Source organism: Nansenia antarctica (genome assembly GCF_963989245.1).
Source record: "Nansenia antarctica genome assembly, chromosome: 10".
Classification (NCBI taxonomy): domain Eukaryota; kingdom Metazoa; phylum Chordata; class Actinopteri; order Argentiniformes; family Microstomatidae; genus Nansenia; species Nansenia antarctica.
The window spans coordinates 21,813,459-21,885,396 of record NC_137680.1 but is presented as its reverse complement, the minus strand read 5'-3'; the positions used below and the strand labels follow the sequence as shown (position 1 = coordinate 21,885,396).

Sequence of the window (71,938 nt, the reverse complement as noted above, 5' to 3'; positions counted from 1 at the left end):
AGTTAGCAACTGCTCTGAAGCATTTGTACTGAACATGACCCAAGAAAATAATGTTTAATGTTACCTGAAAGATTATTGTTTCCAATTGGATCAGCAAAGTGAACAGGATTGAACCCGTGGTGCTGGAGAAGTCTGTTCACAGAATTCCACTCCGTCTGCTCCTGCTGGAAAGTTCAAGCACAGAGGGAAAAAAAGTATTTTAGGTAAACTGCTTCAAATGCAAAGCAATTAGGCTATGTGTATTTGATTGTCCTTAACTAGAAAATAATGAACAATGCTTGAAAACGAAATGGGTTTAGGTTTTTGTCTTTTTGCACAATTGTCACATTTTTTAGTAAAGCTCTACCTGAAACTGGGTGTAGGTCCACAGATAGACATATGTCTTGTCTCTTGACTGAAACACAGAATTTGATTTCTTCCAGTCCATCGCTTCTCTTGCTAAAGTTGCCTCTCCTGACAGTACAGTGTAAAGCATATAGAAGTAACCTGCTGTAGAAACGTGCTCTCTAGTTCCTCTACACATTACAAGTGGGTAGTACTAATGTTCTCTGCCAGCCCCTTTCTGTCAGCATCACATCAACAGTCTACCTACTGGAGCTCAGGACAGGACATGCACAACACACACCCCTTTGTTGTAAATACCTGTTCCATCTTCTCTCCACCTACATGGATACAATATGGCATGTGTTATTTGGGATTATTATTACTATTATTATTATCCTCGGGTGGTTGTCCGTGGATTCGGTCATCAATCGTGCCAAACGTACGGTCATCTAATAGCGAGCTAAGGGAAGCTAGCGAGCTGACTTTTAACAAATGAATAGTAAAGTTAGATCGCTTCGTCAAAGTGTGTTTATTTTTTACTGTGAAAGGGAAATGTGACACGATTGATTCCTGATAGGACGGACAACCACCCTACCAGAATGTTTTGAAACAGCTAGCTCATATTATATATTATGACCAAAACACCTCGTCAACATGTCGTGAGGTTAGAATTAAAAGGTTCTATCTGCGTTTAGGGCAGTTTAGAGATATTGAGCGTCAAAGTTTTTACATTCCATTATGTTTTGTGAGATGGAACCTTTGTATTTTATGAATTACTAACTCAAACATGTCAACATTTAAAAAAATAACACCACACAGGCATTAATAAACACCTAATGGATCAGATTATGTAAAAAACAAAATTTTTAAAAACAAATTAATAGTAAAGTTAGATAAAGTTAGTTCATAAATGAGCTCTGATATGGAAGGCAACGAATCAAGGAACATACCGTCTCCGACGCCACCTGAGCGCTTGAACGTTTAAACTCGCCTTCTTCTTCTTCTGTTGGATTTAACGGCAGCGTCCATCCTCAGCGTTGCACTACTGCCACCTACTGGATCTATCCAATTCCTACATTGTCCATCTCGTCAAAAGTCTACCTATCAGCCCTACTGTTCTGGTTCTCACTTGTAGTAGTTCTGCCCAAAAAGACAATTCCCAATGTAATTCCGACGCAAGTGTGCAGTAACACACTTGTTAGTCCAGAGGATTCACAGCCATCAGCTGGATTCATAGTCGTTGCTTTACAACGCTCCTGTTTTTCGAAGTCATGTGGTTATTGGGGGGAGAGTGAGCGTCAATTACAGCGGCTTAAGACCCTCCTCCCTCAGTGAGGCAGATGTGATAGCTGCCTGCCCTAGTGCTTTTTCATCTCAGTTTTATGACAGGTCAGCGAGCCTAAATGTCTTTACACCAGTGGCGGCCTGGCGGGCTGTGAATTTTTTACACATATGCCTTCAGTGATATCCTCTCGCAATTACATTTGGCAGAATATGAGCCACTGAGTCAGCAGTTGTGGAGTAAAGTCCACTTGTGTTGTGTTTCCTTGTTTGCTGTAATGTGTCCTAGGTTCTGCAGTCTCTCCCACAAATTGATTCAAATGTGGTTGCGGTTAGGTTTAAGGTTCAGGGGAAGGGTTTGGTTGAAGGTGTATCACCTTATGTAGGTGTTACACCGAGATACAGCGTGTACAAATGTGAACGTGCCCGTCAGCCCAGTAATGTAACCTGTTACTCCAGAAACGTGTTGAGCATGGATGCAGAATAAATATCCCCCCCTCCCGTTTCTGCATAGAACTTCAAATATATCTTCAAATGATGTTGAATTTGTGAGGGGGCACATATTTCTCATCATTTTTTATTATATATATATTTTGTATTATTATCAATATATCCATACAACAAACTATTTCAAGGCAAGGCAAGTTTATTTATTTATTTGGAGATCTGTTATGTATTTTGGTCCAAGGCCACCCTGACCTAAAGGGCAGCCTCTTCTTCATAGTCCGGGAGCCATGGGGTTGAACCTTGTTTTGTCGGGTAAATAATAAAATAAAATAAAAAAATAAAAAAAATATATAATAATACATGTTATTCATGGGCCGCCTTTCAAGGCTATCAAAACATTAAAATCAACAAAGCAAAATGAGATAAAAACAGAAAAATCTGATAACAACAAACAAAATGCAGGAGATCAAACTAAGTAAGCCATTGTGAAAAGGTGTGTTTTAAGACTGGATTGTGAAAGTGGTGAGATTGTCAATATTACTACTACCGCGGTGCAGTGGAGAGCATCCTCACCTACGGCATCTGCAACTGGTTCTCCAGCTGCACTACCGCGGAGAGAAATGCGCTACAGAGAGTCGTGAGAACAGCACAGAAGATCACCGGCGCCCCCCTCCCCTCTCTGGAAGAGCTGTACGACACACGCTGTCTCAGGAAGGCCTCCAAGATCTCCAGGGACCCAACCCACCCTGGGTACGAACACTTTACCCGGCTGCCCTCGAAAAGGCGGTTCAGGACCTTGGCCGCAAGGACAAACAGACTGAAGAACAGCTTCTACCACAGGGCCGTCCAGGCCCTGAACACAGCAAAGACCTAGGTTCTGGGCCCTGGACAGTCTGGACGGATTGATGGCAGCTGCTGGACTGAAAAAATCAGGTGTAGTGCTGAGGCACAAATATGTACATTTCAAGCCTGCAAACTGCGACACTTTAAATAAATGTGCAATAACACTATTGTGCAATATGACAACCCTAGTCGTCTATCTGTACAGTATAGTACAGTGGATAGTGTACATAGCCTTTATTTATGTAAACCATCATCATTAAAAGTTTTTTTTTTCTTTCCTAACACCAGGGGAGCCACCCCTCCTAAATTTCGTTGTTTGGTACCTGTACTGTAGCAATGACAATAAAGACCATTCATTCATTCATTCATTACGTATGTTAGGTGGGGAGCAGCACGGCGGAAGGCTCTAGATCTCATAGTAGTCAGGCGGGCAGAAGGGATGACAAGTTGGTAGGCAGAGGAGATCTGAGACTATGGGAGGGAGTGTGAGTAAGAAGGAGTTCAGAGAGGTATGAGGGTGCTAGGTTACGGAGAGCCTTAAAGGTGAGAAGGAGAATCTTAAAATGAATACGGAATTTGATGGGGAGCCAATGAAGTTGTTGGAGAACTGGACTGATATGGTGAATGGAGGGATTTCTAGTAAAGTTTTTTTCTCTGCTAACCCTAACCCTAACCCTTGTTGCTTGGGGGTACCAGATATTAACCCCTTCATGCCCGAAATGCCAAAATCCCAGTTTTTAAAATTTATTTATGAGATTTCATGCAAAATACTCAAATCAAATGCATCAAATTTATGTTCACTCATGTTTACTCATAAAGGAGGTCATGTACAATGTATTTTTTGTGTTACTATTCATTACTTTTTTTAAAGTAAGTACACAGCAAAAATGGCAGTGTTAAAATTACAGTGTTAGCACTTTTCAGTGTAAAGTGTTATGATTTCAGTGTTCCTTCAAGCATGTTAACGGCACTTGTTGTTAATACCCTATTGAGCACAGAGTTGGATTATGGTGTTGATCATAATTAACACTGAACACCACATCCGGGACATTTACGTGCTGTGCGTGAGGTGAGCGCTAATTGTCTCGATCTCCGCCATCTTTCTCTCTCTTGACTTGATGCAGCGAGGTGAGGTACTCAACATCGCGTCGCTCGACATTACCTTTATCAAGGTAAATTTAATCGACATGTATGTTATCATTTTTGTTAATTCGTTATATTAGATATGCTTGTGTCGAAAACAGTGTATTTGTGTGGTATGAAACTTAGTTTGAGAAAGTTTAGCACGCGTGGGGGGGCACTAGGCTAGCTAACGTTATCAACCATAAATTCAAATGACAGTGGAAAAGAATGACTCCAAATATTGACACTTTTGTGCGCATATTTATAGGCTCAAATGTAATATTTGAAAATGTGCATATTCGTTTGTGTAAGTTAACGTTACGCTAGCCTGCTAATGATATGGTCCATGCACCTGCTGGCTTTGCTAGCTATCATTAACCATAGCTGGCTGTCGAACACAGCCACGTGAGTTCGACATCTATTTCCTTGAACGTTACAGCCCCTGTGTCAAATATGTATTATTTAATTTATTCGTTTATTGTAATTGTATTTATTTTGTATACATTTAAGTAGCACTAACTGTTATTTCTTTTCTAATGGTACATTCTGGTCGGCCATCAAGTAACCATCCACAAACCAGCAACGGTATGTTTGGCCATCTGCTAGCTTAACGTTACCTAAGAATGGTTGTATTGCTGCGCACTGAATTTCATCGACATGTATGTTATAATTTTTGTTAATTCGTTATATTATATATGCTTGTGTCGAAAACAGTGTATTTGTGTGGTATGAAACTTAGTTTGAGAAAGTTTAGCAAGCGTGGGGGGCTTTAGCTTGTTAGAGTTGACGCTGCCATGCCAAATTGTTTCACGGTGATGGAATCGGAATCCTCTTGCGCTGGGAAACTTTGGCTAACGTTAGCTAGTTTACTATCAAGGTAACGATAGCTGGGTAGCTTGCCGCCACTGCGATGAGGAACAGTGATATTCCGACATCGCCCGGACAGTATTTGACTTGGCAGTGTTATGACACGGGGGCGAGGGGGCTCAAGGACACGACAATGGAGGCAGAATACTGTGAAGCCCCGTAGGGTATTTGATGGTTGATTGGGAGTGGAGACAGGTGTGCCGGTTTGGCTGAAGATCTAATTAGGGGGACAAGCCTCATCTGCGGCGGAGACACGCTGTGCTCGAGCTGTGGGGGCGGGTGCTCGAGCTGTGAGGGCGGGGGAGGGCGTGTGTGAAGGCCCAGCCGTAACAGGCAGCACTATTTAGCTATAGCTGCTGAATGAGACAGATGTAGAATTAGATAGCTCAGAAAATGAAATAAGCAGCAATGTTTTGCACAGGTCCCTTGGAGAAAATGTTGGTTCACGTCGAGTGCAAGGGAGCCCTGAAATGGGTACGAGTACCAATGATGGATGACTGCTACGATTACTTCCAATTCATTCAAGAAGGTAGGGGCTGCCCACTCTTTTACACATCAAGCTAATGGGAAGACGGCTAAAAGAATGAGAACAGTAAAGAGAGTCAATGCTTTATGGAGCATTTGAATGTCACATGATGCATTGCATGTAGGCCTATATAATATATATATAGCTATCATAACATGAGTACGTGTTTTTGCTCTCAGTTTCAGTGAAATTCAGCCTTCCACATGGAACTGATGTGAACCTGAAGGACTCCTCAGGAGTTGATGTGGAAGCTGACATCTTCGACGAGCTAGTGAGGGGTGCTGCAGTATCTTTCAAGGTGTTCACTGAGGAGCACTCTGGTACTTTTGAACACTCTGGTAAGAAACAGGAACGCCCCTCTCCATTGTAAATTTTACATTCAGGGCCTTAAGCTGACAGTTTTATCCAAAGCGACTTTACATTTTGTGAGTAGGAAGAGAAACGACAATAACTGTGTTCACAGTATTTTAGTATTCAACGAATGTTAATACCCAGCCAACATGGGTAACATTTCGTGCAAACATGGTCCTTTTATCAGGAATTAAGGGAGCCTATTTCCTCGCCACCGAGATATATACTGTAGATACAGTGGTTTTGCTGATTTTGGCCAGGTATTAATGTAATGGATTTTGGCATGATAGAAGATGGATGTGACTCGAGAGGCTTTGACCTGCGCTGCTTTGCAGTAGCCTTCTGATCCCTCCAATTACCGTAATTTCCGGACTATAAGCAGCTACTTTTTTCCCATGCCTTGAACCCTGCGGCCTATACAATGGTGCGGCTAATCTATGGATTTTTACAGCTAACGGCCACAAGGGGGCGTTCTAAATCTATGGATTTTACCGGTCCACCACCTTACACCTCATTCTGACATACAGCGAGCGAGCGAACCGGCAACAAAATCATGTGCGAAACTGTCCTCATATGCAGCGTTGCGATTTTATCACGGGTATATTTCAAACCACTCAAATGAACTAGGGGTGTGAACAAACTTCTAGTATTGTTTAGCGGTTGGACGGCCCGTTTCACACCCCATCCTGACATACAGCGACGCAAGCGAGTGAAAGTGATTAGAATGCATTCATTTCAATCAGGCTGTCCTGACATGCCGCGAGCGACGTTTTGCTGGCAGCGATGACGCTGGCCCCTCAAAAAATCACCCGAACCCTTACATATGGTAATTAAACATTAAAACACCTGCGGCTTATAGTCCAGTGCGGCTTGTATAAGTAAGTAGATTATATAGCACCTTTCATACAAGAAATGCAGCTCAAAGTGCTTTACAACAGGAATAAGAACATAAAGTAAGGCAGTGGCTTGGTCGAGGACTTGCTGGAACGGTGCATCCACATTACCAATGGCTGATAGTTCGTACTCAGCTTTCAGGACTTTGATGACAGAGCCTTTTCCAAACCCTGATTGCATCCCGATATGGCATGGGCGGATGAAAGGTTTTGAATGCTTGGCCAGTGTCGACTTGATGTCCACTATTGCCCTTTCCTTGCGGGGGGATTCCATGATGAGTGGTACATCCAGTCCTGCCTGAAGGTGATGGTGAAGGAGGAGGACACGTCTGTGTCGTCAGAAACCACAGAGATCTGATGGGCTTCTCCGGCACACATGGAATGGAATGGACTTGATTTGTCATTGCTACAGTACAGGTACCAAACAACGACATTTAGGAGGGGTGGCTCCCCTGGTGTTAGGAAAGGGGAAAAAATAAATAAAAATAGAAAAAGCATAAAAGCATAAAATCACAAGAAGGTAAGGAGCTGGTTTACATCAATAAAGGCTATGTACACAATCCACTGTACTATACTGCACAGATAGTCAACTAGGGTTGTCATATTGCACAAAAGTATTTTTTCACGTTATTTTAAAGTGTCACAGTTTGCAGGCTTGAAAATGTACATGTTTGTGCCTCAGCACTAGCTGCCATACAATCCGTCCGGACTGTCCTGGGCCCAGAACTTAGGCCTTTTCTGTGTTCAGGGCCTTGACGGCCCTGTGGTAGAAGCAGTCCTTCAGTGTGTTTGTCTTAGCGGCCGGGGTCCTGTACCTCCTGTTCGAGGGCAGCCTGACAAAGTGTACGTGCCCAGGGTGGGTCGGGTCCCTGGAGATCTTGGAGGCCCTCCTGAGACAGCGTGTGTTGTACAGCTCCTCCAGAGAGGGGAGGGGGGCGCCGGTGATCTTCTGTGCTGTTTTCACGACTCTCTGTAGCGCGTTTCTCTCCGCTGTTGTGCAGCTGTGGAACCAGTTGCAGATGCCGTAGGTGAGGATGCTCTCCACTGCGCCGTGGTAGAAGGCCACCAGTATCTCCTGCTTGTTGTGTTCTTTCCTGAGGCATCTCAGGGTGTATAGCCGCTGTTGTGCCCTCTTGATGGTGCCTTTTGTGTTGTCCTTCCAGGCCAGGTCATCCCGCATGTTGTGTCCCAGGAATCGGAGGGTTGAGACTCTCTCCACGCTCTCTCCGTCGATGAGCAGGGGCTGGATCTCGGACTTTTTCCTCCTGAAGTCTACGATGAATTCCTGGGTCTTTGACTTGTTTAGCAGCAGGTTGTTAACCTTGCACAGCTTGCTCAGTTGCTCTACCTCATCCCTGTACGCCGCCTCGTCCCCCCCCGAGATACATCCCACCACGGTGGTGTCGTCTGCAAACTTTACGATGTAGTTGCTGGGGTGGACGGGGGTGAAGTCGTGGGTGTAGAGGTTGTAGAGGATGGGGCTTAGCACGCAGCCCTGGGGGGACCCAGTGCTGAGGCTGAGGGCTGTGGAGGTGTGGGGGCCCACCCGCACCCTCTGGGGGCGGTCGGTCAGGAAGTCCTTGATCCACGCACATATAGAGTGTGATAGACCCAGGTCTAGTAGTTTGGTCACTAGCCTGTCTGGAAGGATGGTGTTGAAGGCGGAGCTGAAGTCCACGAAGAGCAGTCTCGCGTAGCTGTTTCCCCTCTCCAGGTGGGATAGAGTGGCGTGGAGAGTCGTCGCTATGGCGTCCTCTGTGGACCTGTGGGCTCTGTAGGCAAACTGGTATGGATCCAGGTTGGGCGGGAGGCGTGTGAGTATGTGGGCCCGGACTAGTTTCTCGAAGCACTTCATGATGATTGGTGTGAGTGCCACCGGGCGGTAGTCGTTTAGGCAGCTCACCGTGCTTTTCTTCGGGACTGGGATGATAGTTGAGGTTTTCAGGCAGGGTGGGACGGTGGCCTGGGACAGGGACTGGTTAAAGATGCCAGCTGGTCGGCGCAGTCTCTCAGCACCTCAGGACTGGTTGGACAATGATGGTGTCAGCTTCTTCCTGCTGATCTTCTTGATCATAGTGGTTCCTTCTTTCTTCCATCTTGATCTCGATGGGGCATGGGTCCTCCCCTGTCACCACCAACTTGTGTTTGTTGGTGCTCCGTAGATGGAAAAGCCTGTCTTGGGTCAGTTTCTCATATAATAATAGGTTGAGCTGTTTCTTGTTGTAAATGGATGACAACCTTCTGGGCCGGTAGCTTTGTTGATAGGAGGAGATTATGTTTCTTGTTGACCCCTGTCTCTCTGACATCTCTGGTGACGGACTTGATACTGTAATCATAGTACCTGTCGAAGATGAGGTAGACGTCACTGTCTGACAGGTATGAAGTCAGTCTTGTCTTTTCTTAGGGAAAGATTTCTTAGGGAAAGATTTCAACCACTATGCCTTGTGGCTCTGTTCAGAGGCTCCAAAACGAGCTGTAGGGGTAGGAAAGGGAATCGGGATCGGGCCCAAGTCCGTCACCAGAGATGTCAGAGAGACAGGGGTCAACAAGACACATTATACAGGGTCATCCCTATGTTCCCACAACCCAATGGTCCCACAGCCCAATGGTCCCACATTTCTAATATTTCATAGGTGGGCTAGGGATAGGGTTAGGGTCAGTGTTAGGGTTAGGATTAGGGCTAGGGCTAGGGCTAGGGTTAGTTAGATTACTTAGAAATGTGGGAACATTGGCCGTGGGACCATTGGGCTGTGGGACCATCGGGCTGTGGGAACATAGACACACTCCCCATTATACAACGGATAGATCCGGTCCATTGTCTCTATTGGTCAGTTTGCGTTCTAGCCGTGCTGATATCCATGATATACGCACGGCTAAATGGAATGTTGACACATCTTTTCATATTACTCTGCGTTTGTGTATATTACCGTTATCGAAGTTACATTCTTACTGTTGCTTAGCAACCAATAAACAACTGTTCAGAGGATTAATACACTTACAATAAAACATAGTTCCATTCAAATACATTAATTAAAAGTTTGTCTTGTCTTTCTTTTGTGAAATATTGATAGATAAACGTGGTAACCGTTGTATAAAAGCGTTATGGAACTCGAAGCTTCTCGTTCCATAAAGCGTAATCATCTCCTCCTATCAACAAAGCTACCGGCCCAGAAGGTTGTCTCGTCGTCCATTTACAACAAGAAACAGCTGAACCTATTATTATTATATACACGGTCACCAGCATGAAGTCCTCAATCTGCGCCTTGGACCCCATTCCCTCCTCCCTAGTCAAGGCCTGTCTCCCCACACTCACCCAACTCATCACAAACATAATGAACTTCTCCCTGTCCACCAGCATTGTCCCCCCTGCCCTCAAGCTCGCTGCTATTACACCCATACTTAAAAAACCCGGTCTCGCCCCTGACACCCCCAACAACTACCGACCCATTTCCAATCTCACCTTCCTGTCCAAAATCCTTGAGAAAGTTGTTGCTGCCCAACTCAAATCCCACCTCGACTGCAATAACCTGTATGAACCATTCCAATCTGGCTTCCATTCCAAACACAGCACTGAAACAGCACTACTAAAAATCACCAATGACATACTCCTTTCTGCCACCTCACCATCCTCATCCTCCTCGACCTCAGCGCCACCTTTGACACCATCAACCATTCCATCCTCCTCGCCCGTCTCCAACACATTGGCATAACCGGCACCGCCCTCTCCTGGTTCAAGTCCTATCTCTCAGACAGACATCAATACATCTCAATAAATAACAGTAAATCCTCCATTGCTCCAGTCACCCACGGTGTCCCCCAGGGTTCAGTGCTAGGCCCCCTCCTCTTCATCCTGTACATCCTTCCCCTTGGACAGGTCCTCCGCCGCCATAGCCTCCGCTTCCACTGCTATGCTGATGACACCCAACTCTACCTCTCCTCCAAAACCATCTCCCCTAACACCCACTCCACTCTCACTACCTGCCTCAACGACATAAAATCATGGATACAATAACATTTTCTGAAACTCAACTGCAATAAATCGGAAATCCTCATCATCGGCCCAAAGTCCCTCACCCGTTCCACCCAGACATTCTCACTCAACATCGATGGCTTCACCGTAACCCCCCCCCCAACCACGTCCGCAACCTCGGCATCATCTTTGACCCCACCCTCTCGTTCCTTCCCCATGCCAACCAGGTCACTAAATCAGCTTTTTTCCCACATTGCCTGCATCCGACCCTCCCTGTCCTTTTCCGCTGCTGCAACTCTCATCCACGACCTTCATGACTTCCCGACTCGACTACTGCAACAGCATCCCCTACGGTTTAACAACAATAACATCCTAAACAAATTCCAATACGTCCAGAACTCTGCTGCCCGTCTGCTCACCTCCACTTGCTGCTGTGACCACATCACCCCTGTCCTCCAAAACCTACACTGGCTCCCGGTAAAATACAGGATCCAATTCAAAATCCTACTCACCACTTACAAAGCCATCAACAATCTGGCCCCTTCCTACCTTTTTATTATTACTACTCAATCTTTTCAGTTTGTAAAGCGTCTTTGAGTGTCTAGAAAAGCTCTATATAAGTCTAATGTACACTACCGTTCAAAAGTTTGGGGTCACTTAGAAATTTCCGTATTTTTGAAAGAAAAGCACAGTTTTTTTCAATGAAGATAACATTAAATTAATCAGAAATACACTCTATACATTGTTAATGTGGAAAATGACTATTCTAGCTGCAAACATCTGGTTTTTAATGGAATATCTACATAGGTGTGTAGAGGCCCATTTCCAGCAACCGTCACTCCAGCGTTCTAATGGTACATTGTGTTTGCTAATCGCGTTAAAAGCTAATGGATGATTAGAAAAACCTTGAAAACCCTTGTGCAATTACGTTAGCACAGCTGAAAACGGTTTTGCTGGTTAGAGAAGCTATACAAATGGCCTTCCTTTGAGCTAGTTGAGTATCTGGAGCATCACATTTGTGGGTTCGATTATACTCTCAAAATGGCCAGAAAAAGAGAACTTTCATATGAAACTCAACAGTCTATTCTTGTTCTTAGAAATGAAGGCTATTCCATGTGAGAAATTGCCAAGAAACTGAACATTTCCTACAACGGTGTGTACTAGTCCCTTCAGAGAACAGCACAAACAGGCTCTAACCAGAGTAGAAAGAGAAGTGGGAGGCCCCGGTGCACAACTGAGCAAGAAAACAAGTACATTAGAGTCTCTAGTTTGAGAAATAGACGCCTCACAGGTCCTGAACTGGCAGCTTCATTAAATGGTACCCGCAAAACGCCAGTGTCAACGTCTACAGTGAAGAGGCGACTCCGGGATGCTGGCCTTCTAGGCAGAGTGGCAAAGAAAAAGCCATATCTGAGACTGGCCAATAAAAGGAAAAATTTGGGCAAAAGAACACAGACATTGGACAGAGGAAGATTGGAAAAAGTGTTATGGACAGACAAATCGAAGTTTGAGGTGTTTTGATCACACAGAAGAACATTTGTGAGACGCAGAACAAGTGAAAAGATGCTGGAAGAGTGCCTGACGCCATCTGTCAAGCATAGTGGAGGTAATGTGATGGTCTGGGGCTGCTTTTGTACATGGTAAAAGGGATTTTGAATAAGGAAGGCTATCACATCATTTTGCAACGCCATGCCATACCCTGTGGACAGCACTTGATTGGAGCCAATTTCCTCCTACAACAGGACAATGACCCAAAGCACACCTCCAAATTATGCAAGAACTATTTAATGAAGAAGCAGGCAGCTGGTATTCTGTCTGTAATGGAGTGGCCAGCGGAGTCACCAGATCTCAACCCCATTGAGCTGTTGTGGGAGCTGCTTGACCGTATGGTACGCAAGAAGTGCCCATCAAGGGAGGTGCTTCAGGAAGCGTGGGGTGAAATTTCTTCAGATTACCTCAACAAATTAACCGCTAGAATGCCAAAGGTCTGCAATGCTGTAATTGCTGCAACGGAAGCATTCTTTGACGAAAGCAAAGTTTGAAGGACAAAATTATTATTTCAAATAAAAATCATTATTTCTATCCATGTCAATGTCTAGACTATATTTTCTATTCATTTTGCAACTCATTTGATAAATAAAAGTGCAAGTTTTCATGGAAAACACGAAATTGTCTGGGTGACCCCAAACTTTTGAACGGTAGTGTATTATTATTATTATTATTATTATTATTATTATTATTATTATTATATGAGGAACTGACCCAAGACAGGCTTTTCCATCTACGGAGCACCAACAAACACAAGTTGGTGGTGACAGGGGAGGACCCATGACCCATCGAGATCAAGATGGAAGAAAGAAGGAACCACTATGATCAAGAAGATCAGCAGGAAGAAGTTGACACCATCATTGTCCAACAAGTCCTGATGTGTGCTGGAGAAGCCCATCAAATCTCTGTGGTTTCTGACGACACAGACGTGTTTGTCCTCCTCCTTCACCATTACTGGATGTACCACTCATCATGGAATCCCCCCGCAAGGAAAGGGCAACAGTGGACCACTATTATAAGTCGACACTGGCCAAGCATTCACAAGAAATTGTCAAGACCCTTTCATCAGCCCATGTATGAATGTAATGCCATATCGGGATGCAACACCGTAGCGTCTTACTATGGGTTGGGAAAAGGCTCTGTCATCAAAGTCCTGAAAGCTGAGTACGAACTATCAGCCATTGGTAATGTGGATGCACCGTTCCAGCAAGTCCTCGACCAAGCCACTGCCTTACTTTATGTTCTTATTCCTGTTGTAAAGCACTTTGAGCTGCATTTCTTGTATGAAAGGTGCTATATAAATAAAGCTGAGTGAACATAAATGTGATGCATTTGATTTGAGTATTTTGCATGAAATCTCATAAATAAAAAATATCTGGGATTTTGGCATTTCGGGCATGAAGGGGTTAATATCTGAAATGCACAAGGGCTATCACAGGGCACCTTCCTGTATTTTGAAGAGGTACCCCCAAGCAACAATAAACAGCAGAGAAAAAAACTTTTTTTTACCTGACAAAACAAGGTTCATCAAAAAAAGAAGAAAAAAAAAAGCTTTGGCTCCCGGACTATCAGTGTTGTTTCACATCTTCACTCTCCTCTTTGGCTTTGAGTCTTGCCCTTTCATAGGTCTCTGCCATCTTGGTAAATGGTAAATGGATTCAGATTCAGATTCAGATAACGTTTATTGCCATTATGCTTTGACACATATAGGAATTTGCTTTGGCATTACAGAAGGTGCATTTATGCTTTTTTCACATATATATGAACAAAACAAGTACAATACAAATGCAAAAACAGGCAAAAACAGGACAACACAGGACAGACAGTGCATGGATAGTGCTGTAAATAAAGTGCAGTGCAGAGTTATTCAAGGTCTAGTGCATGTTCAGTCCTGGGCAGACTTGGAGGCGGGGGGGAGGGGGAAGCCAGAGTCATTTAGCAGCCTGGCGGCTGAGGGGAAGAAACTGAGCCTGTGGCGGGCCTTCAGTGCCTTAGGCAGCCGCAACCTTCTTCCAGAGGGAAGCAGGGTGAGGAGGCCGTGGAAGGGGTCGGCCATGATCTTTCTTGCCCTCCTCAGAGCCCTGGTGTCATGCAAGGAGTTGAGGGAGGGCAAGGGACAGCCGATCACCCTCTCTGCTGAACGTATCACCCGCTGCAACTTGGCCTTGTCCTTGGTCGTTGCAGCAGGGAACCAGGTGATGATGGAGTGGGTGAGGATGGACTCTATGATGGCCGTGTAAAACTGGACCATCATGGACCTCGGCAGCCTGAATTTCCTCAGCTGCCGGAGGAAGAACATCCTCTTCTGGGCCTTCTTCGTGAGGGCCTCGGTGTTCCGCTCCCACTTAAGGTCCCGGGAGATGGTCATGCCTAGAAAGCGGCATGACTCCACGGAGGCCACCGGGGTACCTCCCAGCGTGATGGGAGGGGGCAGGGCTGCTTTCCTACGGAAGTCCACCACCATCTCCACTGTTTTTAGAGTGTTTAGCTCCAGATTGTTAAAACTGCACCAGCTCTGCAGCCCCTCGATCTCACCCCTGTAGGCAGATTCGTCCCCCCTGGAGATGAGGCCCACCAGGGTGGTGTCGTCTGCAAACTTCAGGAGCTTGACCGAGGGGTGGCGGGAGACACAGCTGTTGGTATATAGGGAGAACAGTGCTGGAGACAGGACGCAGCCCTGCGGGGAGCCCGTGCTGGTGGACCTGGAGCTGGAAATGCTCTTCCCCAGCTTCACCCGCTGAGACCTGTCAGTCAGGAAGTCCGTGATCCACCTGCAGGTGGAGTCCGGCACCTGCAGCAGGGATAGCTGGTGCTCCAGGATGTGTGGGAGGATCGCGTTGAAGGCCGAGCTGAAGTCCACGAACAGGATCCTGGCGTAGTTGCCTGCAGTGTCTAGGTGTTCTAGTGCCTAGTGCAGAGCCATGTTCACGGCATCCTCCGTGGATCTATTGGCTCTGTACGCGAACTGCAGGGGGTCCAGCACAGGATCCGTGATGAGCTTCAGGTAGGCCAGGACAAGGCGCTCCAGGACCTTCATGACGACAGAGGTCAGAGTGACGGGTCTGTAGTCGTTGAGGCCTGTGACCTTGGCCTTCTTGGGGACGGGGATGATGGTTGACGCCTTGAAGCACGCTGGGACGTGACACAGCTCCAGCGAGGCGTTGAAGATGTGGGTAAACACCGGGGCGCCTTTATCCAAAGCGCTTTACAACGGCCTCTCATTCACCCATTCACACACACATTCACACACCAATGGCGGCAAGCTACCATGCAAGGCGCCGGCCTGCTCACTGGGAGCAATTTGGGGTTCAGTGTCTTGCCCAAGGACACTTCGACATGTGGCCAGCCGGGGCTCGAACCGCCGATCTGCCAACCTTGCGATCATTAGACGGCAGCTCTACCTCCTGCGCCACAGCCGCCCCATCTTCTCTCTGAGTAGCACCTTTGCCGTTTTTTTGGGTCTGTCCTGCTTCTCATTTCTCTCTTCTGCCTCCTTTTCCTCCCTCTCCTTCTCATTTTCTCTCTTTCTCTGTTGCTCCTCCCAGTCTTTTATTTTCACATCTGCCTCCTTTATTTTTTTCATCGCAAGTTCAATTTTAGCAATTTTTTTCTGTTCCTCCCATTTCTCTTTCTCTTGCTTCTTCTCCTCTCTCCTCTCCTGATACTGTTTTATCTTCCGTTGATATTCCTCGATCTTTTGTTCCTTCTCTTTCTTTTTCTTGTCCTTCTTCTGTATTTTCTTTTCAGCCTTTAGTCTCCTTTTCTCTTCTTCTGAAAACCTTTTATTTTCCTTTTCCTTCTCCTTATTCTCATTTTCAAGTTTCTTTATTCTCTCTTTTGTGTTCTTTTTTTCCTCCTCTAGTCTAATCTTCTCTTCCTTCTCTTTCTCTTTCTTCTCTTTCTCTTGCTTTTTCTTATTCTTTTTCTGTTGCTTTTTTTCTTCCTCCAACTTCACTTTCGCTTGCTTTTTTGCCTCCTCTGATTTCAGTTTCTCCTCCTTCTGTTGACGTTTCTCCTCCTTTTCAATCTCTTTCTTTTCTTGCTCAAGGCTCTTCTTTTTCTCTTTTTTTTTCCTTTTCTCCTCTTCTTTCATTAATGTTGCTTCTTTTTGATTGAAAAGGTTTTCTCTCTTTACAACCTTTATGTGGTCCTCCTCTTTGACCTTCTGGTCTTCTTCCAGTATCCTCTCTTCTTCCTGTAAACTTTTCAAGAGAAACACTGCCCTTTTTAGCTCTGCTTCAAGACATTCCAGTTTGTTACAGCTGGAAGGAGCATTATCTTTATCACTTCCAAATGCAATTGCATCTTGGATTTTCTGTTTTGCAACCCAAGACTTTGTGTCTATCTTTGTGTTTGTCAAAGAAGACTGAGCACGGCCTGGGATGAACGATGGATGGTCTGGAGAGTAAGAAGGGGGCTTGGGCCCGTTCAGGCTCATGGACGGAGGAAGATTACCCGGATCTGGAAGGCAAGGGCCGGGGCGCTTAGGCAACGGGCGTGGAGGGGGGGAAGGCCGGCCGGCTGGGAAGCCAGACATGAGGGTTAGGGAGCCCATGTGACGGGAGCCCATGTGACTTCCACCTATGGGTGTTGTATTGCTACAAAGAGCATGGTGGCGCAGTCGGACCTGTATAGGAGGGAAGACTACACCGGGAGGAGATGGCATGTCATTCATCAGGGGAAGAGGGCCAGGTGGTGAGTGACGTCCCACTGGGGCCTCTTGGGGGGGGTGAAGGCAAGAGTCAATTCTCTGTGGAAAGAAAAAGCACTAAGGCTTAGGCTGTGTTCGAAATGGCATACTAGCATACTGCATACTAGCATACTCAATGAGTATATACTGCATACTGCACACTAAATTCATAATAAGTATGCCAATACCAGCCAACCGTTTACACTGCAGTATGCATACTGCACCCTGACCCAGAATGCATTTCGCCGGTCCAGGAGCGGGGATTTTAAATCCTCTATTTTAAAAAATATTGGCTAAAAGCTGTAATTTTGGCTCTACAAGTGTTAACATGTCATTTTATGAAGTTTTAATATGTTTTCAGGTGAGAAAGTAACCATATATATTCCAAAAATGTGATGTATGTATCTGATCTGACGTTACCTTAGTTACCGTAGATACCCGTAGATACTACTTCGACATAGTCAGAACTTAATAGCTAAACAAGTTGTAAAAAGATTTACAGATTTTTTTACATACTACTCATAAACATTTTAGCTAGTCAGATCTCGCATACTGTACAGTGTGAACGCTCTGGCATTCTAAAATCTAGTATGAGTAGTATGCTAGTATGCCATTCCAAACACAGCTATTACAAAAATGTTTCAAACATGCCCTGTAGCCATCTAACAATATATTTTCATTGTGCTTGTTTCTCACCGCCTTTCTCAGTGTCCTCAACTTCACAAAAGCCTGCTGCATCTGATTCCTTCCTTCATGCACTAAGCTCTTGGCCTGCTCGGCCTGCTGCATCTGAATCCTTCCTTCATGCACTAAGCTCTTGGCCTGCTCGGCCTGCTCCTACAACGTAGCACACAAACCCAACACCAGATGAGTCACATAGCATTTTTCGTTTTTTTCTTTAAAAAAAAAAAATCAGACAAAATAAATCCACAATTCCAAACGAATTCTATTACTCAACTACATGGAGAAAATATTGGCTATACCCAGCAAACACAGTTGAACCTTGAAGTTAGGCTGTGGTGAGGTTGTGTACAACATTCTCGGAATAGTCGGCTGTAGTGTGGCAAAATGTTGGAAGGCACCCTACCAGATGGGCTAAAGGCTAAAGGCTCCGCAGTTACGTTGTCGCGACCCTTAGAAGTAGTATTAAAGTAGCATTTCATTGGCTACCTTCTAACAACGTTGCAACCTCACAGGAGGTTAACACACAGGAAACAACTTGGCTGTGTTTGCTGGGTACCTTAGTGTCATAGCATTGGCATTATAATTATAATAATAATAATAATAATAATATTTATTTGAAAAGCACTTTTCCTGCAAACTTTGCAACTCGAAGTGCTTTAAAATATCCACACAGCATAAAAATAATAAAACAATAGTAATCAATAAAACACAATAGCAATAATATAAACTACATAATAAAACAAGAATAAGCCATCCAGTCCACAAAGATAAACAAAATAACTAAATAATATAAAAAATACTATACGATTTAAGTAAATATGCAAATATATACAAATATATAGATTCATCAACTAACATTAAAATATACATTAGATATTAATAATATTAACATGAATAACATTATTAGATATAAGATATTATTATTATTATTATTATTATTAAATGGAAAGAGAAGACAACTAACATAGCTAACATACCGAAAGGGGGCTTCGTGGAAACGAAGAATTCCTCCTTTTTCTACTAATCCTTATGTGTAGAAAACAACTGTAGAAGAAATGGTATATATTCTCATTCGCATCCCCGTGGACAATCTGTCTATCATGTACCGTTATACAAGTATGTATGTACCGTTGTCACACCAAACCATGTTATTATAGGTTTATTATGACGCCATGGTACCGTTGTCACACCAAACCATTCTATAGGGTTATTATGACGTCATGGTGTATTTTTTTAACGTGTGCGGTCAAACTTCGGAGGGCGCGCTCAAACAGATATGTTTGCATGATAATAATAATAATGATTATTATTATTATTATTATCATTATTATAATCATAATCATAATAATAACCCTTTTTTTGTATAGCACTTTTCCTGCAAACGTTGCAGCTCAAAGTGCTTTAACATATAAATACAAATGATGCAATTCAACCCCCTCTCTGCAACCACACATATCTGCTACGCCTGTCTTCCTCATAAATAAATATTGCCTATGTTTTCTTTCCTGTCCTGATTATGATAGTATATATTCTGTGCATAGGCTATTATGTCCCTGTTAAACCTACGGTTAGACTTTCAAACTTTAAAATGTTGCAATATGGTGATCAGACGTTGGTCAGCCTCAAATTCGTTCTATATTTATGTGTGCTGATTTGTCAACTTATCAACAAGTTATGCTGCTATAAGCCTATATTTTGTTTTGGTCTGAGTTAGTTAGCCTTTGGTTTACATTATATGATATATATTGTATAACGAATACAACTCGCCCCGGCTGAGGCTCCCACCAATCAATGTCATACAGCGACTGTTTTCCTGACAATTCACTCGCCTCTTTCTGTTAGATATGATATTATGATAGTATTATTGTAGTATGCTTAGTACTGTATCAACAACTCATAAACGTCAACTGCGCAATATCGATGTTGATTATTGCACCTACTTTCCTTGCACCTACTCTGCCTATGATGTATTACGGATGTAATACGGTATTATTAATAAATAATAATAATATATATTTTTAAAAGACTGGGCTAACCCTGTTGTGTCCACACATAGGGTTAATGGGGCTACTCTGGGTTGATTGCTTGTGACTACGGTGATTCATGTATGATCGATTACTGTGATTGTGTAGCCTAATTGATGTGTCTATATCTGTGTTTTTTAATTTAATTTTATTTAACCTTTATTTAACCAGATAAGTCTAATTTACAATGACGATCTGGCCAATTGGCAGAACAGAGGCAAGTCTATACACAAAACACAACCCAGTATATACGATATAGAACACAACCCAATATATACAATATAAAACATGAATACCATACACATGTATCAAAAACATCTATATATCACAACACAATATGTAAAAGACAGCAGGGACCAGGGGGAAGTTAACTTAAAAGCAGGTGCAGTGATCCGAGACAACATCTAAAAGTGAGTGTTTAAAAGTGGGTAACGCGATTAGAGTGGTGAGTTTTAGTGTAAACTGCAACATATTCCAGTCAGGGGGGGGGGGCAGCAAACTGAACAGAATGACTCAGGCCAAAGGAGGTGCGGACTTTGGGGGGGACCAGAGTGATATATTTGTTGGAGCGGAGATTGCGTGTGCTGGATGAGAAGTTCAGTAGGCAGAGGTAGGGGGGGGGGGATTTGCCGATGATGGATTTATAGATGAACTGATACCAGTGGGTCAGTCGCCTGGTGTGGAGTGATGGCCAGTTGACTTGGGAGTACAGGTCGCAGTGATGTGTATTGAAAGGGGCACCGGTGACAAAGCGGATGGCAGTGTGATGGATGACGTCCAGTTTATTGAGAAGGTTTTTTGGGGAAATCCTGTAAATTATATCTCCATAGTCCAGAATTGGCAGGATGGTCATTTTTACCAAAGTGTGTTTTGCAGAGTGGGTGAAGGAAGCTTTATTGCGGTACAGGAAACCAATTCTTGTTCTGACTTTGGTGAGTAGGTTATTGATGTGGGTTTGGAAGGAGAGTGAACTATCAAGCCAGATACCTAGGTATTTGTATGTATTGACAAATTCTAGTACTGACCCATCCAGTGAGGTGATTTTTGGGGGACAGGAGGCTTGGGGTAGGGTCCGATTGAAGATCATGCATTTAGTTTTATTGGTGTTTAGGAGAAGATGGAGGTTGGAGAAGGCATATTGGATGCTGTTAAAGCTCTGTTGGAGGTCGGTCAGGGCAGTGTTCAGAGAGGGGCCAGACGTGTAAAGAATGGTACATGTGATGTGTTGCTCTTGTCTATTGTTGATTGTTTGGCTAATCCATGGGAGGGTTCATTTGGGGGTTATTTTATTTGTTGATTGTGATTGGTTAAAAGTATGCATGAGTGGAGTGATTGGTTAGATAGAAATGGGGGCGGGCTTAATGAGTGTGGTCTGAGAGACAGGGGAGACTGGAGATCAGTTGTACAGAGAGATGGGAGTTGGTAAGTTGAGTTCTGTATGATTGTGTAGTTGTTAAATCTTTTCTGTTAGTTTGTTCACTGTTAATTATTTACATGTACTAATATCAATGTGTTGTGTTCAGTTTTACAATCTGTTTATTAGAGGAAGAAGGAAATCAAACCGAATTGTGTCAGATCTCATCATTTCACCCGTACTGCCGGAGCAAGCAGAAAATTCACCATTCAGCTAACTAGAGGGAGAGCTGATCAATTGTAAAACACCCGCTGACGACCGCAGGAGGACGGACCGTCAGTTAGCTAAGGAATACAAGCCCGGTTGGACGCAACAGAAGCTCCGGGAGGACAAGGATCCATTCACCGGAGATAAGAGCAAGCTAAAGCCTGGTCAGGTTAGTGACGCAGCCGCCAGCTGGCAACGGAGCCGCGGCGCCCGCAACTGTAGCTAACTAGCCACTTGCTAGCCAGCGTAGCATTAGCAAACTAAGCTAGCGTTAGCCTTGTTGTCGCAATAGCGCAGCAGGCACGCGGTAGAGCTTATAGCACTCAAAGCTACAGCTAACTAGGCCGGCAACGGAGCCGTGGCGCCCGCGACCGTAGCTAACTAGCCACTTGCTAGCCAGCGTAGCATTAGCAAACTAAGCTAGCGTTAGCCTTGTTGTCGCAATAGCGCAGCAGGCACGCGGTAGAGCTTATAGCACTCAAAGCTACAGCTAACTAGGCCGGCAACGGAGCCGTGGCGCCCGCAACTGTAGCTAGCTAGCCACTTGCTAGCTAGCGGAGCATTAGCCAACTAAGCTAGCGTTAGCCCTGTTGTCGCAATAGCGCACAGGCACGCGGTAGAGCTTATAGCACTCAAAGCTACAGCTAGCTAGGCAGGCAAGGAGTGAAACAATCCACGGCTAGCTTCAACTGGTTAACCCAACTGCAAGAATCCACAGCCAGCTAGGCTAACCTACAAGACCCACCAAGAAAGGAATTGCGAGCTAATAGCAGCTACCCAGAGAGCTACCCACACCCAGCACTCTTCTCTGTGACTCTATTGACTGTTTGCATTAAAATAGGTTTGTGTGTACCTGGGTATTAAGTCGTCGGGGGGAGGAAAATCCTCTCCCACTTTATTATTTTATTTTTAGCAGTATCCCTGGGATGACCCCACGGTGAACCTGGTTCCGCTGCCGAAGACTAGTTAAGGAAGTGCAGGGACCAGCGCAAATCAGCTCAGGGAGTCAGAGAGGGCTGAAGATATAAGATAGAAAGACGAAACAGGTACACACAAGTTATTTCTGAGTCACAGGCAGAATGGAGGCACTAAGGACCGAAAGGGAAAAGTTGGCAGTCACTTTTGAGAGAGGATACCGCCACATCATCAGGTCAGTGGCATTGATGGGCGAAGATGACATGAAACGCGAGTGGATAGCGCTCCTATCAAACGCGAAAGACCTAAACTCTGCAGACGACAATTATGAGGAAGGTTTGCAGGCCAAAGCAAGTCAGGAACCTGAGACAGGTAACAGTCAGCTTCTTCAAGACATCACCAAGGCCGCTGAGGAGAGAGCTCAGAAGGTTGAACAGGTCGGTCACGTTTTAAAGGCCAACATGTGGACAAGGTTCGCGGGGGTCGAACTTTCATCCACAATTAGACGAGCAGAAAGGAGTCACGAAGGCGCGAAGAGGATCAGTCTAGAAGAGGCAACCCACGACGTTTGTAAAGAACGAAGCACACTCACAGAGAGCCTCATCATCAAAGCGCGAAGTCTGCTATCAAGCTGGGGGGAGTGGATCCCTGTAGTTGAGGCGTGCAACACGAGAAAGTCACTAGAGGAGCTGGAGGACAAAAGGGATGAACTTTGGGAAACGTTTGTGACTGAATTTGGAAGAGTTGAGAAGGAGAATACTGACAAAATGGCCGACAAGGCCGCCGCAGCAAAGCAAATGGCCACCGACGCTCTCGCCGAAGATGAGAGGAAAAGGGCCGACGTTCTCGCCGAAGATGAGAGGAAAAGGGCCGACGCTCTCGCCGAAGATGAGAGGAAAAGGGCCGACGTTCTCGCCGAAGAAGAGGCCAAAGATCGAGCGACGAATAGAGAAAGGGCCGACGCTCTCGCCGAAGATGAGAGGAAAAGGGCCGACGTTCTCGCCGAAGATGAGAGGAAAAGGGCCGACGTTCTCGCCGAAGAAGAGGCCAAAGATCGAGCGACGAATAGAGAAAGGGCCGACGCTCTCGCCGAAGATGAGAGGAAAAGGGCCGACGTTCTCGCCGAAGAAGAGGCCAAAGATCGAGCGACAAATAGAGAAAATAAAGAAGCCATTGCCAAGCTGGAAAGGAAAGCCGCTGAGGCAAGACTGAAGTCAGCTGATAGCGTGGCCGAGTTTGAGAAGGAGACAGCGAAGGTGAAATTGGGGGCCGAAGAAGAGATCGCTGAGGCAAGGCAGAAGGCGGCCGTGATTGAGTTGAAGGCAGCAGAAATAGCCGCTCAAGAGCGCGCCAAACTACTGGAGGCTCAGCGGGAAGCATGGGAACAAGCCCGGGAGGCAGGGCTGGAAGGCAACCGCACTGGAGCCATCTCCAAGATCAAACTCCCTCCAACAAGGCTGCCCGTGTTCAGCGGGTGTATGAGAGATTTTCATCGCTGGCGGAAAGATTGGGAGAGCCTGCAGCAGCAGGGAGACCCATCGGGGTCGCCAGAGGTGAAGAAACTCCACCTCCTCGAGAGCATAGACCGAAAGGTTTTCGAGGAACTCAAACTCTCGAGCTACCGCTCAGCGGAAGACGTATTCACAGCTTTGGAGAATCGGTTTGGAGACAAGGCAACCATCGCGCTGCAAATTATTGAGGAATTGGAAAGAATACCAGCGGTAAAAGGAAACCAGCCGAGGAAAGCGATCGACCTTATTCAGGCAGTGGAAAGAGCCCTCATGGACCTGACAGACTTAGGAGAAGTGGGCGCTATGAAGAACCCACTTGTACTTAAGGCCATCGAGAGCAAACTGCCAGATCGTGTGCAGGAAGGCTGGATTGCCTTTGTAACCAAACCCAAAAACCAAGTCGCCCCAGACAAGCGGTTCGATGCTCTTCTTCTGTTTCTGAAAAGGCAGGAAGTAATCCTCGAGGGGATGGCTCGAATCCGAGGCTCCACGGAGACCTCTGGGGGAACACCGGAGAGGCCAGTCAGATGGGAGAAGAGGGCATTCACGAGGGCCATGGAGAGAGACTCACCGGTAGATGAAGAAGAGGAGGAACATCGAGGTGAAACCAGAGTCACGGGCAGGAACTCGGAAAGAAGAGAAGAGTGTGACATCTGTGGAAGCGATCAGCACGGTGGCAAAATATTCTTCTGCCAAAAGTTCAAGAGTTTCAGTCTGGCAGAGAAACGAGCCATAGCAAGGCAAAGCAAAGCCTGTCAGAAATGTTTGGGCATGCACGGCGCCGACGGGGAGTGTAGTAACCGGTACCTGTGCAGAGTGTGCAAGCAGAATGAAGGAAGGGCAAGTCATCACTACCTTCTGTGTCCCGAGTGGAGTGAGGGAAAGAAGACAGGGCCAGGGTTCTCTGATAAGCAACGGGAAGTCCTGGACTCTCTGGGACTCAACCCTGAACAGGAAAGGAGGATGAAGGACGCATTCACCAGTAAGGCTTCGATGACGCTGAACACGGGCGCAGAAGGCGGGGGTCTCTTCGCGGAGAATGGGCCAGAGGAACATCCAGTACTAATGATGACATTGATAGTCAAAACAGAAGCAGGAAATGCCCTGGGAACCCTCATAGACCTCGCCTCCGACACAAATTATATCACCAACCGGGCCGCCGATCGGCTCCAACTGGAGCGGAGGCAAGTAACACTGACTGTGCAGGGGGTCGGTGGAATGAAGGTCAGGGTCAAGACTAACAAATACCTGCTAAAGGTCAGGGCGTGGAGCAACAACAGATGGAGTCCCCACGAGATGGTATGCTACGGGCTCGACACAATCGCTCGTGCAGACAAGGTCATCAGTCCAGAGCGACTCTGTAAGTTCTTCCCTGGGGTCGAGAAGAAAGAGCTGGTCCGACCTAAGGAAATCGAACTCTTGATCAGCCACCGAGAGGGACGACTCGCTCCACGGTGGAGAAGAGGGACGGGAGACTTAGTGCTGTGGGACGGGCCTCTGGGGAAGACCGTGGGAGGAACGCACCCAGACCTGTTTGAAAGTTGGGAAAGATCCGCACACAACTCCCAGACGCACTTTGCACGTTCTCTGAAAACGGAGGCAGTAAGATTTGAGGAGATCCCCTGCAAGACGCCCAGCGCAAAAGAAGAGGATGGAGACCAGAAGCCGCAAGGTCATGAAAAGACCGGGAGAACAGCTGCAAGCAGCAAAGAGGTCCTCGAGTGGTGGAGCTGGGATAGCATCAGCGCCGCGTGCGAGCCAAAGTGCAGAGGGTGTCGCTGCGGAAATTGTCAGCCGGGCGGGAAAGAGATGACTCTCGCAGAGGAAAAGAAGATCAAAACCTACGCAATTACCCGCGTCAACATCGGGGACAAGCCAGCCGGATGCATCGCCCAGCTGGCCATGAGGAAGACGGCAAGGCTGCCAGAGGTCGCCCACCTAAAAGAAGAGCGGAGAGCGCTTGAGGAGGACACCTATGTAGACGACATTCTAGCGTCTCATGGCGACAGGAGAGAGCTGAGGAGCATCACGGAGGGAATCGAGAGGACGCTCAACACTGGAGGTTTCGCTCCGGAACCACGGATCCAGTCGGGTCAAAGTGGGAGGAGCAAAGAGGGCCAGCCTGCAGAAACGAGGGCCAATGTGGAGCCAGAGTCAGAGGTGTTGGTGCTGGCTGATCAGCTGAGCGAGGAAACATCCAGGGGAGTGGCTGTAAGTGCTCGAGACAGCGTGAGCATGCTGCAACGGAAAGCGTTCACTGCAACTGTAACACGCGCTCAGGCGAGGAAGGGGCTGGACCCGAAATGCGCCATTGAGGAGGAAGCAAATGCAAAGGGGACATCCACACCGGTTGGGAGTTCCAGGGACCTCGAGCATGAGAGGGAGAGGCTTTGGGGCGCTGCTCTCATGGACCTGATTGAGCCAGAACGCTTCAGTAAAATAGGCAGGCTCATTCGGGTAGTTGGGTGGGTCCGGCGAGCTGTTAGGCAGTGGTTGTTTTGCAGGAGGGCTCCAGAAGACGCAAAGTGGGAGGCTACTCGCCTGAGGGAGACAAGAAGCGGAGTTAGCCTCGGCGTCCAGGAAGAAGTGGGACGGTTTTGGCGACAGTGGAGTCAACTAGCTGGGCCCGGACTTCTCATCCGCACCAAGTGGCACAGAGAAGCCCGAAATGTGGCCGTGGGAGACGTGGTCTGGATGGCTGACCAAAATGCCCTAAAGGGGCAATTCCGCCTGGGGCGGGTGGTGGAAGCGAGGCCAGACGAAAAGGGGTTGGTTCGGGACGTAAGAGTGAGGGCTTGCCTAAGCCAGCCTGCTCTAGGAGTGGGGGCTTCAGGACGAAGAAGGAGCGAAGGCCGCGATCTCTTCCCAACGCTCGACCGAGACGTCAGGCGGGTGGTCGTGCTGTTTCCCGTGGAGGAGCAGTAAAAATGACTGTATTGAAGAGAGGGAAAGTTGTGGTCCATTTAGTTATAAAGGACCAATGGACCAAGTGGGAGGTGTTTGGCTAATCCATGGGAGGGTTCATTTGGGGGTTATTTTATTTGTTGATTGTGATTGGTTAAAAGTATGCATGAGTGGAGTGATTGGTTAGATAGAAATGGGGGCGGGCTTAATGAGTGTGGTCTGAGAGACAGGGGAGACTGGAGATCAGTTGTACAGAGAGATGGGAGTTGGTAAGTTGAGTTCTGTATGATTGTGTAGTTGTTAAATCTTTTCTGTTAGTTTGTTCACTGTTAATTATTTACATGTACTAATATCAATGTGTTGTGTTCAGTTTTACAATCTGTTTATTAGAGGAAGAAGGAAATCAAACCGAATTGTGTCAGATCTCATCATTTCACCCGTACTGCCGGAGCAAGCAGAAAATTCACCATTCAGCTAACTAGAGGGAGAGCTGATCATTGATACTTCAGTAAAGAACACAGTGACGCTATGATACAGTGTGTTGTGTGCTTCTTACCTCAAACATAACAAACCCTAACCCATATTTACAGTGTGTAGGGAAGCAGGATTATTCACAATGCAGTGTGGAGGGAATCACCAGTTCTCTTGAAAGCTGACCAGACACTTCCTCCTGCCCTGTCTACCTTCTCTTGTCAGACCTGATCTGTTCAGTCCCTCCATCATGGCCTGTCTTTCTGACGCATATTTCCTGCAGTTATCATGTTCTACTGTTTCTTTTACCTGACAATAGTCACATAATCCTGTCGGATGTTTTCCTATAATGTGAAGAGTTCCATTCAAATGACTGTGGCCTATTCTTAGTCCCACTGCTGCTGGCACTTTTTATTGGCTTCCCCTCCACACAATACTCTTTCCCTCCGATTTTGATATTTGAATTACGGTGTCTATGTCACTTTTTTAACAGCTTGTTTGGCTAGTTTATCCACTCACTAATGCCCATATATGCGCAGGGACCCAAATAAATGTGACCCCAGTTCCTTGTTTTACGACTTGTGAATGTATTTCCATTCTTTTATATATCAAGTCTGGGCACTTACTAGATGTAGCAGCACACTTTAAGCTGTACAGACCAGATTGCTGAGTCACTATAGATCAGAACTCTGCTGGGTTTGGTTTGCTCAACCCACTCTAAGTCTAAAGCCATCCAAATTGTGTACAACTCAACTGTATACACTTAAGAAGTTTGGAGTCCTTTTACATAACTCAACTCTGTGGTTAGGGAACTGCCACTGCAGAACCAGTCTTTTCTGTTATTGGATCTTTTGATCCGTCTGTAAACACCTGTATATATTCTGTATATTTACTTTCTGTATACCTATCAGGACTACTCTTGAGACTGAGAAATGATTAGACCGTGAGAAATTATTAGACAGTGAGAAATGAGTCATGGCAATTTGGCATTTTCAATGGTAGCTTAACGCCGATTGGCCAAAATAAATGACTGCACCTATGTTCCTTAAGAGGGAAAGTCTGGTATAACTCTACTATGTGTTGAGCGATCAAGTATCCCCAAATACATAATAATCGATATTTTTCCAAGCCATAGACTGTAGTTTCCAGCAGTATTATTATAATAACAAGAGATTTGGAAATGTTGTATTGTTTATTTGATATGCATGCAAATGGCACAGCATGCTCTTTGCACACCAATGCGTGCGTTTACGTTTACGCATGCGTATTTTTAAATCCATCATCCGAAAAAAACGTTACGCACAGAGACCTTGCACACCAGTCCGTTGCGTTTTTTTACGTTGCGAACTTTCAGGGTCTGTTGACACGCCTACTCTCCTCTCCTCTCCTAACCCTTTCGCAATACGCAACATGGAGTCTTCAAGCAGTGAGGATGATTTTGTGCTCCTCTTTACTTCTTGAAAATAGGAAAAGGAAAAGGAAATATTGGATCCACCCCATCCTCAGAACTCGTCGGCAGCAAGGGGAGTTTCACCTGCTAATACACCTGCTTTATACAGTAAAACAAGACAGCTTATTGCTAAATGGCATTCATACCTAACTAGCTAGCTACCCAGAACACAATCACTAGTCTACGAATGAATGAATGAATGAATCTTTTATTTCGAACATGATTTAATAAATAAATAATAATATTTCGTAATCAATACATACCATTCCCGATTCCAGTCTGCTCTCCAATACTCTGCCATATTCTGTCTTTGTACTCTGAATCTTTGTAATCACGACTCTGCGCTCTGAGCTTTGTGCTCTGACAAGTAGGATTAGCTTCTCGGAGGCCATCACTTTCTCTTATTTTAGCTATCTCTTTCTCTTATCTAGTCTCACTTTACTTTACCTCAGTGGTGTCTCTCACTGTTTACCTCAGTGTACATTCGTACAGTGGCCAGAGTTGGCCAGAGTTAAAAAATAAATAAAAAATAAACTACTCTCAGAACGCTTTTGACGGACGCGAAAAACGCAGAAAATCGAACCTGTTGCGTTTTTTTTTTGACGGACGAATATTACGGATTGGTGTGCAAGCGTGGTTGACACAACATGAGTTCTAATTTATTTTTTTAACGGACGTAAAAAACGCATTGGTGTGCAAGGGCCTTAAGGGTTTGTATGTGTAAACTCCAACCCTGAGGATGGCAGCAAGATGCCAAGAGGCGGACAGAAGCAGACAGAAGGTTGAAAACAAGAAGAAGAATTCCACTGGAATGCACGAAGAAGAGATATGTTACCGGAAGAGGGATTTTGGCTGCGTTCGTAAATTCGCTCTGGATATCTGATCAGCACACATAGAATGCCTCTTGTCCAATCAAATTACTTGGTCCCTTTATGACGTTGACGCAGTGTGCGCTCCGGCGCTCTCAGGTCGAATTTACGAACGCACCCTGTGTTTACAGACACCGGCAGAGCTAGCTAGCTAACGTATCTAGACGCTAGACGGATATCTAACCGGGTTAAAAACAAAAGGGGTAAGGGAATTTGTGGAGGCAGTATTTTTGTTTTAATATATGACTAGATTAGTAAAGTAATGTTTTGTATGGATGTATGGAGTGGTGTGTCGCCTGGTAACGTAGCTAGTCAACTAGCGCCCATGATAACTGGTAGCTAACGTCAGCTGGCTAGCTGTCACTCGAGCATTGCAAACTTATTCTTTATTTCACAAATATTGAAACTACTAGTGTTTGCTGTCAACCAAGTAATTAAAGTGTGTTCAGCATATACATTTTTACAATTGAATTTGATCTCGAAATCATCATTCTCTAAAGAATATTGAGTTCTCTCACCGCTAGCAGACACGGCTGGTCCACTGGCGGATCCACTTGTTGTGCAGCAGGCATCATGTGTTCCATACAACCAACCAACACTCCTCATTAAACTAAACTACGGGTTTTATTGGCCATGAATGACTCAGAACAAATGAACTAATTCACAGCTCGGGCTTGACTACATCATTGGAATGAAGTCTAGTAGTGTTGTAGGCTCCTGCAAGGCTGGAAGAGAACCATGGCATGCACACCCTCCTGTGGGTCCCAAGGACCAGGAATGGACGACACCATCAACACGTTTAAGTTCACAGAACCCGATTGCTTTATTATGATATACATGTTTTCAGCCTTGCATGATGTCTCTCTTCTCTCTGACATGTCAGGACTCAGGAGGATGAGCAGCTCAGAAGAGGTGTCGTGGATCTCCTGGTTCTGCGGACTGAGAGGGAATGAGTTCTTCTGTGAGGTCAGAAGGATCCCTAACCACCCCTACCCCTGGATGTTACCTAACCACCCCTACCCCTGGATGTTACCTAACCACCCCTACTACCCCTGGATGTTACCTAACCACCCCTACTACCCCTGGATGTTACCTAACCACCCCTACCCCTGGATGGGATGGATTTGTCTTTTTTTTTTTAGGTGTCTTTTTTCATCAGCACCTTTGGGTTGGGTCTTGAAATGAGCAGGCAGGAAGAGTTAGCTAGCTAACTATCTTGGAGTCTGTTAGAAATTCAGAATTAACTGTTATCCCAGTAATTTCATGGTTCAGTCATTCCCTGTGACAGTGGAACATGTAGCAGAATGACGTTATGAGTGTTTTTGACTTGTTCTGTAATGTATAAAGTGGATCTTCTTACAATACCTCCTCAGTGTGTGTGCAAACCAATCTAATTTTAACTCCCCACTTTCTTAATTGTCAGCACTCCAGTAATCCTTTTTAACCTGTTATGCAATAGGCCTACTGTAGCTTAGGCATAGGCTATGTGTAGCAACAATAGACCGTGTGTGTGTGTGTGTGTGTGTGTGTGTGTGTGTGTGTGTGTGTGTGTGTGTGTGTGTGCGTACGTGCGTGCGTGCATGCATGCGTGTGTGTGATGTGCAGTTGACAAATGAACTAGTTGCTAACTATGCATCCATTCCACTGTCAGGTTGATGAGGACTACATTCAGGACAAGTTTAACCTGACAGGGCTGAATGAGCAGGTGCCCCACTACCGCCAGGCCCTGGACATGATCCTGGACCTGGAGCCAGGTGAGGTCATCACGCTGACGTCTCCATGTGTTCAAACCAAAATAAAGCTGCGTGTTCTCTCTCAGTGTTATCTCTCAGAACATTTGGTTTGATCAGACAATGTGTATTATTGATTTTATTATTAATAACATTTTATCACAAATTAAAACCACAGCATCCGCACACTCAAACACTGTGCAAAAAAACATAGTTTATTGCATGCCTGAAGAAGTCTATGACCGAAAGCTTGCAATAAACTAGTTTTTTTTGCCGTGTTTGAGTATCTACTGATACTCTTCAGTTCCAGCACCTCAGCAAAGTTTGATAACGGATGAGCGGTGGTATTTTCGCTATCACAAATCAAAACACAAGGAGAGGGAATGGGGAGGCTTCCAGCTCCAAATACTTTTTTTCGCTGCTGTAATCCCGGCTAAAAACCCTCACATTTTGATCAGATCAGACATTGTTTGTTGTGACTCGTTGGACAGTGTCCTACGTGGTGATATACTGTAGGCCTGTGTGGTGGGTTGACTGTCCGTGTGCAAGTCGGTATATAAGATCCAATTCAAAATCCTACTCACCACTTACAAAGCCATCAACAATCTGGCCCCCTCCTACCTTGCCGACCTCGTCCCCCTCCTCACCCCCTCCCGTTGCCTCAGGTCTGACGACCAAACCACCCTCAAGACCACCAGGACCAAGCTCCGGACCTGGGGTGATGGGGCCTTTTCAGCCGCAGCCCCGTTCCTCAGGAACGCCCTCCCCAACCACATCAGACAGGCCAACACCCTCCCAACATTTAAACAGGCCCTCAAAACCCACCTCTTCAAGCTCGCCTTCACCAGTTAACCCTCTCCCACTCCCCATGTGTCCCCAGCACTACCTTAATTAGGCCCCTATACTTTCTTCTATTTACCTTTTGTTTCTTTTTGTTATTACTACTCGATCTTTTCAGTTTGTAAAGCGTCTTTGAGTGTCTAGAAAAGCGCTATATAAGTCTAATGTATTATTATTATTATGAGATTATTATTAAGTCTCACTGTTCTGTCCCCCTCTCAGATGAGGAGCTGGAGGACAACCCTAACCAGAGTGATCTGATCGAGCAGGCGGCGGAGATGCTCTACGGGCTGATCCATGCACGCTACATTCTGACAAACCGAGGCATCGCTCAGATGGTAACTCTCTAAACCCTGTCATCTCTTTTCTGTCTTACGTTCTACCTGCTGGTCTCTGTTATTATTCTGTTTGCAATTGACATGCCATGTTCAATGAAACTTTTATCTTGCTGTAGTTGGAGAAGTATCAACAGGGGGATTTTGGCTATTGCCCAAGGGTGTACTGTGAGAATCAACCCATGCTTCCTATTGGTGAGTCTGTCATATACAGCGGTTGTATCTCTGTCCAGTCTACTCATCCTTTCTTTATGTTTATATGAACCAGTGACCTTTGACCTGTATATTGCCAGGATTTTGTCTACCTTTTTGATTTTAAAAGCACGTTTTGTCAGCTAGCACAGCACTGTACGTGAGCTGCTTTCTGTGGCTTCTGTGCTGTTGCCATGACTCTGGTACTCCACCACCAGGGCTGTCTGACATCCCAGGGGAGGCCATGGTGAAGCTGTATTGTCCCAAGTGCATGGACGTGTACACCCCCAGGTCCTCCAGGCACCACCACACTGACGGGGCCTACTTTGGGACTGGTTTTCCCCACATGCTCTTCATGGTGCACCCAGAGTACCGGCCAAAACGACCTGCCAACCAGTTTGTGCCAAGGTTTGCCTTGTCTTTATTTACGCGTGTCACGGTGTGCTCTAATATTGGATTTACAGGTGTTCTAACTTGCGAAGAGAAAACACTATATTGTTCAACTGAATCACAATGGCAAACACTCACAGGGAAAACAAAAGTTGTGGTGTTAAAAGTGAACGGTTGAGTCTTCCCTCAGTGGAGTGGTAATACAGTACACTGTGTTCTGATCTCTGTGGGTTTCTTAGGCTATATGGCTTCAAGATCCACCCCATGGCTTATCAACTCCAACTCCAGGCTGCCTCCAGCTTCAAGAGTCCTGTGAAGACTATCCGCTAGAACTTCCATCTGACCAGCTGGCAAGGAGGAGACAGAGACTTTTTCCTGTTCATTTTTACTTGGTTGGATGAACGCTGGATTATGTAGAATCAATAAAGGCCTGTACAGAACACATAATGGCAGATGAATATAGACATGTAGATAGATGCACATACATCCACTGTCAGACTCCTGGACTTCCCTTCCCTTGTTCCAGATTACAATCATCTTCCACCCTTAAAGAAACCAAACCCTTTTCAGTTTTATATTCTTATGATGCAGGAATTGTTTAAAGGTCTAATAACTCGTTTAGTCTTAACGATTGCTCTAATTTCCTGCCAGAGACATAGCAGAACATCTTAATGCGGAACCTCTTTGATATTGATCACAAATTCATTTGAAAATGGATATTGCACAATAGACAATATGAATCAAATGTAATGGATGTGTTATGCTTAGCTATGCTGGAATGTTCACAAGATACATTCTTCTCAGGGTGAAGGCAACATGTGTGTAATTGTGCTTCAACGCGATACCAGTGCTGTTACAGAGAAACTGCTCCAAGTGATGATTGCTACTAATACCAGCTTTTTGGTTGCCAACAAGGCAAACAGATTGTTCTTGTGTTGTAAATGACATTTAAAATGAAAATTAAATGACACATTTTTTTTTCTTGCATCATTTGATTACGCGTAGTGTGAATACATACCAGTGGAAATCGCTTAAGTACTTCACATGTTGATATGTGTTAAATAACTTCAAAATGTCAGCAACACCAGTCCCTACCTGCAAGCTACACCATGTTTACATTATGGTACTTCGATTTGAATTATTAAGAGTGTGTTTTGTTTCTCTCAAACCTGAACATTCTGTGGTATTTATTGATTTTGTGTGTTCTCTGTCTAAATGCATAACATCATCCAGAATTGAGAATTTGAAATACAATTTTATTTCTTACAAGTTCTTGTCACTTTTTCTTTTCTTACACTTGGTGTGAAGCCAGTGAGAGAAATCCTCAAACATAGTTCTTCATTCGTTTTATTTTCAAGTTTTTCTTTTTCTTAAAAAGACAGGGATATAAGTCACAGTAAAGCAAGAATATGTTCCATAATCTAAAACTATAGTTTTTTTCTGCTGAAAGGCTAGTTCTCTTCCTCCTGGAGGGGGCCTTTACAATCCCTAGCTACACCTCCAGAAGCTTCTCCAGAGGGTAAAAAAAGTCTGCTACCAATTGCATCTCTAAAGGGTTCACAGCTTTAATGTTATCTAGAAAAGGGCAGAATACATAAAGTGGTAAAGGAATCTACTCTAAACAAGTGGTAGGAATGCTTTACAAACTTGGTTGATTATGAACACAACTGTGAACAACATATTGTGACATCTCTGGTCGAAGCCTGCAGACAGGCTCATTTTAAAACATCACAGTACAAATAATCACTTGAAACAGTCCCTACTTTACAAATAAATTATGGTAGAACATATATAAAAGATGAATGATGTGTCCCTACAGAAAAAAAAGCCACATACACTGAGACAGCTGCCTTTGATAAATACATCTTTAACACATGTCCTTATCATGTTTCAGAAATGAGCATCACCTTTATGACCCCATTTAATGGGTAAGGATGTAAAATGAAGGTAGGGATGGATGCACATGTCTGAAAATGTTTCATACAATCATACAGAGTGGTCTTTTTGCTGTATTTATAAAGAAGACCAATAACAAAACCTGAGATACACAGACCAAAGCTTGTTAAAAGGTTACATATCAACAACAGCTTTGCAAATCAGTCCACATTTGTATCGAAAATCATGTTATGGAACAAAACAGTGAGGCTGGAGGGGACGTCTCTCTATTGTCAGTTGTAAATTCAACAAACAGCAAACTGCGTAGTGCAGTTACGTACTGGTGTTTAGAAGGAGGAAGGCAAAAGACAATAACTCAGCACAATGTCATTTGCACTCCCAAAATCAAGGGTTAAAAAAGGAAAAAGCCAATATGTGAACCTAAACAGATTTTTTTTAAACCTCATTTTATACAAACACTATAAAAGCATTAACGCTATAAAATATAGTAAAACATTTTACATTTTTCACTTCAAAGTTTACAAAGAGAGGGTCATGGTATGACCTAGTAGTATACCTGTGTGTTTACGGGCTGGTTATGGAAGAGGTTGAGGATTTAGTTTTTACCTGAGCAGAGAACAAATCCAAACAGCAGTCCAAATATCTGGTCATTTGAGTGCAACATATCTTTGTTCAATACATTAAAGTGAGGTATGTCATTTCAACTGGTATATTCAAAAAGTCTCGACTGCTGCTCAATTCTCAAAGTGAAAAAGGGTTCCCTTTAAAAAAGAATCCCAGTTGCTGTCCAGTGTAGTAAGGGGAGGGATTCTCTTAATCCAATTGAAGTAGTATGATAATATCATTACTTCCAATCTCAGTTGTAAACAGTACATTGATATAACAAATGTGTACTATGCAAAAATGTCCAGTACTATTGTCAAAGCGGTGAGAACTAAGGACCAAAAAAGTAAATAAGCATTTAAAAGCAAAGAAACAAACTAAACAATCTTTATACTGTAAATGTTTTTCCACTACAAACGAAAATGAATAGATTTGGCGTTTAACACAGAGAGTTGAAAATGTTGAGTTAAGACTGTAAGCCTGTGGGGTCCTGCTCTACATAGTCAGAGCAGCGCTACGGAAAGAGGGATGTGCCATGGTTATTTAGTCTTAAAAAAACAAAGCAAAAACAGCAACATTAAAAGCCCATTACAAACCATCAACATATCAAAATACTGTAATATGCCAGTAAACAGTGGTGCTGCCTTATGTGGGCTCTAACACAGGTATGGGGAGAATGCAGCGCCTGGCCTGTAGAGGTAGCTACAGGACTGTGGTGGATGGTGTCTGGCCTGTAGAGGGAGCTACGGGACTGTGGTGGATGGTGTCTGGCCTGTAGAGGGAGCTACAGGACTGTGGTGGATGGTGTCTGGCCTGTAGAGGGAGCTACGGGACTGTGGTGGATGGTGTCTGGCCTGTAGAGGGAGCTACAGGACTGTGGTGCATGGTGTCTGGCCTGTAGAGGGAGCTACAGGACTCTGGTGGAGAGTGGACGATGACCTGATTGACACCAGCCGGTCTTCAATCATCCCACCATCCACTCTCCACCACAGTCCTGTAGCTCCCTCTACAGTCCTGTAGCTCCCTCTACAGGCCAGATGCCGCATGCTGCCCACAAGAGGTGAGGCTCCTTTTGTGAAATCTTGACACTATGCGGCCAGTATAGAACCCAAGGTCGCGGTAGGGGCATGGGGGTAGAGGTAGGGGGCACGGGGGTAGAGGTAGGGGGCATGGGGGCAGAGGTAGGGGGCACGGGGGCAGAGGTAGGGGGCATGGGGGTAGAAGTAGTCAGAGTGAGGGTGGAAGTCTGATCACATGGCCGACGCCCCCAGGTCGCTGTCCTACAAGACACAAAGGCCTTCAGTCAGCCTCCATTTTGAACGGTTCACAATATGCCAACGGTGCATTTCATCAGAGCTTACCAACAGCAAGACATTGGATCTCACCGTCATAAAGAGCAGATTCGGATTCAACAAACTTTTAAACTTACTTATCGAGGCGTGTGCTTACACCAGAAGTCAATGGAGCGTATTAATAGCAAAATAGTTTTTGTCGACCTACAGGAATGTTCAGGGTTATGCGACAAGAGGTAAGACACTGTGCTGTACCTGATCTTGGTCGGCCTCTGGGTCAGCAGTGATGACAATTCTCTTCTCGACACGAATCTCTGAGGCCCCTCCTTTCACCACCTGAGAGGAACCGACATACATGATTGACCATAAATCTCCGCACAAAATCTAGATATACTTGCAGTATACAGAGTAGATTGTCCTACAAAGACACTTAGATTTAGATTTAGGCTGGGTTGCACCAACCTGGTTTAAAACTAATCCTGGTTTAAATCAGGGCTTATCTACCAATCCTGTTGCACCAAACTTTAATCCTAGCTTAAACCTAGTTTAAACCTGGTTTAATTTAATCCTGGTTTAAATCTAAGCCTCTGCTAATCCAGGTTTAAACCTGGATTAAATCAAATCTGTTGCACCAGTAATTTTAAACCTAGTTTGAACCTGGATTAGCAATTATATTTAAACCACCCCTGGAGGAGGTGTTAGGTTCGCTTTTACCCGGCAATCACTCGCAAAAAGCTCCGCTAGCACCATCGGTGTTCGGTGAAAAGCCGACGTGACCGTGCAGCACGACCACTGCAGCCCCGCAGAGGCGGTGGTGCCAGTCGGCCAGCAGAGATGGAGGAGCGGAGTGAACGGGCAGGTGTATGGAGGCTGATCATTGCTTGCATGTAGCAAAGGACAGTTCCTTTGCTGCCGGGTAGGCGAGCACACAGGGCTGCAGTGGTCGTGCTGCACGGTCACGTCGGCTTTTCACCGACCACCGATGGTGCTAGAAGAGTTTTTTGCGAGTGATTGCGGGTGGTAGGCTTGCGCGATGCGGTAGATGGCATGGTATATTATTATACTTTTGATACTTTGCTGACAATTCTGCACACTGTGGACTCCAAAAAGATAGGCCTACTTGTATGTAGGATGTAACAATAAACTTGACTGATTCTGTGACCATGGCTTAATGTCATGCATTGAGTCTAATGCGAGCTGCTATGGGGAGCCGGTGATGGGCGCGGAGGAGAGGGGGACTTCGGGGAGGTTGAACACACAGACGGCCGGTAGCATCCTGGATGAGCTGCAGAGGTCTTATGATACCTTTGATAAGTAAGTAAGTAAGCTAGCTAGCTAGCCAGCTATGACTGGAAACAAATGAGTATCCAGTTATGGAATTTATCACCACTTTGGCTGATGTGATGATGTGACGTGGCTTTGTTTGGCTAGTCACCTCGTAACATTCGCGTAGCGAAATTAGCATGCTAGCAGCTGTTTTAATATAATGGTCATGCCAAGATAAAAGCTAAAGCTGACTAGTGAGCCCGCATCAACCTTAATGCTATTTAAGTGTGAGATGCTATCTATAATTTATCTAGGGCCATATTTATCTAGCCAACATACTTTTTTTTTTACATTTCGTCTGAATCCAAGATGGCGGACACTGAAAATAAATTAATCCTGGTTTAATCCTGGTTTAAACCAGGTTTAACTAATCCAGGATTAAAATGATGATGTGCAACGCGTCTCTGATTAACTTTAAACCTAGTTTAAGCCTGGATTTACTAAGCCTGGATTAACTCTAAACCAGGATTAGTTTAAACCAGGTTGGTGCAACCCAGCCTTAAGCTTCGTGCACACCGCGAACCGTGACCCACCGTTCTGACGCAACCTGGTGGGATGGGCTTGACGCATGTCGCATGCGATGCAGACGCAACATGTGTGCACAGCGGGGGAAGTTTGAACAAAAAGTTTTAACAATGGAGGAGCAATTGATTCTTGCCGTCTCTGTTTGATACAGCTACATGCTGATACAGCTACATGTTGATACATATGTAAGGTGAATAGTGAGTTAACATGTTTATTAGTTGTATCCCTTCCTTGTTGTAAAACGTGTTGTTGTTCGCAATGCTATGCTATTGTTATGCTATCTGAATGGTGTACTAGTTTTCACTGAATAAATCGCGATTTCTTTCAAAGAAGGTAGCAGGTGTTTATGTCCATGTCAAGGAGAAGGTACGACTTGTATGACAGTAGTGTGATTAGGACATAAATTGAGGATATTAGTGTAGTTGTACTTTAGCCTGTGGAGACGCGATAGCATTAGCTCCACACGGATTTAACATTAACAGTAGTCATAGACACTTGTAGTAGTAGTAGTAGTAGTTGTTGTATAAGGTGAATAGTGTGTTAACATGTTTATTAGTTGTATCCCTTCCTTGTTGTAAAACGTGTTGTTGTTGAACATGTCTGTGACTGAGATAGACTAGATACTACAGAGGATGTTATCATAGTGTCTGTGATGCTAACGGCGCCATCTTTGCTAGCCTGTGGAGACGCTATGATAGCATTAGCTCCACACGGATTTAACATGAACAGTAGTAGACTACACTTGTAGTAGTAGTAGTAGTAGTTGTATAAGGTGAATAGTGACTGGTTATTCAGTACCCAGTCTGGAGACTAGATAAAAAATGAGCTCCTACGTGGGTAACATCATCTCTTATAAGCCCAGGATACATGATAGCCTTTAGCTAGGCTAGCGAAGTTTCCCACAGAAGTGGGGGAAAAAACGTCAGATTAGATATATAAACTGGTTATTTTGATAAACCGGATACATTTTGTGAATATATATGGTTACTTTCTCGCCTGAAAACATATAAAAACTTCATAAAATGACATATTAACACTTGTAGAGCCAAATTAAAGATTTTCGCCAATGGCGGATTTTACATCTAAAGGCGAAAGCTCTGGTCAAGAAACTACTTCCGGTTGTTTTGACGGACCCAACGCAACGCAAAAGCTGAAATATTTTGACTGATTACCGCACCCTGACGGACAAGAAACGCAATGCAGAGCAACGCAACGGATCAACGCAACTGCCCCATTGAGATGAATGACTTCCGGTGCAACGCAATGACCTGGTGTGCACAAAGCTTTAGTCATCTAAAAATTAATTAGACCCCTATACTTTTATTTTATTTTTTGTTTCTTTTTATTTTACTAGTTTGATCTTTTCAGTTTGTAAAGCGTCTTTGAGTGTCTAGAAAAGCGCTATATAAGTCTAATGTATTATTATTATTATTATTATTATTATTATTATTATTATTATTATAAAAAAGCGATCTCTTACGGAAAATAAATCACAGACTGAGTTACATTTTACAGGTACGGCACCAAACCACCCCGATGGAGTGGTACAGTCAAGTTTCAAGTTTGATTGTTAAGGGAGTAAAAGGCTTCGGTTCCTGACATTGCAGCACAAGACAATGGGCATAATTCAAGATAGAAAAAAGGGACAATAGCACAGGACATAAGTGGCTATGTTTCTGTGGAGCGTCGGTGCGACTCACCTTAGAGATGTGGGTGGCTGTGGTGGTCACCGTGCTGCCACCGCTGGTTTCTGAGGTAACGGTCTGCATGCTGGACAACTCTGCGACATCCTGGTCTCCGTCTGTCCTGTCAACCCTCACCTGAGAGGGGAGAGAAGAAGAAGATTGTGGTCAGCCATCAGCCAACACCACGGCAACACCATGGCAAACCCCTTCAGCTCAGCCACTCCCACTCCTGTGCTAGTCGATCCTCAGCTCGGAGCCCCCTACCTGTGCTGACTCATAGGTGATAGTCTTAGTCTGGGTCTGGACAATTGGGACGTCCTTGGTGGAGATGTCACTGGGGAGGGAGTTGGAGGCATCTGTGATGGTGACTGTCTGTGTCTGCACCAGAGGGGGCTGTGGAGGGGGACATACTGCCGTGAGTGGCGTCACTAAACCTCCAACCTCACTTCAATCCCCACTCCGCTACAATCATACCAATCTCTGATATCCCACCTCTTGCCAACCACACCCCATGCAAAATATTAGAATCACAACCAGACCGGATCTTTCCATTCTCAACTGATTGTGTCCCAGGTGCCCAAGGCTTCACCTCCCACCACCAGCCGGTCAGAGAAAAAAGGGGAAACTTATTTCAAGTTAGAGAATCGATATTGCCACATTGTGTGTGTGTGTGTGTGTGTGTGAGTGTGTGCGTGCGCGATGGAGCGAGATAGAGAGAGCAACATCATAGCAAAACCCATCACCGATCAAGAACATTCTCCCTGTTCCCCATTACTGTTCATCACCTCTGCAACATGCTAGATAGCAGGTTCAACCATGCTCTGCAGCATGCTATATAGCAGGTTCAACCATGCGGGCAAAACACAATCCTTCAGTATGATTGCAGATGGATTGTTTTGAGAGTGTTGTTACCTCAACCTCAGCCTAGATCATTTAAGCCATGCTGCAGAGGAGAGAGTGTGCCAGCCATGGAATCACACAGGCCAGACCAGACCAGACCAGAGGCAGAATCTACCAACAGGAGCTGGGGGGCTACCTGGTAGCAGCGTATGACACAGGAGGCACCGCTCACGACATAGGAGGTAGGGGATGCTCCAGCTATCTCCACAGACTGCTCCAGCCCTGGCACTGACGCTGCTGCAGCTTCCTCCTCCTCCTCCTCCTCCTCCTCTTCCAGTGTCTCCTCCAACACTATACTGGAGGGTTGATGGGAAGGAGGGAGCTGTTTCTGTCTCTGCTCCACCTCAACAGCAGATACGTGGGTGGTCTCAAAGCTAACACCCTCTTCCTCATCACATGACCCCGCCATCTCAGGTGCATCATGGGTATGGGCCCTATCAGGACCAGTCTGGAGGCTCTCAGTAGGACTGGCTCCACCAGAGCTCCACACACTGACCTCAGGCTCCTCTGGCTGAGACGTAGCGTCTGAATCATCCCTTATGGGGGTGACGCACACACTCTGAAGAAGAGACAAAACATCATCTGTTGTGTGAACATAAGTAATGATTATCTATGGAAACATTACCATAACATGTCATGTTTTCAAATTCATCCAGATTCAGTTGAGAAGACGGTGTCAATGGAAGTGAAGAAGTGTGGTTTACTGGGATTCAAGCAGGAAGGGAGGTAACATCCCAAAAGCTGGCATACGAGCCAGTTAGACCATTCTATGATTTTTACATTAAAATATAGATACTCGATATATAGAAAATGACGAGCTCACACTAATTGATGTTGTGAACTACTCATTCCAGGCTCCCTCAAAAGGACCAAACTCAATCCAAATTCAACCAAACCTTTTCTTTATTGTTTTTCGTCAAAATTGATTGTCAAAAATGCATGCAACAGGACAAAAAATCTCTTGCAGATGACAAGTGAGTTGTGCTGTAGAATGCTTCACAAAACACGAGTGAAAGAAACATGGGATACATGGAGTATAGGGATGCACCGAAGTTTCGGCCACCGAAGGTATTCGGCTGAAAGTGTGAAAAGACCGAATGCTTACCGCCAAATAGTAGACGTTTTTTGATGATGCGATCAAACAGTGTAACCCAGCAACCCATGCTGTTCTGTGAATGCTGTTCTAATTTATTTATTTATTTAATTTCAGTTATTGTGCTTTGTTGGTATAACCTAATGTCTGCTGGAATGTTTAATAAACGTTTTTTTTTGAAGAGCATGAATAAAAAGCGAAATGTATTTAATTTACACAATGGTAAAAACATTTGCAAAATAAATGAAAAACTGCCAGTATGCATTCAGTATTCGGCCAAGTGTTTCCTTAAATTCGGCTTTCGGCCAAGAATTTCTATTTCGGTGCATCCCTAATGGAGTATGTATAAAATCATATAAGCACACTGGCTGAAAATCACCTAATTTGTATCTGTGACAGAGATACAAGAACACATGGTGATTGGTGATAAGCTACAGTATACTACTGTATACTCAAATATACAATTTAGATCTACCAGTGCTTACAAGGTTAATGCGACCAAAGAGAAAGTTTCATACATCCAAATATGACAGTGTTACTGACCATGCCACTAAGCAAAGGTATGTTTCACATTAAAAACTATGAAAGATAACTAGCATAATTTTACCTCCAGGTGTTTACAAAAACAGCTTCTGTAAAGTTGGTATCTGAATGTATTGAAAAATGTGTCTACAGTAAAAAGTTGGTTGTGTAACCAAAAACATTGTCGGAGACATCTTGTTCAGTCCGGCTAATGAAATACTCAAAAGAGAAGTGGGTTCATTGTCTTACGCAGTCTTTTCATTGTCTTTAGAAACAAAAGTCGTCGGTTTTTGCCAGAAAGTGCGCGGGGGGACGGGGGGGGACGTGTTGAGAGACACACACAGGAAAAGTTCTAATTCCAGCGAGGACAGAAAAGCGCAGCTTCTGAAGAGGAGGATGAGGAGGATGAAGAAAAGGAGGATGCAGTAGTGATGTCGTAGTAGTAGAAGAGGAGGAGGAGGACAGCGAGCTAGAGGTTGATGGGCACAGATGACAGAGTGTGGTCCCCAGAGGTCCAGGGTGGCCGGGCGCGCACACACACACACACACACACACACACACACACACACACACACACACACACACACACACACACACACACACAGTCCTCGGTGGTCCTCCCTCTGGGCGAAGTCAGCACGCCACGCCCCCTTCAGCTGCGTTTGGAGTAGAAGTCTAGGATGGGGCCCCGTGGGAGGCGGATGACGAACTGAAGGAGGAGGAGCGGGGGGGAAGAGAGATGAGAGGAGGAGGGGGGAGGTTGAAATGTCTGAGATGAAGAGCAATGGAATACGGCTATTCAAAGCTGTCTTTCTGGTCACTAACCATCAATTCTACTCTGCAAAAAGTCAGGTCTCAAAAACAAGAAAAAAAGCAATAAAATGGGGGATATATTACTTAAAATAAGCAACATGATCTGCCAACAGAACAGGAAAACTTCACTTGCCAATATTTTTATTGTAATAGATATTTTAAAACTAGGGCAGTCAGTAAAAAAGCATATATTGCCATGATTTAAGATATTTCATCTGACTGAGATTTACTTTTTGCAGTGTATTCTGTAAAAAATCACATTAAAATATCTAGCGTGAGAAGCGTAACTCTCATTCTTACTAATTCCTACGGATGTACTTCAGGAGTGGACTAGAATCACTCACAGCTACTTCTGTCAAAGAAGATTTTCCTGATGTCGGACAGTTGTGCTGCCACTGATTGAGCACTATGTAAAAAGGCACGTGTTTGCGGCTAAGCTGTGACTAGTATAAATAGCAACACCCATCGCTTGGATTTGAGTTGTAGTCAAGTCATTGATTCTTCTACAGTATATCGCAGACGACAATTAAGAGGAGAGAATTCGTGTTGTCAGCTGAGGTAGACGCTAACAGATGGTAATGGTGAACCCTGTGTCTAAGTGCTAAGTGTAAGAAGGACTATCACATTCCCAAAGTGTGGAAGAATGGATACAAATGGACAGGACTATCTGTGCACTGAATGTTAAAGCAAGGCATAGATCAGGTAGGCAGTGTGAGCAGCAGGTAGGAGGTAGGGAGGAAGGGGAGAATGAAGGAGTCAGGAGAAAGGAGAGGGTTGTAGAAGCTCAGTGACGATGGCGGGGGGGGGGGGGGGGGGGAGAAGCACAGTCAACTCTGCTATTCCAAGGTCATCGTCACAGCCGTCCTCTTCAGGGTTAAGACCATGCGGGGAGTGAAGAAGGGGGGGTTCATCACAGTGTCATGCACTTTGTTCTCTGTCACATTCCGGTCTGTCAGTCATGCACTGAGGGGCGGGGCGGGCCGAGGGGGGCAGCCAGTCAGGACGTAGAGACAGGCCTGGGGGGTTCAGGCCTGGGGGTTTCAGTACACAGGGAAGGAGGAGGTGAGGAGGAACCCTGAGGGCGGTTCAACGAGACAAGGGAGGAGTGTTTCCATAAGTCTCCTGCAGCTGTTCTCCCAGTATGACTCTTTAACCAGTTCAGCCGCATTTTGTACACATGCATGTGTCGCATAACCACCTACCTCCCAGTCACATTTTCACACGCTCAGAGAGCTTAACGCCTCATGAAGCTAACACACCTGAGCACTTACACAGACTTGCCACCAGGGGGTGATCTTACTTAAATTAATCTCGACCGGTCACTCTCTCCGGTTGGCCTGTCTGTCCAGTCAGAAGGGTGCCTTTTCCTACACTAGACGCATGGGTCAGATTGACGCAAAAAAACAAGCCTTGCTTGTTTTAATTGATCAAGTCATGCAACGCCTTCCCATCACAAACACATACCAACACATTCAAGAGTGACAACGGAGTGCAGTGCAGTGGGGGTTCATCCCCCGAACACAAACAAACTTGGCACACAAAACAGGAAAAGGAACTCCCGGATAACGGGTGCTCGATGTCAACTCAAGTCAATTTAGTTCGATCTTTCGGAATCGACTCGAGTTGAAGAGGGGATTGACCCTAACCTGACACCGTGCTGTCTGTGGAGTGTAAAAGCTGATGTTTGGGTATAGTGATGATGGGGAGTGTGTTATATAAGTGGCTCGGTCTGGTAGACTCACCCCGTCGGCGGGCAGGGGCTGCCCGTTGATGCCCTGGAGGCGGAAGGGAGAGGAGTGGCTGGAGAGTCGCTTGTCCCACTCGCTGGGCCGCGGCTCGGGGACGTCCGCCATGAAGTTCCTCTTCAGCTCGCTGATGCTGGCATGGTGCCTGATCACCTCCTCCTGGGGCTTATCGAACTCCTAGAGAAGAGTAAGAAAGAGATAGAGAGAGAGAGAGAGAGAGAGAGAGAGAGCCAGGAGGGAGAGGGAACAGAAAAAAGAGAGAAAAGACAAGCAAGAAGAGAGAACCGAGGGTGACAGATGAAAGAAGAGACAGGGGGGTGAGGGAGAGAGGAGAGATAGGGAGGAGCGCGGGGTGGAGAGAGGGATTTAAAGGAGGTGGGAAGAGAGGAGTTGGAGGAACGTACAAGGGGACAGAGGAGTAGCAGCGTGGAAGAGGGTGAGATAGAGAGAGACAAGCATGTCAGAAACCTGTGTCGTGTCATGTTGGGCATGTACAAATAGCGTAGTCAATAAAGCAGCAGAATCAACACGTTGGTTACTAGGGTTAGAGCAGGCCAGAGCTCAGTTCCTCTACTAAACTCAATCAGACAACCCAGTGAGAGTTGACTGCTGATCGCTCTCCCTGTCATTCCCCAAAGAGCCACACAATAACTATTTTAAACTGTGCAGAAGCAGGATAGGGGGGTGGGGTAAATTATCTTTAATGATTAGTCACGGGGGGGGGGGGGTCATTTGTCATTCAAATCAGTTCACGATCGAATTTTCTCGATTTTCTGAGCTCTGGCTATTCATGGGGTAGGCTACAGGATGTCTTTTGGTGAACCATCATGTTAGGACTGGTAGTGCTAAAAAAAAGTTAATCAAAAACAGGTTACAAATCAGAGGACGAGAGAGGTGATGTTAGCGGACGATGATTGCCACAGATACGGGTCGACCACCGATGCAGCCAGCAGCACCAGTGTGACAAACCTGTGTCTGTGGCGATCTACCGACTCTAACGGTGAAGACGACAACAACACAGGGCGGTGGGCGACAGCAGCGGTGTGTTAGCCGACTCACGGTCATTCATTCAGAACTGCAGAAATATATGACTGGGAAGACGTGTGGTTGATTTGACTCAGGTGAGGCTGTGACTCCTGACTGACTCCTGACTGACTCACTCACTGTGGAAGAGATGTGGTGTAGTCTTGACGGACCAGAACCACGGCTGGCAGCCACTAGCGGCCTTGAATCCTGAGTGGAATGATAAGTGATGTGATGGTGGAGAGGTGGGAGAGTAAGGGACAGGTACAAGAGGGCTGATATGGAACAGCTCAATCAACTTCTGATACGGAGTACTTTCAGACCGCATATTTGGAGCACTTTGAGCTGCAACGTTTGCAGGAAAAGTTCTATACAAATATAAAGTTATTATTATTATTATTATTATTATTATTATTATTATTATTATTATTATTATTATTATTATTATACTGACTAGAGAGACAAATCTGAATGAAATTCACCAAGTTAAACTGGTTGGAGAAAAAAAACACCCAGGCTAGAAAATGTGGGTGTTGTCTATTATTATTTTTATTTTATTTTTTGTCTCATATTTTTCGAAAGATACCTGGAAGTGCACTGTCCTAGCTTTCTCTGACGGAGTGAGCGTAGTATGAGTGTGAGCATGGTATATAATGTGAAGGGAGATGAAGCCACAATCCCAATCATATACTTTGCAACAAGCTCAGCAATCTTCCGCTGAAACAAGTAGTTGTGTTAGAGTTAGCGTCCCTACAAATGATCTACTAGCAAAATCAAAAAGGTAAAATGCTCAAATGTGAATTGTGCCACATGCATGCATCCCGTGTAGCAGCCAGTAGCCAAAGAGCAGGACAACACACAGCAAAGAGACAGCAATCTCAAGTCATACAAACCTCCAACATTAAAAGGCTATGTCTGATATAAATTGAGTCACCCTCAATTCTCCTAGCCCTTTTCTGTGAAAAGTGAAAGAACAGAAGAAGAAAAAAAGTGGGTTTACAGGTTCCCCGTGTGACACAGCAAACTGTCACAACTTGGACATGCATTGTTACTGTTCAATAGTGAAAGGCGTGCTAGGGGAGAGTGTGTGTGTGAGTGTGAATGTGTGTGTGTGTGTGTGTGTGTGTCTGATAAAGAGTAGTTAGCATGGAGGACAGTCTGATGCGGAGGTCCCAGTGCCATGCATGTGCATTCCAGGGTTAAACTCATGCAGCAGTCAGTGCGAAAACCCGTTCTCTGTAAACCCAAAAAGTGTTAAAAAAGATAATTTTAAAAAATAAAGAAAAGTATAATTTTGTTTCGTTTCATAATTACAGACACATGACATTTCCGTTACCACAATGTTTGGCTTGAACTTTGACGTCAATATCAAAGAGCTTGGTTGATGAGCAGGACTTAATGAAGAGGGGTGAGATTAGTCTGATGGATGAGAGGCAGAGTAGTATCAAAATGGGGGGTGGGGGGGTGGGAGACTAGGGCACTAATGCAAGACTTAGGATCTGACCTTGCGCATTCGCACCGGCTCCGTGGCCGTCTCATCAGACTAGCGATAGCACGGGGGGGGGGGGGGGGGGAGAGAGAAGGACACATGTTAGCATCTTCCGCTACCTTTAGCATCTGTAGCTTGCCATGCTCTGAACGGTCCCCTCTGTCTGACACTAACCTGAGGCAGAGTTTCCCCATTGGTGGTGGCTGTCACCGTAGGGACAAGCTCTCTCTGCTCACTGCTCACTGCTGTCTGCAGCAGCCAGAGAGAGAGATCACACTCAGAGAGTCTGAGACAGTTACCTACGGTATGAAAGCTCTCTAATATAGGCACAAATCAGTGCTTAAGCCACTGCCTGACATGAACTAAAATCAGTTAGAAAATACTGTGTTTGTGCTAAAATGGTATTACTCATTACCTTAACAACTACCTCATAAAATGTATACTCAGTTACCATAGAATCAGTATGTCTTTGTTTGTATGAAAGTATGGCAAGAGTTAACAAAATAAATGGTATTTGGTCGTAACCCTGCAGTGGTCAATGTGTTTGTGAGAGAAGTGTTAAAGCGGCAGGTTTAAATGTTTGCAGTACCTTGACCTCAGCCACGGGCTCTGTTTTGGGTGGCTCGACCGCCTCCACGGTGACCTCCAGCTTCCTCTCCTCCTGGCGGGTGGCCATCCGGATGGGGGTGGAGGTCTGGGGCTGCTCCAGAGGGGCCATGGGGATGCCGGCCTCCAGCAGGGCGGCCTGGGAGAACACTGGGGCGCTGACGGGCCGGGTTCTTCCCAGGACTGGAGGACACAGGAGGGAAGACAGGACAGAGAAGAAGGGAGTCACATTCAAAGTCTGCGAACCTAAAGGGACGGAGGTAAGACAGCCCCACGCGCACTGAGACCATCGAACCCACTGTTGTAGACACAAAACAAACTTTTGAACAAACGCACACACGCACACACACACGCACGCACACACACACACAGTGTCAACACCGTTCATGAGTGTTGAGACCAGCGTACGTACACACAGCCTGCAGGAGCATACTGTACCTTCGTAGCCTCGCATATACTTGCTCATTCTGATCAAGAACGACAAGCAGAAAGTAAAACGTGGAGTGAGTCGGAAGCATCTGCTGGAATCGGCGGCAAAGCACGGGCAGAGCTTCTCACTCGCTACCAATGACGCAATGGCAGAAGTTGCCGTGACCCACAGAGTTAATAAGCTCAAGCCTCAGTATGGTAAAGACTTCCTGAAGTAGGAGAAATAAAAAGGAATTCAAACGCTAAATGTTCAATGAGCAGAGCCATGCATAACGAAAGATGCAAAAGTGAGGGATCAGTCAGATGCTTCTATGCAGAAAAATGCTTTGGCTTATCATCAGGACTAACAATATTTTCCGGAGAGGCGAAAAAGCAAAAGCATGTGTGAGATCAACATATTGTTTAGCATAGCACAACAAACTGAAAGGGGTTGGGGGTGAAGTACCTGACACTTTAGAGAAAGCATCCAGTAGCACAAACCAATCATCTTCCACCTCTCGCTGTGGTAGTGGTAGTCTCTCTTCGAATATCCTCTTCTCAAACATTGGTCTCCTCTCTTGAACAAACACTCTTGTTTTTGGCTCAACGGTTGTTACTTTGACCGCAGAGGTATCATCTGGATAGAACTGGATAGACTCAGGGAGGGCAACTGATAGAAATAGACAAACAACGGAACAAGCATGCTAAAGTTAAACATATTGTTGGTTTCACATGAAAGCTATCTGCCTAAGCCACTCTCCTGAAATGACAAGCAAATATCTGCAGTAGAATGATACAAATAAAGCATGTCAAAAAATCACTTATGTTTTGGAAATCTCAGTCCTCAGCCAAAATTAGCACAAAAGAAGCAGAATACTGGGACGGAGTCTGTGCAGGTGGGAGAGGTATACCTGATACTTTAGGGGCAACATCCAGAAGCACAAACCAATCATCTTCCATCTCTCTCTGCGGCTGTGACGCTCTTTGCAGCAGCGCAGTCTCTCGTTGCCACCTCTCCTCCACTACAATCACCCTCGTCTGTGTTCTCTGTTCTACGGTCGCCCCTGCAGCCACAGGAGTGGGCCTGGGCCTTACCTCAGGATACACCTGAACACGCTCACCCAGATTCACTGATGCACACAAACACAAAGCAACCTTCGACTTTACGGTCACGAATAACACAAGAGTATGTATGGAAAATCTCTCTGTCTCTCTCTCAGAACAAGGGAGCAAATCAAGGGTTGGAATGCTAGGTGGTACCTGATGGCATCTTTGTAGTCTCTTCACAAGTAGCTTCAAAGAGCAAGAGCCAATCATCTCCCTCCTCTCTCTCTTGTGGTGGTGGCAGTCTTTGCACCATTATAATCTCCTCTTGATATCTCTCTTCCACCACCTTCTTTTGCTGCTGCTGCTGCCTAGTTTCCTCAATCATCATAATCCCTCTTCTGTGTGACATCTGGTCTACAACTCTGACTGAGGGGAATGCTGCAATAAAACAAGCAAAACCCAAATAACTACAGAACGAGGAGCAGACTAGGTTTGTTTACAGGTCTGTACAAATATGAAACAAACATGGAGCAGGAAGAAATACTGTACTTCTAGTCATTTTACGACAATCATTGTTTCGGTTTTTGCCAATGAAAACATCTCAATTGGAAGTGCGTGGTCAGGTGTGGTTGTAATACCTGGCGGTGTGGTGACCATCTCTCTTGGAGTACGGTCCCATAGCACAAACCAATCATCATCAACTTCAACGTCTCTAGGTGGTAGTGGTACAGGCCTCTCCTCAAGCTGAACGATTTCTTCCGTGATCCTCACTCTCTTAACAGGTTTCTGTTCTATTGGCCCCTCCACTACAGAGACCGTAGCGATGTGTACATCAGGGTAAACGACCACTGGTGGAACTGATGGAAACATAGATGAGCGTGACTATGAGCGTGACTCTGAGAAACACAAACAAGCCATTTGACTATGGTATTTTTTGCCAAAAAAGGTTAATGGATAGTCAACAGACTAGAGCAATAGTTGCACTGGAGGCAAAGGTGTGGGGTAACATTGGTGAATTTGATTTAGAAAGGCAACAGCAAGCTTAGAATGTTGAAGTACCTGATACTTTAGGGGCAACATCCAGCAGCCCAAACCAAACATCTTCAACCTCTCTCAGTGGGCGTGGCTGTTCTCTCTCAACCTCTCTCATTGGTTGTGGCTGTTCTCTCTCAAGTGCAAAGTCTGGAGGAAGCGTCTTCAGCTGTATCTCAGTTTCCTGAAGCTGTCTCGCCTCTGGCACTACAACCACACTTGGTTTCGGCTCAATGGTTGTCACTACATCCTGAATGCGCTCAACTGGAGCAACTGATACAAAAGGACATACAGAGCCCTTAGATATAGCAATATGACTTACTGATTGATACATACACAATATTATACAACTAATATGAAACTAGAACATACTCTGTTCACTGTCATGCAGTATTTTCAGTAATTTTCATAATTCACACAAGGGCAGAAGCATTGGGGATTTGTTAGTTCGCTTGTTGGCAGTACATCACACATCAAGGTGAATAGGCTTTAGTAGACAAGGGAGGGGTTAGGTTTTGTTTATCTAGGTGGGATTGTGAAGCAGAGCCTAGGATGACTGGATGTACCTCTTGTTATCACAGAGGGCTTTTCCCAGATGGCATCAAACAGACCAAACCAATCATCTCCCTCCTCTTTCTCTGATGGTGGAACTCTCTGGTCCAGAATAATCTCAGAAAGTATCTCAGAAAGTATTTCCTCTTCCTGTTGCCACCTCTCTTCAACAAATACAACACTTTTCATGGTTCTCTTCTCTATGGTAGTTTCTTCCACCACAGAGGTCACCTTGCTTACATCTTGATGGACCTGAATACGCTCATCAAGAGCACCTGGTACAGACAGTCAAAAATAAACGTTAGACTCTTCCATGTTCCTAAAGGGCACATCAATCTTTGAAAAGAGGGCAGGTTTTAAGTGCATGGTGATGAATGCATAGCAATGGTATAGTTTACGGCTGAAATTCAGTTCAGTTGTGGTGGTGAAGGTACCTGGTCGTATCATGGATGGCTGTTTGGGAACAACATCAAACAGCACAAGCCAATCATCATCCCTCTCTGGTTGTGGTGGTCTCTCCTGTACTTCCTCTATCTGCTGCAGCCTCATTTCCTTCACAACAACCAGCGCTGCTTCCTGCTCTATGGCCTTCAATTCAACCACAGAAGTGCTGATGACCTCTGGATACACCTGCTTTCTCTCTGCCAGGGGAACTGATATGCAAACACACACAGTACATTACCTTTAGTACTCAACAAACATGACTACTTATAGGCTCACAAAACAGCATTGCTGCGAAAGCCATACTCATAAGATATATCATAAGATACTATATCAGACCAACTTCCAAAGTACTATCTATAGTCATTCCAAGATCCAATATAAGTTCATATTTTAGTTGCTACCGAGTAAGCTTCGGAGGCATGAGGAAGAGGTGAGCGAGGGCTGAGAAGCAAAGCCTTAAATGGTGATGGTACCTGGTTGTATAGTGGACAGTTCTCTGGGAGCAACATCCAGTAACATACACCAGTCATCTTCTGTCTCTCTCAGGGTTTGTGTGGCTAGCTTCTCCAGAAGGATCTCTTGTCTCTCATCTTCCGGCTGTATCTTGATCTCTTCGGTTCCAATCACTGTTGTCTCCTCTCTGCTTTCTACTTTCCTCACTTCAACCACAGAGATGATATCCTCTGGATAAACCGGAGTACGCTCTTCCACGGAAGCTGACACAAACAGACAGAAAACCCTCAGCCAGTAAGTACAAGGAGGCTGTCACAAAGCTTGGTGTATCTCATGGGATTGTCAAACTGTTGTTAGTCACACAGAAGTTGGCTTTTGCAATCAGTAATGAGCATATGTTGGTGAGACTAGGAAGGAGAGCAGAGCCTTCCTGGAATACCTGATGGTATAATGGATGATCTTCTGGGAGTGACATCCAGTAGCACACACCAGTCATCTTCTCTCTCTCTCAGAGTTTGTGGATGTGTTGGTCTTTGCTGCGGTATAATCTGTTGTGGATGTCTTTCATCTTCCTGCTGTACGATTATCTCTTCAACTTCAATCATCTTTCTCTCCTCCTTGCGTTCTACTTTCCTCACTTCAACCAAAGAGATGCTTTCTTCTGGGTGAACCTGAATACGTTTCTCAAGAGAGGCTGACAGACACAGAATGCTCAGACATTGCACAGAAGTTGGCTTTTGCAATCAGTAATGAGCATACAAAACATAGGGACAGAAGAGTATTTTTTATGTTGGTGAGACTAGGAAGGAGAGCAGAGCCTTCCTGGAATACCTGATGGTATAATGGATGATCTTCTGGGAGTGACGTCCAGTAGCACACACCAGTCATCTTCTCTCTCTCTCAGAGTTTGTGGATGTGTTGGTCTTTGCTCCGGTATAATCTGTTGTCTTTCAGAGGCTGACAGACACAGAATGCTCAGACATTGCAAGTCATAGAAAGTGCTATAATGCTACAGCAGTTAGCGTACACAGCACAAGGAAGTCGTTTTTAATATTGTTGGGAACTGATGGAAAGCAAAGCAGGGGGCAAAGCAGCAAACTTTGCAAATACCTGATGGTATAACTGATGGTTGTCTGGGAATAACGTCCAGGGGCACAATCCAGTCATCTTCTGTTTGTCTTCTAGGCTGTGGTAGACTGATTTCTTGCTTACGTCTCTCCTCCATCTTTATCGCTTCCACGACAATCTTCCTTCCCGCTTCTTTCTGCTCTACTGTTGTAACTTCAACCACATATATGTTTTCTTCTGGATGGACTTGAATGAGCTCATCCAACACAGCTAATATTGACACACAAAGAACTCTTAGAAACATGAAATCCTAAGACCTGCAGGTTGACGACTAAAAGCCATTCAATGTAAAGCCTTAAATGTGCCACAATTCAGGCACAGAACAAGAAGCAAACAGTGGACAGACATAAAGCTGGTGTGGTTTGTATACCTGAGGGGACCTGGTCTGGCAGGTCCAATAGCACAAACCAATCATCTTCCTGCGCTTTCCATGGTTGCAGCACCAATGTCTTTTCAGACAGCATATGTGTCGCCTCATCGACAATCCCTCCCCTCTCCTGTGCCCTCCGTTCACATGTGTCCACTAACACCACAGAGGATATTGAAAAGACCACAGACAGTCAGACACTGATTGGAATGACTGACTGAAGTAAAGACAGCATTTTATATGAAACACAAGAACAAAGTTCTCTTTAAAACTGAAAAATACACACAGCTTCTGATTAGTTCTGTGGAGGGTATGTTAGAGAGGGAAATGACGGCCGTTGTTTAGGTAGGGGGAAAAGGTGGCGTTTTAATGATGGTTTCCATGGTAATGGCAGGGTGGAGGACAAACATACCTGGAGGCCTATACGTGGCCTCGGATGGGGAGCTGTCCAGCAGCGCAAACCAAATGTCCTTGTCGTCGATCTGAGGTTGCTGCGTTTTCAGTTCCATTTTCTCCTCCTCTTGGAGGCTTTCCTCTCGTACGACCATTTGCTGAAATCTCTCCTCCACTACTTCACTTTCACGCCATTCCAAAACAACTGACTTCATTTCTAGCCTCTCCTCTGACACCCTTTCAGGTTGCACCTCCTCCTGTATCTCTTCATGCTGCTGCCTAATCTCTTCCACTATAGTCACTCTTTTCTCTGTCCTCCACTCTACTTTACGGACTTCAAACACAGAGGTGGTGCTAATGACGTCTGGCAAAGTTTCATCAACCTCCTCCCTCCACCGTTCCTCCGATACCATCGCCTGTTGCCTCATCTCCTCTTGTTCTTTCTCCTCCGTCACCTCTTCCTGCTGCACTCTCTTTTCATCTGGCAGCAACCCCTTTAAAAACACCTCCTTAATCTTCTCTTCCAGCACATCTACATCCACAACTATCTCCTCCGATACCTCCTGCTGCTGCCACCTCTCCTGTACTACCTCCCTCGTCTGTTCTACCTCTCGCTCCGATACTTCCTCCCGCCGCTCCCTGGTCTCGACTCTGTCCCCCCTTTCCATTCCCTCCTCCAAAACTCCCTGGATTCTTTCTTCCAACTCATCCACCTCCTGTAGTCTCTCTTCCAGAACTTTCACCTCCCTCAACCTCTCCTCCAACCCCTCGACCTCTCTCAGCTTCTCCACCAGCACCACTCCATCCTGTAGCCTCTCTGTGAGCAGCTCCCTTTCCTGTTCCTGTCTTGACTCTCTCATACCATGCTCTTCCACCTCTTGGGGCAGGAGGACAACTGGGGGAGAGACTGGGATGGAGCACATAGAAACTGTCAGTATAAAATAGGACATATTGAACTCAAGGAGCTTCATTGTGCAATCAAAGTAAATAGGGTGATGTTTGCCATATAGTTGTTGGCCACCATACCTGTGTAGTAACACTAATTACTGTTGTAATAACATGGTACTAACATGTTGTTGCATCGTGATCAGGTCATTACATTGTACGTGGAGTTGGATAGTATATGTTGTTACATAAGAGGGATGAGGATTAGTCCTTATTTGGCTTGTGCAACAACACACACCTTTCAACTCAATTACCCTTTATTGCAAACAGAGAAATGTCATCTTGTCATCAATCATGTAACCCTAACCCTAACCCAAAAGCAAATGTAGTGTGTGAAGTACAAGAACTCACATGGAGGTGTCTCTGAACGCTCAAGAGAGGATTTGGAAGTAGTGCGGTCCATTTGAAAGTACCAATCATCTTGTTGTTTTTGCCTTGGCTGCAGTAGCCTGTCCAGTATATTCCACTTTGCATAGTTGTATTTGGCTGAGGATGTCACAGAAACATCACTGCTTGATCACATGAAAAACCTACAAACCTACAAACTCCAACTTCAACAGCTTGACAGTGTAGACCTAGCCCCAATACAGTAGATAGGATGGAAACAATGTTTGACCCAATTCATGACAGAGAAAACATGTCACTTTATATTGAAGCACAAATGAAAGAATGGCCAAATCTCAAAACATGCATGTTTCAGTATTACAGGGACAGATACCTGGGGCTTTCATAGGAGATGGAACAGAAGGAAGAGAGGGGTGACGACGCAGCAAGGTATGCCACTCCTCTTCCTCTGTCCCCTGCTGGTGTTCGTCAGAAACCCGCCCCTGCCATGTCTGTGTGAAAGTCTGAGTAGACGCCCATCTGACTGGGAACAAAACATGCTGTTACGCAAATGGTGACGTTTATGGAGGAGCAAGCGCAGGGAAAGGTTTCCCTTCGGATGTCGTCATTTGAGGACAACACATTGCACGCTCTGTATAAGTCAGCGCATGACGACAGACAGCGTGTTGAGCGTGGGAGGTAGCGCAAAGCAAATTAAGTCGATATAGGAGCAATGTGCTGTTCTGAGCACAGTGCAAAGCAATCATGTCAACATGTCTGTGAACATCACAGCCCTTAGAGAAGAACTGAATGAGCGAGACAAAGTCTTTACACAGATATTTTCCCAACGGAATAATTTTCTAAGTTCATATCAGAATGTTTCAAAGCCAGCCACCGGATGATGTGAATGAGTCGACATGTTAGTGTATTGCTGCTAGCATCAGCTATGTTATATACAATAAAATCAAAACTGTGCACGGCACACAAAGCAGAGGAACTGAAACACTGTCATTCCTAGTCTTCAACTGTAAGAACACTGAAGATTGCCAGTCTACTGGCCAGAAATGCTCATGTCCATGAATAAGCACGGACCAATGAATGAAGTCCTCTTCAACAAGCAGGGGGAAAACACAGCCAGTTAATTCCTCAACTCTGAAGCGGTCGTTAGCCATGAGCTGTGTTGAGGAGTGAATGGAGCATCAACGTGGCCGTGTGTGAAAATTCACTTTGCGTAGACCAAGCATCTTGAACCTGCCCAGGGACCGGGCAGGGTAAGATACACAGTAGTGTGAGTGGTTCCGATTTAGGCCACTGTCCTAGGCCAAGCTCAGCATCATGGCTCAAGTTATGTAGCTAACAATATCCAGAAGGTGGACATGAGCAGATGAGAGGACCAACCAGAAGCACATTTGTTAGATCAAGCTGAGTTTGTTAGCAATGCCAAACAAACGGGTGTTGTAATGTAAGCCAGATGAAAGCTCCGATAAGGACCGTTGTGATACCTGATTCAGGGAAGGGCCAAGGTTGGTCAGATTCCAGCATCAGGAACCAATCATCAACCTCCGTCCTGTTTGGGACTGAGAGCAGTAGGGCTGGGAGATCCTCATCTCCAGCTACGAGGGTGGGAAAAGTTAGAAAGGAGCTGATCCAGAGGCTGAACACACGCACTCACACACTTACACACTCACACACATAAATAAATGCGCAACAACATTGCACACACAAGAACCACACACACACGTGTGTACACACACACACACGCACACACACACACACACACACACCTCCGTCGATGGTGCGGGACAGCCTCTTGCTGGCGGAGCGTGTGAAGCGGGGCGCCGGGCGGTCGATCATGGAGCTGGCCTCGCGCGTCTGCACCTGCGTACGCCCGCTGTACCGGAACTTAGAGCCCAGAGCAAGGAACCGCCTAGACGTCGGGGGCTCCACCGTGGTCACCCTGAAAAAAAACATTACACACAGTCAATCAAATATGCTTAACACCAAGCACTCTAATGTTCTGTATGTGATTAGTGGTTTGATTTAGCAGGTCATGACAGTAGGAGAGAATCACAGCACACGTATGTGACGGCAGCTGGTGAAAGGGGGAACAGGTCGGCAACCGACCAAATGTTCGGACTTCTATTCTGATTTTTTTTTATAAATTGGAATTGAAGGTAATTTGTGGGTGGTGATATTTGATTATTTCAAAATCACCTTTAAAAGAGCATACTGAAACGTCATTGAAAATCAATCACACGCTCGCTAGTCGAGCCAAAATAATTACAATGCAATGGATTCGGTGAGTTCCATTTTTCCGAATAAAATGCTTGGTTGTCCGACTTGTTCCCCCTTTCCCCCGGCTGACGTCACGTATCATTTGGAAGTTCGAACTCATGCAAAAGATTCATTCATGTCCCTCTCCAATGTCACGCATTTTGCAGTTCTTGCAAATTCTCTATCTATCTATCTCCTGTAACAAGCTTAACTCAGAGTCCCTCCTTTATTCCAGACTGGTCACATAGTACAAACATTTAGAGGTTTAACTCTGAGCTCAGGGCCAGAAGAATGGAGCTTCTTCTGTGTTTGGTTAAACCACCACTGGGTCTAATGGAATTACTCTGAGAGGTTAAGCTGCAGGGGCCAAAGAGCCAATCATAGGGCTGAGGGGATAAGAGGGCCTGAGAATGGCCCTTGTTGCCAGGCAGTTGTGGGGACAGATGGAGGGGGAAGCCGAGGTGCCGTGTGTGTGTGTGTGTCTCACCTGAAGAAGGTATGGTGCTCCACAGACACCTTCCACAGCTTCTTGGAGGCTTTGTAGTTGGGTAGTTTGAAGCCAATTGTGCTCTCGTACTGTTCTTGCTGCGGGGGGGGGGGGGGGGGCACAGTTCAAATGTGAATGATAATAATAACAATACATTAGACTTATATAGCGCTTTTCTAGACACTCAAAGACGCTTTACAAACTGAAAAGATCGAGTAGTAATAATAGAAAGGAACAAAAGATAAATAAAAGAAAGTATAGGGGTCTTAATTCATTTTTAGATTACTCTATCTAAATCTAAGTGTCTTTGTAGGACAATCTACTCTGTATACTGCAATTACACCTAGATTTCGGGCAGAGAAGGGGCGAACAAGCAACGGCAGCGTCCTCTCTCAACCGGCATTTTTTGAAAAGCTCAAGTTTGTATCAAGGTTTTATGAAAGTCCTTGGTTACAATTTTTAGATTACTAAATCTAAATCTACGTGTCTTTGTAGGACAATCTACTCTGTATACTGCGATTACACCTAGATTTCGGGCGGAGAAGCGGCGAACAAGCAACGCCAGCGTCCTCTCTCAACCGGCATTTTTTATTTTAAATGATAAATGATCACCGTGTTAATGTTAGTGGCCTCAATAAAACTAAATGTGTATTATCTAAATTGCATGCGGCCACAATGATTTCACCTCAGAGGGACGGATCTTGATGAAGAAGCTGCTGCGTTTGTAGGAGAGCTTGAGGACTTTGGGCCAGGGGAAGCGGTTGATCCTCAGCTTGTCCTTGTACACCGTCAGACCACTGGCGCAAACACCTAACATGATGTCCACACCATCCAGATCCTGGGCGCACACACACATGTAAAAAAAAAGAGCAATGAATTAATTGCGAATTGATACATTCATTGCATTGGGCATCTCCAGCTGCATAAAACTTCTATATTATCACAAGTGCCTCCTGCATTTACAATAATACACCACAAGGAGGCAACATCTGCTATGCTTTCAAGGTCATGACATGGCATGGCTTTAATTGTGATTCATCTCTTCTTCCATGGCAACAGAATGACATACATTTTTGCAATTAAAATCAGTGTTGTTGGTGGTGTTCTCGTCTGAGCTTGCTTTTTTTTTACCAAATCATGCATTTTGTTTTGAAAATCCAAGTCATGGTTAATAAAGAAAATTTCTCAGAAGGTTGCAGAACTTTTAAAGGTATTGAGGCTTAGTTCTTCAAATGTTATATACAAATACAAATATAAACCTTCCTTGGACTTCAATTACTCAATTACTTTTATTTGACTAACTCTTCAATACTTCCATCCTTACACAGGACCAAACATGTTCATCTCCATTTATGGATAAATGAGCAGAGGTTGAGATCACAGTGAGAGAGAGAGAGGTCCTGTACCTTGGCTTGGTGCAGGTCTACTCCATACATAGAGAGTTCCTGTACCTTGGTGGAGGTCTAGTCCATACATAGAGAGTTCCTGTACCTTGGCTTGGTGCAGGTCTACTCCATACATAGAGAGCTTCTTGGCATTCTCCAGAAACATCATGTCTGCTTGGGCTGGACTCATAGACCTGAACAGAGACACAGACAGGCACATGGTAGATGCAGGATGGTCGATGCAGTTTGAATAGAGTGTGCAAGTGTAGTGCAATAGGAGGTCATCTGTAGTTTGTCTCACCCTCCCCTGTGTGATAACAAAGATATGCTCATCGGTGCAGTGCACATACTCGATGGAAGCCATAAGGTAAGAGAGGCTGTGCTTTATCGCTGCTTAGAGAAGTTGTTACGCAACCCGTCAGCTGTGACTTTATTCACAATAAAAGCAAGGACTCAAAAGTGCCATATTGCCTTTATACAATGGTGAAAAAACAACTCATTGTGAAAAGGAAACAATGCCATAAGTATTTATTTTGTGATAAGATTCTGGTCGTTTCTGCCCTGTGCTCAGAAATATAGTTCTGAAAACGACCACTGTTGTCAAGGTAACTTGATAAGCAAATCTTTGGAATTCAAGTGTTAGCGCAAAGTATGGTAAACAGGTAAAACCCTGTCATAGCTCTTACTTCATCAGGGAGTAAAGCGTTACCTGTAAGTGCGATGCAGCTCCATCACCTTCTCCTCCAGCTCCTTGCTCTGGCCCGGGGCCAGCCGCAGCTCCTTGACGTACTCTGTGCCGTGGACCTCCGGGTCATACTCTCCCAGCTCAGACTGGGCCGTGTAGGAGCCCAGTAGGGCCAGGGTCACGAAGGAGCAGGGTAGACTGCCCTTCAGGATGTCCTTCCTCAGCTGGAGGCACTGGTAGTACCTGACAGGGGGAGGGGGAGGGCGACAAAGAGCAACTTGATTCACCACTGAAACTCAATCTTTCATTCCAACCTGTTAGCAGAGCTCAGCTAAAGCCAGGAGACTGGAGTGAGCCTTCTCCTTTTTTTTTATTTTATAGCATCAATATGAGGAAGACTGCGACTCAGGCATCGGTCTGTGCATGGGGGACAGACCTGGTGAGGTCTTCTGTGAGCTGAGCTGGATCAGGAGGGTAGAACTTCACGTTGAAGGTGAACTCATAGACAGCGCCTGGAGGGGAAAAAACAACAACATAAACTCATTGGCACTTAGGTTTAACCCTTACCATGCACATGAAGGCTTTCGTTTCCTTGTGCGGCATGGCACCTACGGCAATTAAACCTAAAGTATCACGTCTGAAGCCTAGGACTCACCTGAAACCTGTTTTCGAATCTCTTTGTTGAGGTCCAACCAAGTCTGTGGAGGAGAGGCGGGGGAACTAATCAATGAACCGACCATAAACATTTATTTTGCTGTATGTGGTAAATATTCTTCTTGTACTACTTTTCCAAATGTAATAAGTGTGTTACAGACAACATACAGTGGGGGAAATAAGTATTTCACCCCCTGCTGATTTTGTGAGTTTACCCCCTTACAAAGATATGAACCGTCTATAATTTGAATGGTAGGTTCATTTTAACAGTGAGAGACAGAATATCAAAAATAAATCCCAGATAATCACATTATATGAATTTAGAAAATTTATTTGGGTTTCACTGAGTAAAATAAGTATTTCACCCCCTAGCAAAACATGACTCAGTACTTGGTGGAGAAACCCTTGTTGGCAAGCACAGCGGTCAGACGTTTCTTGTAGTTGGTCACCAAGTTTGCGCAGATCCCAGGAGGGATTTTGGCCCACTCCTCTTTGCAGATCCTCTCCAAATCTTTAAGGTTTGGAGGTTGTCACTTGGCAACTCAAAGCTTCAGCTCCTTCTATGGGATTATGGTCCGGAGACTGACTAGGCCACTCCATGACCTTAATGTGCTTCCTCTTGAGCCACTCCTTTGTTGCCTTAGCCATATGTTTTGGGTCATTGTCATGCTGGAATGACCCATTTTCAGTGTCCTGGCTGAGGAAAGGAGGTTCTCACCCAAGATTTCACAGTACATGGCCCCGTTCATCCTCCCCTCGATTCAGTGAAGACGTCCTGTCCCCTTAGCAGAGAAACAGCCCCAAAGCATAAGGTTTCCACCGCCATGCTTGACGGTGGGGATGGTGTTCTTGGGGTCAAAGTCAGTATTTTTCCTCCTCCAAACACAGCGAGTCGAGTTGATGCCAAAGCGCTCAATTTTGGTCTCATCTGACCACAGCACTTTCTCCCAAGCCTCCTCTGAATCATCCAGGTGCTCATTGGCAAACTTCAGACGGGCCTGTACATGTGCCTTTTTGAGCAGGGGACCTTGCGGGCGCTACAGGATTTCAATCCATTAAGGCGTAGTGTGTTACCAATGGTCATCTTGGTGACTGTGGTCCCAGCTGCCTTGAGATCGCCTGCTTACATCTACTTTTTCAAATGACCCATATCTGATACCTGTGCTTACACTGGTAACATTTATAACGACCAGCATGCGACCCCGCATGCGTACATCGAAAAACGAAAGTAAACAGACAGCCGGGACTTGCAATGGACGCAAAAGAGACAGAAATTATAATCCCTTTTATATATATTATAATAGTGAAAATACCACCGCTCATCCATGATCAGACTTTGCTGAGGTGCTGGAACTGAAGAGTATCAGTAGAATGCAAAATAACAGCAAAACATAGTTTATTGCGAGCTTTCGGTCATAGACCTTCTTCAGGCATATATATTATAATATAAAGCCATTGCTTTCCGAAGTATGTTTAGAGGTCCAGTGTTTCCTCTATATGCATTGATTTGTGGCGGGCCGCCACAAATACATTTTCTCCGCCACTAATTGATTCAGTCCATTTTGATTCAGGCTGCGCAACGAGAAAGGCGGCGAGGTATTATGACCGGAGAACAGAAAAAATACAGATTGAAGCTAGATTTAGGCCGCTTTCAGACCTACATTTCGTTCCGATTTAGGGTGTAATATGTTACAATGTTGCAATTAACCTCGTCTCGGTTTGTGTTGTGTCATTGTGCGCGAGGCAACGCGCTTGCAAAACAGTTTTGTGATTGGTCCGAATTTAGCGGGACATTTGGATTTCAGGAAAGCCATCTCCTCTCCCTCTCTCTTTGCCCGTCGCCGGTCCCTTTAATCCCGTATCCCACATGTGTCAAAGTCAAGGCCCGCGGGCCAGATCAGGCCCGTGAATGAGTTCTCTCTCGCCCGCGGGATGATATGTATTTACTATTAAAACCGGCCCGCAGTATTATGTGCCTGCAGCACCATAATACTACAAGTCCCAAGATGCACTGCGAGTGCATTGGCGCGTACCGAGTGCCCGCGAGCGAGCGCGACCCCGCGTCTTCTCTTCACTTCAGTACTAGTCATGAGCAGTAGCAGCACAGTGACAGTGGAGGCCGAAACATCGCCGTCAATTCCCGAGTGTTCCCGAGTACACAGTTTGCTGACAAACCGCCGAATTCAGGCGGAGATGTTCCGACTTTGAAGCCCAAAAAAGCAGGATTCAACTGCTCAGCAATCCATTTGCAGTTGACGTGGAAATTGCATCAGCAAATCTCCAAATGGAGCTGTAATGAGTCAATGACACACTGAAGGCAAAATGAGTCTGTGGCGCTGCTGAGTTTGCTCGTTTCATCCCCGACACAATGCCTGAGCTGCGCACCCAGGTTGCTCGCACGCTGTCTATTGGCAGCACATACCTGTGTGAACAACTGTTTTCGTTGATGAAACTAAACAAAACATCACATAGGAGTCGTCTTACTGATGAACACCTGAACTCAATCCTGAGGATTTCCTCAGCTCAGAGCCTGAACCCAAACATTAATGAACTTGTACTCAAGATGAGACACCAAGTATCGGGCTCAGCCTCAGAGGAGTGAGCAGAAAGGACTTGGACTTGATATTTCTTTGAAGGGAATTAAAACAATTTTCTCCAGTTGAATGGACCCAGGGAAATGTTGCCTAAGATATTAATGCAACTGTTTTGCACTTTTGCAAGTTTGCACTAACTTTTCTAATTGTATTATAAAAGACAGTCATTGGTAAGGATCAGAGCAGCACACTGATTTGTTTTTAATGCATGCTGTTTCATTTCTGCATCTATCTTGCCATTGAGCTTTGAAGGAAAATTACATTTAGCTGTTTTTAAAAAAAATAAGAAAAAAAGTAAAAATAAGAAAAAATTGTTTTCAATTTATTACTGAAAGAGCCTTGAGAAAACATTGCAACTGATTTTATTTAAGTTTTACTTAATTTAATTTAATGATTAATGTTAAGTGCAATATAGGCTGTGTTATTGGTATTGGTTCAATATGTGCAATAATTGCGAGTTTTAATAAACATTGAACCAGCCCGGCCCTCCACTTGTACAATTTTTTACATTTTGGCCCCCTGTGTATTTGACTTTGACATGACTGCCGTATCCTAATCGAAAATGGAACATCATCAGCGACAACTGTGGGTTATTGCATTTACTGCTGTTCTCTGGTTCATGTTCTTATACCAGTGCTCAGTATAGAGTATTTTAAATGAACATTCGTAATGTAGTCTCTGATGTTGATGGTCAACTAAATCAGGCTATTTTGTGAAACAAATAATGTTCCCGCAAATGGGTTAACCAAGCAGTCTCGCACCTAACGCTAGCTTCGAACTATTCATAGCATAAACGTTGGTAAACGTCATAAACGACACAGTATTGGCAGGGGAAAAGAAGAGGAGTCGAATTTTTATTGACAACGGATTTACATGCTGGAAAAACATGCAGCTAAAATTCAGGGAACATTTGGACAATAAGAGACACAACAGAGCTGTGGTCGCATGGTCTAATTACAGGGCAATATGCACGGGGCAAAAATAATCTATTGCCTCTAAAATCACTACGAACAGAACGGCGGAGGTACGGGAAAACAGGGCTCATGTCGATGTCATCAAAGGTAAGAGTTGGTTTTCTTTAACTCAGCTGACATTACCTTGCTGTTGGTTGTTTACCGAATGCTCCATCTGACTGCCACACTGTGACTTTAATTGTGTAAACAGCTAATGAGTAACGTTAGCCGGTATTGTGCGTGTACGATGATCTGATGTTGTTCAGTGCTGTATGCGCGTTCCTGGTTCCAGGTGTACTCTACTCTTGTGTACTTCATATTCGATGAGCTGATGATCTTTCTGTGTGTGTGTGTCAGTGTCTTGGGCGTATCTGTCAGTCACATACCTATGTTCAGTGCTGTATGTATGCGTGTTCCGCATGTTCTGCTGCAGCTGTAGAATATCTTGGTATTTGATCACCTTCTATATAAAATCACCTACTCGGCTTTAATGGCTTAACCATTTTTTTTTTAATTGCCACGGCCTTAGACAACTCCGTGGTCTTGCCCTTGGTGGAGAGGTTGGAATCTGATTAATTGATTGATTCTGTGGACAGGTGTCTTTTATACAGGTAACCAGATGAGATTAGGAGTACATTCTTAAAGTGAGAGGACTAATCTGTGTGCCTCATGGTCACATAACCGGTCTGTGGGAGCCAGAATTCTTGCTTTGTAGGGGCTGAAATACTTATTTTACTCAATAAAACACAAATATTTTTCCAAAATTCATATAATGAGATTTGTAATATATATTCTGTCTCTCACTGTTAAAATTAACTTACCATTACAATTATAGACTGTTCATTTCTTTGTAAGGGGGTTCAACTCACAAAATCAGCAGGAGGAGAAATACTTATTTAGTACTGTAGACACTCAAAAACACTGGTTGAACACAGTAAAAAGCACCCGTAAAGCGGGCAGCCCTACCCTCATGGTGGGGGTCTCCCAGATGCCCAGGCCATAGTAGTCTCTCTCCAGTAGGTTGAGGTGGTCACACACCTTGTTGAACAGCTCCTGGCCCTTATCATGTTTCTACACACGACAGAGGGAACATGGTTCAGCAGTGACGACATGCATTCACAGCAAGTAAGCAAAACAAAAAAAATTGGGGGGGGGGGGTGGTCACTTACATCGAGCTCACACTCAAACAGAGCGTCGTCCAGGAGGGTGACTTTGCACTGCATGGTCCTCTGGCGCTTGGAGGGTTTGGCTTCCGTTGCGGCCTTACTCTCCTCCTCTCCTTTAGGCTTGTCCCCCTCTGCCTCCTCCCCTTCCTCTACTTTTACTTTGTCGTCGTCCTCCTTCTCTCCCTCCTCCACTTTGTCCTTCGGTACTTCAGCCGACTCTTTCAGCTCCTGGGGGGGGGGGGGGGGGCGGACAGAATGGCAGTCGTGTCAGAGGCACGTCAATGACTACATCTAGTAATACAGTGACTCCAAAAACAATGCAACATTTTGTTGGGGGGGATATGACACAAGTGAGTACAGGTGTAGCAGGTGAAGAAACTCTAAAATGTTAGCACTTGTAGGTGGATATCGTTTTGTTCTTTCCTACTGTACTCAATCAATGTATCCGTTCGAGCGTGAGTGGTGCATAAAGCGCTGTGTTTCATAAGCTTTCAGTTGGGAAGCTGAGCCAAGAGAAGGAAAGAATTCATACAGAGAAAACAAATCTAAGATCTGAAGCTACAAATCTGATCTATGTTCAGTTCTTATCTGTATCAGCATTCCTATGTGTAATGTTCTTTCCCTGTCTCTCACACACACTTATCTGTGGTTTCTGTGTGGAATATTCTCTATTGTCTCTCCCTCACACACTTCTTTGAGGTTTCTGTGTAATATTCTGTACCGTCTCTCTCTCTCTCTCACACACTTATTCAAGGTTTCTGTGTGTAATGCCACGACTGTCTCTCTCTCACACACTCATTCAAGGTTCCTGTGTGTAATGCTCACTACCGGCTCTCTCTCACACACTCACCTGAATCCTTGTATGTACGGTTCTCCCCAGAGTTCGTGTGTAAGCTTCTCCTTGTGTCAGACTCCCATGCGCTAACCCGAGAGTCTGTGTGTGATGTTCTCTCATGCACTAACCTGAGTCTCTGTGCTGCTGAGGGAGTGCTGGTCTGGAGCCTGTTCAGCCTCTGCTCTGAGCTCCAGCTCTGGGGCAGCAATGGGGGCTTTAACCTGTTCCTCTGTGGACTGTTTTCCTTTGGCAGCCTCCTCCTTCTCTTTCTTCGGCTTTTGTTCCTTCTCTTTCTTCACCTTTTCCTCCTTCTCTTTCTTCACCTTTTCCTCCTTCTCTTTTTTCACCTTTTCCTCCTTCTCTTTCTTCACCTTTTCCTCCTTCTCTTTTTTCACCTTTTCCTCCTTTTCTTTTTTCACCTTTTCCTCCTTCTCCTTCACCTTTTCCTCCTTCTCTTTTTTCACCTTTTCCTCCTTCTCTTTCTTCACATTTTCCTCCTTTTCTTTTTTCGCCTTTTCCTCCTTTTCTTTTTTCACCTTTTCCTCCTTCTCCTTCACCTTTTCCTCCTTCTCCTTCTTCACCTTTTCCTCCTTCTCCTTCTTCACCTTTTCCTCCTTCTCCTTCTTCACCTTTTCCTCCTTCTCCTTCACCTTTTCCTCCTTCGCCTTTTCCTCCTTCTCTTTTTTCACCTTTTCCTCTTTCTTCTTTGCTTTTTCCTCCTCTTTTTTCTTTGCCTTTGCCTCCTCTTTTTCTTTTTCCTCCTCTTTTTTCTTTGCCTTTGCCTCCTCTTTTGCCCTTTCCTCCTCTTTCTTCTTTGCCTGTTCCTCCTCTTTTTTCTTTGTCTTTTCCTCCTCTTTCTTCTTTGCCTGTTCCTCCTCTTTCACCTTCTCCCCTTTTGTCTTTTCCTCCTCTTTCACCTTCTCCCCTTTTGTCTTTTCCTCCTCTTTCACCTTCTCCCCTTTTGTCTTTTCCTCCTCTTTCACCTTCTCCCCTTTTGTCTTTTCCTCCTCTTTCACCTTCTCCCCTTTTGTCTTTTCCTCCTCTTTCACCTTCTCCCCTTTTGTCTTTTCCTCCTCTTTCACCTTCTCCCCTTTTGTCTTTTCCTCCTCTTTCACCTTCTCCCCTTTTGTCTTTTCCTCCTCTTTTACTTTCACCTTCTCCTCTTTTGTCTTTTCCTCCTCTTTCACCTTCTCCTCTTTTGTCTTTTCCTCCTCTTTCACCTTCTCCTCTTTTGTCTTTTCCTCTTCTTTCACCTTCTCCTCTTTTGTCTTTTCCTCTTCTTTCACCTTCTCCTCTTTTGTCTTTTCCTCTTCTTTCACCTTCTCCTCTTTTGTCTTTTCCTCCTCTCTCACTTTTTCCTCCTCGTTTTTGTTTGCCCTTTCCTCCTCTTTCACTTTCTCCTCTTTAGCTTTTTCCTCCTCTTCTTTCTTCAGTTCCTCCTCCTCTGTCTTCTTTGCTTTTCCCTTTTCTTTCTTCTTCCCCTTTTCCTCCTCTTTCCTCTTCTCCTCTTTAGTTTCCCGCAGCTCCTCTACTGTCTTCTTCACTTGTTCCTCCTCTTTCTTATTAGTTTTGTTCTCCTCTTTTGTCTCGCCCTTCTCTTCCGCTTTTTTCTTTGCCCTTTCCTCTTCTCTCTTTGCCTCTTTCTTCTTTGCCTTCTTTTTCTGGCCCTTCCCAGTCTTTTCTCTCAGCTCCTCTTTCTTACCTGCCTTTTCCTCCCGTTTCTTATTTACCTCTTTCTTTTCCCCCTTTTCCCCCTCAGCTTTCTCCTCTTTCACCTCTGCCTTGACCTCCTCTGCCTTGACCTCCTCTGCCTTGACCTCCTCTGCTTTGACCTCTTCTGCCTTGACCTCCTCTGCTTTGACCTCCTTTGCCTTGACCTCCTTTGCCTTGACCTCCTTTGCCTTGACCTCCTTTGCCTTGACCTCCTTTGCCTTGACCTCCTTTGCCTTGACCTCCTCTGCTTTGACCTGCTCTGCCTTGACCTCCTCTGCTTTGACCTCTTCTGCTTTGACCTCCTTTGCCTTGACCTCCTCTGCTTTGACCTCCTCTGCCTTGACCTCCTCTGCTTTGTCCTCCTCTGCCTTCTCTAATGTCTCCTCCTTCTCCTCTCTAGCCTTCTCTGCCTCGGCCCCCTCTCCGTCTGAGCACTGTGAGCGGCGCTTGAGGAAGGAGTTGAAGAGGCGAGTGAGGCCACGGCCGGCTGAGGTCCTGGTGCGGGGCTTCAGCTGCTGTTCCTCCTCAGTGACGGAGGGGCCGGCGCTCTCGGCGGGGCCAGGTTCCGAGGCCTTCTCCCGGGCCTTCCCGCTCGGCTGCTCCCCCTCCGCTGTTGCTGCCGCGGGCTCCTTCTTGTCCTCAGGCTCCGGCTCGGCTCCGCTGGCCCTCTGCTTGCCCTCAGTGTCCGCCTCGGCAACCGCGCTGGCCTCTGTCGTCATGGTAGTCACTGGAAGGAGAGCATAGAGGGGTCAAAGATCGGGGAAGGTCATGTGTTGTATGTGCAGTGAGTGACAGTGGAAGATGCACAGCTATGGGCAATACACTCAAGGCCAGGGGCACACCAAACAGAGTGAACATAATGGACATTCAGTGAGTGGACTCTTCTAGTTAGGACTTCTGGGAGTCTTCTCTTTGGTGCTGTGTATGTACCGTGTATGTACGGCGTTGTCTAGACCATAGACGACTCACAAATCATCACATTTGATGTGTTAATGCTGTACAGTATACATGGGCAACTACTAGAGTCCTACACTAGAATACTCCACTAAAGATTAAGCCACCTACCAACTACATAATCTCCACACACACAGGCACAGAGACACAGACAGACACAGACAGAGACCGCCACAGAGACACACAGACAGAGACAGACACAGAGACAGAAGGCTACACAACGTCAATATGCAATTTCGGAGCCTATCTGATCTCTGGCCACACAAGTGTTTCCTCGCGCAAAGATTTTCCAGCCACATGGAATTCCTGGTAGACCCAGGAAATGATTCAGCGTGAGCCAGTATGACCTGGAAGCATGTCACTACATCACACAGGGCATGCGCGTATTGATAGGAAACCATGAAGCACAACAAAACATTCCCAGAACCACTGTGATGGCACAGTGCAGACCGCTACATTGCAGATGGAGAATCGAATGTTGTCGTGCGACAATATCGCATCGCACGCCTTGTGCATTGCGATGCGATATTGTCGCACGACAACATTCGATTCTCCATTCACACCCACTCACTTCGGTGGTGTGAATGGAGAATCGAATGTTGTCGTGCGACAAAATCGCACAAGGTGTGCATTGGGCTTAAGACCGCAACAGGCTTTTATGCCCATTTTTGGCACTGCTGTTTTTTGTTATTTTTTTATTGTTTGATAAGCCTACCGATGCTATAGGTTGTTCTTTCAATTTGTTGTGCCCATAGATTTGTTGTTAGAATGAATGTCATGTCCTTGCACTACCCACTATTTGCACATAAAGTTTTATATTTGTATTTATATATATTTATAGATGTTGTTAATGTTTGTTATTCTGTTGTTCAAAGAATAAAACTGGAACCTGTTGTTGTGTGAAAATAACAATGATACAGTCAATGAATCTGCAGCGCAATGCGCATATAAATCAATCAATCAAACTTTATTTAGGCTAAGTCATGCATTCAATCTAACTCCAAGTGCTGAACAGTAGTAAATATACCACGATACAATATAACAAGAGGTAGGAGATAATAATAAACGCCTTAAGAGTGTTAGTGTTATGGAAGTGATGACAGAATATTTGTGGGTGTCTACGTCGTCGTTATCAACACACTCCCGTATCGCAGACCACACGGCGGCGGAATCCAAGGAATACGGAAACTCCCTTGCAGTCACTGGCGTTGCACAATTTTTACGGGCCCCCCCGTTATATCCACTATCGAGTTCACACAATGGAATGGTTCACACAACATGCAGTTCTGTATAAAAGAAATGTAGCCTACAAAAATAAAACAAACAAAAAAACATATCCTGTAGGATAGAGGCTGCTGTCAGGAGCTGCTCTGTACATGTGGTGTAGCCTGTAGGCTATAGGCCTATTATTTTAAACGAGCACGTCTCCGGGCATTCTTCTGCGCAAAGTCCAGTATAATTAAGCAATATCACACGAGAGGGAGTGTGTTATACTGAATATCAGCATGGCTGTGATTGGGTCGTAGGTACGAGGCCGCAGGCCAAGTACCGAAGACGATCACAGCTGTGCTGATATTCAGTATAACAGCACAACCTCGAGTGTGATATTGCTTTTATACAACAGTTCTACAGCGCGATTTATTAGTTAACAGTAATAAGCGACAACAGATTATGATTTGTTTGTTTATTTAATCATAAAAATAAACAAAAAATAGTTCTGCAACTGAACTTCAAATGGACTGTTGCCTAGTAGGGATGGGACGATTATCGTGTTTATCGTTAATCGCGATAAAAACACCCGCGATAACTTTATCGTGGAGAATTTTAATTAGTTGAATAATCGTCATAATCGTTTTTTTTTTTTTTTTTTTTTTTTATTATTTTAAATTATTATTTTTAAATGACTGGACTTTTTAAATAGGCACTACATTTTATAAACACTGCTTTGTCTGTCTGTTTTTATTGTATGTATTAATGTATGTGACCTATGTGTGTTTTTTTGGGGGGGGGTTAATATTTCACAGTGTTTCACAGAGACATGTACACAACAGGACATAACAACAACAACTAGTATCCGTGGGGGAGGTTATTGTCCCATTAATAGTAGAAAACTAGTTTTGCACTTTGTTATGCAGTACATTGTCCATAAACAGAAAATGTTTAAAAACAAAACAAAAACAAAAAAACAGGGGGGGGGAGGAGGCCATGTCACATATCAGAAATAAACAGAAAAGAAACTGACACAACAAATGCCATAATATATGGGGGGATCACCCCCATCGGAGACAGCATCCATGTCTTACAGTCCTAAACACAGCGGCAGCACAACACCAGCACAGTAAATAATATTGTGACCCATACATTGTAGATCTGTTACACATTAGTCTTGTGTACTTTCTTGAGTGTAATCCACCAAACCGTTCATTACAATGGCAGCCAGGCTGGTACCAATATAATCTAAGAACGGAGACCAAATCTTATAGAATGTCTTTATCTTACACTTAGACCTATATGTCAGATATTCCATAGGAATCATATCAAAAATTACCTTGTGCCATCCAGCTATTGTAGGCGGTTTGCAGTCTATCCATTTCAGCAATATATTTTTCCTTGCACAAAAAGTGAGGATACACAGAAGTCTTTTGGAATGCATACTTTTAAGTTGTTTGTCTGGGAACCCAAACAATAGACACATGGGGTCCTTATCCAATGTAACATCTAGAATTAGATGAATTTTATCCACTATACCTTTCCAGTAATCATCTATATATCTACAAGTCCAAACACAATGAACAAAGCTCCCAACCTCGGTAATACACTTTGTACACA

At 45.0% G+C, this 71,938-nt stretch overlaps 3 protein-coding genes across 3 annotated transcripts in view; 1 reads left to right on the top strand and 2 right to left on the bottom strand.

Moving 5' to 3' along the window:
• cep70 (centrosomal protein 70) overlaps positions 1-427 on the bottom strand; it is a gene marked incomplete at both ends in the record, with an annotated part of 8,345 nt that extends 7,918 nt beyond the window's left edge. Inside the window, 2 exons of the mRNA XM_080541080.1 lie at positions 65-164; positions 347-427. Of these exons, the coding sequence (XP_080397206.1) occupies positions 65-164; positions 347-427 (181 nt within the window). The remainder of the gene's footprint in view (positions 1-64; positions 165-346) is intronic.
• Positions 428-29,291: 28,864 nt separating this feature from the next.
• LOC308165929 (casein kinase II subunit beta) lies at positions 29,292-36,234 on the top strand. The gene is made up of 7 exons (XM_080540122.1): positions 29,292-29,514; positions 30,195-30,277; positions 30,963-31,065; positions 32,104-32,219; positions 32,336-32,411; positions 32,627-32,816; positions 33,038-36,234. The coding sequence occupies exons 2-7, from the start codon at positions 30,206-30,208 to the stop codon at positions 33,126-33,128; spliced, it is 648 nt and encodes a 215-aa protein (XP_080396248.1). The 5' UTR covers positions 29,292-29,514; positions 30,195-30,205; the 3' UTR covers positions 33,129-36,234.
• A 187-nt stretch (positions 36,235-36,421) lies between these two features.
• On the bottom strand, positions 36,422-68,874 carry LOC308166754 (uncharacterized protein; the record flags this gene model as incomplete). The annotated part of the gene is made up of 34 exons (XM_080541079.1): positions 36,422-36,577; positions 36,845-36,925; positions 40,141-40,260; positions 40,390-40,518; positions 41,162-41,584; positions 45,196-45,375; positions 47,115-47,177; positions 48,300-48,499; positions 49,191-49,394; positions 49,636-49,854; positions 49,985-50,209; positions 50,410-50,628; positions 50,831-51,076; positions 51,370-51,630; positions 51,790-52,008; positions 52,273-52,515; positions 52,692-52,946; positions 53,084-53,209; positions 53,363-53,590; positions 53,751-53,903; positions 54,160-55,047; positions 55,437-55,571; positions 55,804-55,953; positions 56,912-57,022; positions 57,194-57,366; positions 58,171-58,268; positions 58,856-59,008; positions 59,662-59,749; positions 60,265-60,483; positions 60,677-60,752; positions 60,896-60,938; positions 65,408-65,512; positions 65,611-65,835; positions 66,571-68,874. The coding sequence occupies 34 exons, from the start codon at positions 68,872-68,874 to the stop codon at positions 36,548-36,550; spliced, it is 8,592 nt and encodes a 2,863-aa protein (XP_080397205.1). The 3' UTR covers positions 36,422-36,547.
• Between the last annotated feature and the right edge of the window lie 3,064 nt (positions 68,875-71,938).

Coding starts and splice junctions, on each gene's coding strand:
- LOC308165929 (XM_080540122.1), top strand. CDS start 30,206: ATGAGCAGCTCAGAAGAGGTGTCGTGGATCTCCTGGTTCTGCGGACTG. Junction 31,066..32,103: donor GATCCTGGACCTGGAGCCAG/GTGAGGTCATCA, acceptor TCCCCCTCTCAG/ATGAGGAGCTGGAGGACAAC. Junction 32,817..33,037: donor GCCAACCAGTTTGTGCCAAG/GTTTGCCTTGTC, acceptor TGGGTTTCTTAG/GCTATATGGCTTCAAGATCC.